Raw genomic sequence first — 72,089 nt, 5'->3', positions numbered from 1 at the left:
GAACTTTAAGGATGTTTTGTGCATGTCTACTGATATTATTTGTAATCTAATCAATTAATTCAATCACTATATGTATAATTTTGCATGTCAGATGTGGTAAAATATGAGCTCTATCTCTCTGCTGTGTTCCATCTCTTGTTCACCACATTTTAAGCAAATAAATTTTCATTTCATTTCATTTCATTTATCTGTTTCTAAACTTGTCCGTTGCAAATGCAGTACAGTTGCAATGTTCTATTATAACAAATAATCGTCGTGGTTTGTTTCGTGTTTGTTCGTATCACCGACCAAATACTTTTATTCCGTGGTTCGTATACTTTCAATTCTCATCGAATACTTGACGATTAAATTATAGAATTACTTAAATACTCCGCTCGTTTAAATGTTCTGTCCATTTCATTTTGAGTGCAGTTTTCAAGTTTAGAAAATGGTATAAAATCATCAGCTCACCGATAGCGTTCACTAAGACAAAACGTAGGTAAAGTTGTAGGGTTCAAGGAAACACAAAATCAAGTGAGTATACAATATAAATACAGGGTGATAAAAAAACCATAATGGAAATAAAAAATACATGTTCGGTTTTTTTTCCAACTACTTAGCAAATAAATAAATTATGACGTCTCAAAGTTTTCCGCCAAAACGTGGACAATATTGACACCCGATGATTAACAGACGCCCTTGCTTTGCTATCTTGTAAGAATGGTGTGCAAGAGTGGCAGTGGGCGGAGTCAGCGCACGAGTCTATGTATATGTCAGACAACAAATTATTACTAACGCGCGATGCGCTTATCTCTGTCTGTTGTCGCGCGGTGCGACGTGCTGACGCCTAAGCGTTAAGACAACTCGGCGCCGATTTTTTTTACTCTTTTGAGGTAACCACGTGTTATAAATTATTGGGAAATACCATCAAAAAATCGGGAAATCTTTTTTTGTTTTATTTCACTAATGTGTTCCATTACAGAATCTTATGCATAGGAAAAAATGGACAGTCATTTTTTTATCACACTGTATATAATTAAAATAAAATACATAAACGGAACGTACATAAGCGAAATATTGTTATTTAAAAAAGGCTGACACGATTTCCGACTTCAGAGGGCGCGGTGGAGGTGGAGTCCTTCTTGCCTCTGAACCCAGCCCGTTCGCTTCATCCCACCACACCTGTTCGTCTATGAAGCGCGGCTTGCGTTGCCTTTGATCATTTGCGTGCAACATTGCACACAACCGGCAGAAGAAATACGTGTTTATAAACTCTCCAGTGCCCTGCAATACACAACATAAGTGTAAATTATTACATGGCTGTGAAGATCAAATCAGTGGAACCTCAATCTAACAAAAATTAGAAATGCTATTTGATAACTGGGATGTTAATGGCAGAGTTAAGCATTTGGTTAAAGATTGCCTCAAATTGCTAATTCAAATAATTGCAGCTATATAGGCGACGCTACGCTGCAATGTATTACGCCGAGCACTGTAAGAGTAACTTTAAATTATTTTTTTTACTCAAGGTTATATTTTTCTTGAACGCGGGTCACCGGAGAAGAAGCGGGAAAAGCTGTTTCGCTAGATCAAACGGTTTACGTATTTGCAATTAAATAGAGGTCTTACAAAAAATATACGATACACCTAAGGATATCGTTTAAAGAATGTGTTAATTCGGTACTTTACTAGATCATATAAAATCCGGAAAACAGGCCAAAATAAAATTTAAAACGAATTATTTCTGAATACCTAACTTTGCACTTAATTTTTATATGGACTCAAATTTATATTAATATTAAACACAACTCACTAAATTATGATTTTCAACTGGAGCCCTATAGTTATTAAATTAACATATATCCCAAAACTTGAAAATCGCCCAGTGCAGTCGCCGTCAGACGCATATAAACGTCGGAGTTGAGTCAAATTTTCTCCGCCTGTTCTTATTTTATTCATAATATTAATTTTCAGCGCGTAGATTGCGGGCCGCGAGTGGCCGTCCTCCACACCTCACCTCCTAAAATCTATACCTCAGTTCAGTTTCAAACAAAAACTGAAACAGAATTTCTTTACAAGAAATTCTTTATTAAATAAAGGATACATTTTTTTCAATCGCGCGCGGCGTTCCCTTCGACAGCTTGAACCGCAGCTACGGGCAATGCAGTTCCTAGTCATAAAAAAAACAAAAAGTAATCTAGTGTCCGATTATTATCAGGGATCGGAAAGGGCTGAGTATTATTTACGTAAACTTTAAATGTGTAAATCTCTCCTGTCTAAATCCCGAAATTCGGGTGTTGTATTTTGTTGAAAATTTTTGATATGCGTTTCTACCTAAATAGCAGTGGCGGATTTGCCCTAAGGCCCAGTAGGCGCAGGCTTATGGCGGCCAGATTTTAGGGGCGCCAAAACGTGTAAAAAATTTCATTGATGGTGATAAGAAATAACTCAAAGTACCTAAATATTCTAAAGGCTCACGAACATTATGGCGGGTCGCACTGCACCGCATCGTATAACAACAATCTTCCTAAATCACTTCCATACATTTTATGTATAATACAGGTATGTTACATTTACATATTTGTAATGTAAAGTATAATCACTACATCACTACATATTATCACGACCGCAACTGTCAGTCTGTCTGTCTGATCGCGATAAAATACTACTGAACCGATTTTCATGCGGTTTCCACCAATAGACAGAGTGATTCATGAGGAAGGGCCAAGTGTATAATTTATTTAGGTTTTGTGTAAGTTGTCTGAAATATAAATATAAATGTTGAAGGTGTCGGAAAAAATCAATACGCCTGGTTGGGCGCTTTACTGGCGTGCACCCCGTAAACTGGCAGAGATATATCAAATCAATGTTCTACAAAAATATTAAAATTATTAAAAATATGAAATACTAAATTTCTGAATCGATTTCGATAAAAGTTAGCAATAAAGTAAATTCCTTATGTAGTCTACCAGTATGTGATGAGTGCTGAGAAAGGGGCGGCTGGTACAGACTGCATGTCCTGGGGCCTAGGGCGGTCAATGCTGCAAATCCGCCACTGCTAAATAGTAATTATTTTACTACGGTAGTGTAATAGTGCGACATACTTTCCATTTGAAATAGGAGTTGTAGAGACTATCATCCTTGTCAAGACGATGCAGGTAAGCGGCCAACTCTTTTGGACCGGCGAATTCGTCAACGTGCACGTACGAATTATGTGGTGCTACCGCCGCATAATCAGCCTGTCTTGCTCCCATCACCACTGGCAGCACATCATGTCTAAGCATATAAATCATACATATTTCATACAAATGCAAGTTTCTTTTGTAATTAATAAGGACACGTTTCACCTTCAAACAAAGGCTAGTAAATTTAGACTTAATTTACAAGATATCCAGTTGTTGTTACTAGAAGATGTTTCTGCAAGCTCAAAAATCAGATGTGCAGCGATTCTTGCCTTTGAGAAAATTCCAGTAGGATTAAGCTAGACAGCATGATTGATTTGACAAATGTCACAAAATCATTAAACAAATAAAAAACTTTAAAAATGCTTTCTCATGTAAATTCACTAAGGCTCTACATAGTCCACAACTTTTCTTTAAATAGATCAAATCGGCATGCGGATCAGCATGTGCTGATGTTAAAGTAAAAACTCAGCATCCGCTGAAGTGTAAAATACCTGTATCAGCAGCAACCCTGATTAAGACAACACCTTGTTATTCATTACCGGTCACATGCGAAAACGTGTTGTCGCACACGTGCGATTTTTGTATTAGTTTTTTAGTAGACAAAAAATAAAAAATTCGCATTTGAATTTAATTTAAAAAAATATTAAATAAAAATAAAATTAATTTAGACGTGGTACCTAAGTATGTTTAAAAATCGCGAATTCTAAATTCGATGTGACCGACCATGGATTATTCATTATTATTCATACTAAAAAACACCTTCTTAATTAACATTAACATTTATTATAAATGCTTTTTTGCGGTTCAGAGGGGTCGACAGATTACCTACCGAAGAGCAGCAAGGTTTTCTTATTTTTCTTTTTTCACAGTTCTGCACAACTGCCTTCGTGGCCGAACGGTTGCCATGCCGGACTACCACGCAAAGGTCCCAGGTTCGATTCCCAGGCCGGGAAATATTTGTATGGGCAACATTTATTTCTCTCGTGAGTTTGGGTATAATTTGAGGTTGTCTATGTGTGTATCCATGACACATGCGACAGAGGGTATTCCTAGTGCGGGGCTATGTTGAATGTGTGCGTTGAGTGTGTCCGTTATTTGCGCGTGCAAAATTTTACAATTGAATGCTTTTCCTTTGATCTTGATGACCTTTGACCGCAATTCGAAATTTAGTTTTTAATTTCATGCATACCTATTGAGGAGCAGTCTAGTTGCTCCGTTCGGAAATTGCGAAAATTGAGTGGATGCCTGGAAAGCTTAGCACGCCTTGATTAATCTTTGGAAATCATTGATCTACCAACAAATGGACGTCGGGTCCGCACTAAAAGGGTCCGCAGCTGTAGAGCGTTAAATCACACACAGAGCGTTAATCACGGGTCATTCTTCGTTGGTCGACTGACAGCGCGCTTGTCAATCATGCAGTACCATATAAAATAAAAACTTGTAAAAATTATTCCAATAAAGTGAAAAAAAAAACAGGATTTTGTCATGATTTTGTGTAATATTTTCATTAAGCAAATATATCGTGTTATCATCATTTGGAAATCGACACTCCGCCTATTATTAATAAATATTATTTAGTAGGTACGAAATTAAAATTTATTAATATGAAGGTTTTTAGTGGCTATCTCCATACCCAGCTCGTGCGCCCTGACACTTTATCTGGACTTGATGATCGTAAAAGGAAGCAATTTCACAAATATTATTTTTACTTCTAAATTTAGTAGGTACTTGTGGTGTCATCTGTACGGTGTTGGAAGCATATATCTTTGAATCACATAATATGTGATACAAGGAATAATATTATTATTCCTTGTATCTATTGATATCAGCTATCGACTTATAAAGGTTTTATGCGTGGCCGGATTAAATCCGGAGAGAAATTGATTGACTTAGCAAAATGAGTGCGGAAAGGACACAGAATCTGTGGAAAAGGACGACTTATGCCGCAGGTATAGGGAATTGTTGGTATTGTAACGTCAACTCTATACAGAAATGTTGACAATCTAAACAATCTGTACAAATGGCAACAAGGGTTAGGGACAAGATACGGAAAGCAGTGGACCGATTAAAAGGCGTCTAATAGATTAGACCTACACACATTATTGGTTGGCAACGTTTTGAAGAACATCAAGTAGAGTAAATATTTAACTTACTGTAGACCGTTAACGAAAAACTTTTCCGTTATGTAATCTTTGCTGTTTGTGTTTTCGAACGCCAAATAGAACTTGTAATGTTCATTAAGCATTTTCCAACAATTGGGATCGTTTCGCAGGCAGCCGTACTTGTTGGGGCCACACCATCCGTAGATATCAACAGAAATGTGCCGGGCGAGTTGTAGCGCATACTCGTACCGCCTATTGCGGGTGTGGCAATTCGATACAAACCATGCCACCTGGAAATTTTTCGCAAAGTTTGGTTTAAGCATTTTAGTGTATTTGCGAACCCATCAGGTAGGTAGCTTTAGGATAACTAAAATATTGGACATTTATTTAGCGTGAGCTCATAAATACTTACATTGTAACGGGATTATCAATTGACCAAGACTATGTCAGTAGAATAACTTACGTAACTAGTATTAAATAATTTTTTTTTTGAGAAAGTATTTTTTTTAGTATTTCACATCTTGAGCTGTTCTTCGTGTCAAACTGTATACGATATAAATATATCAAATATTAAAACTTTACGAATACTATCGCTGATAGATAAAACCTGATTTCATAATCAGATTCAACACCACAAATAGGTACAGATAAAATCACTTCAAACCTTAGGCTTAATGACGGTGTCTGGAATTTCCAGAATTCTCTAGATTTCCAGAAGTCTCAAAGACATATTAGTGTTTACAGGCCTTTAAAATTACCGGTTCTTCTTTATGGCGCAGAAACATGGCTTTATAAACCAGACTTTGGGAAACTTGACACATTTTATCTACGGTGTCTCAGACCAATCTCGAACATTAAGTGGCAGGACCGTGTCCCTAATACGGAGTCCTGGGCCGAGATGTATGGCATAGAAGCTTTATTAAAGCAGTGTCAACTCAGGTAATGCGACCACGTCTTTCGCAAGAAGGACCACCGTTTGCCTAAAGTTGTCTTCTATTCCGAGATGGCGGAAGATAAACGGAAGCATGGTGGTTAAAATTAACAATATTCGCTATAAGGATGTGCGTGCTCAAGAGGCATCTACACGCTTGCGCTATTTTAATATGGATCATTATCAGCTTTTTGTTATTAAAAATTAATTTGACTTCCATCTAACCTGATGGAAAGTGACCATGAAGTCGACAATGGTTGGGACAGGCTAGCTTCACATAGGTCGTCTTGACGACCTACTTGACGACCTACTATCTATAAAAATGTAAAAATAATCGAACAAAACGACGAGAAACATTAAACGAGAAACGGCAATACGTATAGGGAGACCTCGTATAACAATACTTTCAACTCTGTAGGGCAACTTTATTGCTCTGTTTGTGATCGGACATCACAACTATTGTCAAAGAGTCGCTGTTGTCGAAATCGATAAGGAGGACTATAATATTACTGATTTGACTGGTAACCACAATTGGACAAGTTTGACACTTAGCTCTGCAAACTTCTCTCTTTCGCTGCAATATAAGAAACATACTGTATCTAATTACATTATTAGGTACTAGACCTTAGAAAAAAAAATTCGAACCAGTGTCCTCCTGTTGCGTGAGTATTAATAATTCTGATAATGCTGTTTCATCATAAATAGGTACAACCTAAAGGCTGTAATTTAATTAATGGCTAAAATTAATTTTATAGGCGTACTTTAGATAGATTTTACGAGCCACCTTTGATGATTTTGCTTAACAGGCCTCGATCTATGCATTTTATGTTTATGTACCTTTCTGGTTTTGTTAGCAGCATAATTTCGATCAAGTTCCTTCTGTGTGATTTTGGGGTTGTAATAGACCCACCGTTCATAAGGTGTAACGATATCTGAGTCGCGGCGATAGGACGCCGTCCAGTTGAATACTTGTAAAGGGGATGTTTGACAAAATTGAACTGCGTAGATAGATTCTAGATAGTACAAGATCCATATCTAAAATGTAATAATAGAATATAAATGATTATTATTAAAGTGAGGTGCATATACGCAACGGTCTACAGGTAGGTATTTAAAGAACAACTGAATTTCACCTGATTTGGCGGACGCCTGGCATTCAATGTCGTATGGTATTCATTGAACAGAATCGCGTCAGCGGTGCCAGACTCGTCCGAATTCATAGTCAGTATACACCGGTCTACCGGACACTTATTTTGAACGAATTCTGTTTGGCCACTGTGGACATTCCATGTGCTGTACTCATTTGCTAATAAGATCGTCTTATTTAGCAGCACATCGCTTGAAATTGTATACATTAATTGATCGATGATCCTGAAAAAACCCAGGAGGGCGAAAATAGATTACATAACAAAAAGGGAAGCAAAATTTAATACTTTTCATTTGACAACATCAAATAAACTTAAAAAGATGAAAAGTGAAAACAATATAGAAATTCCTTGAAATTAAAATACTTAAATGGTATACAAAATGTCAGAATTAAGAACTCTGAAAGAAACGGCGGCGATAGGTAGGTATTTGTGTAGAAAGTTATAAGTGCTGTACAAGCTAAGAATCCTTTGATAAACTGGTACGCGAGCATCTCTCCAGCTGATTTTAACTGTTAATATGTCCGGTCAAATGAAGATTGTGATATCGAAAATAGTGGCGTAGCATTAATTTCTGCCGCTCGGGACCAACCTTAAATTTGTTGCCCACTCTATTTTCACGATTATAAAAGTAGTACGATCGGGCAGGTTTGGCTCGATTGTGTTTTTGTGTTAGTTTGCCGTCGCCACCTTTGTGTTCAAGGTATCATTTGAGTAAAAAAAATGTGACTGGTTAGAGCTCGAAGCCGCCCGGAGCCATGGCCCTCTCTGCACCCCACCCTACGCCGCTGATCCAAAAACGATCTTCAGGTCTATCCTCAGTAATTGACACGTGAGGCGCACTATAAGTTTCCGGAATGAATAAGAAAAAATACTGTAAATGGTCAGAAATGAATTTATTGTTTCTGAAAATATTCTCCGTTAGCGTTAATGCACTTTTTCATACGAATTAACCAATTTTGAAAACATTTATGCCACTTCTGCGTGACAATTTCTGAAACATATTTGTGAAATACCCTATTGGGTATTTCACAGTCCATAATACACCCATACACAAGATACGCACAGACTCATGATCCTGTTACGGTTAATAGATAATAAAATCAATCAAGTGTAGGTAGACACTTATTTTGGGTCATCTTTCAATTAATTTGTACGTATTAATTATGTAGGCTAGTAGGCTAATTTACTCTACACAATTTCGGAGGGAATTTTTATAATTTAAATACTGTAGAATATTATCATGACGTATTACATATATAACATTCCAGTGAAATATCCTGAAATATTATTTAATATTTGACGATAATTTATTCAAATACTTAAATAATACACCGAAATTAGGTACACAAAACTAACCTGAAAATAACCCTTCTAATAACATTTAAAGTAATTCTTTCATTTACCTGTCCTCGCCTAAAGCATCTCCCAGAGCATCTTCAGGAAATAGCCACATAACAGATAAGCTGTCGCTGTCGACAACAGGTCGGCGTTTGCCACCTTGCATGAACCATGGTCGTTGCGCTACTTCATCCACTAGGTACGAGTTGCGACTTGAAATGAATATTAAAAGAACTAAATCTAAGAATTGAAATTACCGAGCCAGTCGTGATTATAATATAAATGATTGTATGTTATGTCAGAGCGCTAAACAGAGCTGACTCTTAAATAAGAAGTAGATTATAGGAAAAACGTACAATATTTATATACAGTATAACAAACCCTAATACCTATTTAAAGTAGAGTGTAGCGTAGCTCGCGCCTCTAACAGCGACAACAACTGCAATGACAGCAGGGCACAGCATGCTGTCCATTGCATACACATCGCGTTTGACGCCCTCTGGCACAGACAAGAGCATGTTAAGCTTGATGGTTTGGATTTTGGACGATTTTTATCGCAGGTGGCATATAGTTGAACTTAAATTTTAAGTATCAAACTTGACGTGCTCTTGACCCTGTACCTACCGTCTGCATCTATCGACAACGTTGCACCACCCATTTACTAGTTCCGTAATACCGACAAAGGTAATAAAAGGTAATCTGTAAAAACAATATAAAGTTAAGACATTAAGTAACTCTGGTAACGACGGGTAGTGTAAGACTAAACGGTCCGTGGCAAAATAACAAAATTCTGTATGCTGAAGCGTGAATGTAAGTTAAAACAACACTTAATTCACTTCTTAGTTGGTGTGGCCAAAAAAGTCGATTTGTTAACTTAAGCCGCTTTTCTGGCATGTGAATATATACGAATGTGGTATTCAACATGGCGTCAGCTTTTTTACACCACCACCGTGCTCTTTAACATTGTCGCTAATGAATATGTTAGACGGTTTCACTTGATATTTTTAGTATAAGTCGATAGCTAGGTATATCGGTATAGGATATGAAACTCCACTCATTCCTTAAGTAGGGAAGAGTGGGAAAAAATCCACTAGTCTCCACCAGGGGACACACAGACACAGCTATTACGGACTAGTGGAACAGGCGGATACATTGGGTGATACATTAATTGTTAACAAATGTTAGGCAACATGTTCATTAAGGAACAGAATGCTTAAAAATTTTAAGCTGTGTTTACCTGAAAATAGTGGTTAACTGCCTCCAAATCGTAGAATATGCTTACTTGTACCAAGAGTACAGAATAACTCGGAACTATGTTTCCATGGAATATTTATTTACACCACTTATAATTTGCTTCAGAAATGTGTAAGTTAAGTTTAAAAACGTTCACAAAAAATTTAGAATACTTAATGAAGAAAATAATATAGAATATTAAAATGCTGTACTATACTAGGTAATCTGGAGGCATAATGCCAAACCACAGAACACCCAAAGAGAATATGACCACGGAACCCCAATACCACGGAAGTTTGGTCTGTGACCAATACTCAAGAGTTGTACCTTTCCCTATTTTTTTATTCCCTAGTTCTTATTTTTCCTAAGAGGGTAGAAAATTAAAAAAGAAATCAGAAAATAGAAATAATTATAATATGAAACAAAAAAATCACAATTTAAAATTTAAATTTTGAATAAAATAAACCGAAAGTGGTACAGTCAAGAGCACATCAAACTTGACACTTTGCATTTTGGACCGTTCTTATCGTAAGCGGCATAGAGTTGGATTTAAGTCTTAAGTGTAAAGCTTGACGTGCTCTTGACCCTGTACATAAATTTATATTAATACGGGTCTTGGTAACGTGCCTTAAGATTTATGGTTTTCCGCTTCCGAGTATAGTACTCCCCTGTTTAGTCGTCAGCGCAGAAGGAAGGCCACAGGACGTGGAGCAGTTGGTAGCCTAGCAGCGAACTGGTCGGAATACTTCGTCCTAGTCCGGACGAATATACATTGAGCCAAACACTTAGGTTCAATGTACATTCCAGCATAACGTAATGGAACGGAAGCGTCAATTTCGCCTCGCTATGCGAGAAGGCGCCCGCGTTCGCTCGAACGCTCAAGCACTCCATCGACCGCGCCTTGAAGCTATAGTTTTTCGTCGATGTTTGACGTTATACTGCGACTGCTTTCGTGCCACTACCCAAGGATTCGCCAGGCGTCGCCGACGGCAGCAGCGGATTTTACGACAATTCCGCGGATACGAGAGACGTCTTTTTTCGTTCGTATCTAGTTTGTATGTACGTTACACAATTGACCATAAAGTTCATTACGCTACATATAACATCGTAACAAAAATCCGCTTCCATTCCCTTCCGCCACAATCACGATAATATTGCATTCTATACTTTTTGGACGAAAACAAAGTGAAGGTAACCATTTTTTTAAACATACTTAAAACGTCGTAGTTTTTATCCTCTTTTGCAAAGATAAAATTAAGTAGTAATTTAAGTATGTAATTTCCTTTTTCCTTGGCATTTTGTTGTTATCATTATAGGGCTATTATGAAGTGTATAAGGTCATTGTTCAAAATGATAACGAAATTCTTTTTCCAACGCTACGCCAATACTAATGCCAATTTACCAAATCTAAGCAGGTGCTCTACTACTTAGATTTGGTAAATTGGCATTAAATTATAATTTTTAAAGTTTGTAAATAGGTACACCAAAATTGAGACACTATCCTTAACGGACTTTTATGCAACATTCTTCAGCATGTAGAGGTTTTTTCCAGTACAATATTTAGAATCAATGGTCGGAATAGGATGTTCCAAATAAATTGATAACTGTTTACGTATAGGTACAAGGAGTGACAGAGTGTTTACAACCACCAAATATAAATTAATTTCTTTTTCCGAATTCATAACGAAATTCTTCGATAAAACTATAAATAAGTATAATAAACTATAAATAATAAGTCATATCCGTATTAGTTAGATAGAGAACTTTGCTTCAAAAATACACTAAAAAAACTATCGACTTTTACCTCACCCCTTTTCGAACATCAAATGAAGTGTCACAGGGATCAAAATCATATTTTTGAGCAAATAATATTAAAGGTGGATTCACAATGAACAAATTCTGACTACATATTGCTGCAATTTGTGCATTGTGAATCCACTTTAATATGTTTAGATAGAAACACGGAATTGCACTACCCCCGATGATATATCTAATGTATCATCTACGATATCTAAATAGACTAAAAAGAGCAAAATATTCCCCGCATCCTGCCGTTTCTACTAAAAACATAAACAATTACGAAGCTATTTACAGTTAAATCATTTCTGCTTGTGATGTCATATGAATAATAGCTGTTGTAGGCTGTATGGCTTAATGCCAAAGTCGAAAGCCGTTAAATTTTTACAAAAAAAGTTTAGTGCAGAAGCAGATGCTGTTTTGCGTTGTGGGGATCTCACAAAGTACTTTTGGGGATCTTCAAGATCTCTAAATTTTTTATCTAATCGTCGCGTTCGGTCTTCCGGCCGACCATGGCCTCATTCTAAGAAATTTGATGTAGAACACGGATCTCATCATGTGGAAGTATGTGTCGCGTCGCATCAGAGATACTTTTGAACGAAGTGTCAACCATTTCGACAAACGCAGCGCCGCTGGGGTTGTGAACTCTGCTACCAATGCTTCTGAAGATAAGACCAATCGATCAGCTCCTTGCTGTTGGTTCAGCTCCCAAAAATGCTGGAAATCATTTAAAGGCGACAATGATACTAACAGCAAGCGCTGGAACTTTGATCAACTCAATCGCACTTGGATTGGTGCCATAACATGGGTAAGATAATAATCAGTGTTTATTTTCGGCTAACATTTATTTTGGCTTTATTTGTTACGTTATCGTACAAAAAATGGAATATTGTATTTTGTTTAAAATTTATTAAGATCTTTTATTTCAACCTATAATAATTTTAAAATTTTTTTTCCTGATTTCTTACAGAGTAGTGCGTTGGTAGTGGGATGGTACGCGAGTCAGCTGTTGCATCTGAAATACAAGTATCATAAGAATAAACATCACAAAAGCGGCTTGACTATACAGAACTTGATTTCTACATTGCATCCTTATGTTAAACATGTTGACGCAGATGCAGTATGCTTAAATTCTGCTACAAATGTTGGGAAGATTATAGAAATATTCACACCCACTGTGTACTTAATTTCAAATGACCAAAACAATTCAAGCAATGAAAGAACTACCAGTACCTCCACTGACACTGATACTGACACAAATTCCAGTGATGGGGACTTAGGACAAGTTCTGAACTCAATTGAGAACAGACTTGGATTGGCTGCCATTGAAAATGGTCAACTGCAAGATGGACTTAACTTGCTAAGGTATTTCTCTAAGGTTGCAAACCACAATCAGTGTTTCGCCAGCTTCACATTGATGCTGTAGGTGGTTCGCTACATGTTTAAACATTTCAATAAAAACATTCTGACAATTGCACACTATGATCAATATGTTACATGTAGTTGGTATTTGCACATTATGAATTTATTTAACATAAAGCAACATTTTTGTGTCTCAGGTCTGCTGCTAACCGAAACCATGCACCAGCCCTGTACAATTTAGGGCTGTGTTATGAAATTGGTATTGGTGTTACCATTGACGAGAAAGCTGTAAGTAACTTATTAGATTCATATAAGAATATCCCCAACCCTACCATTTCATTTAAATCAATTTTACTTCTGGTACAGGCAATGGAGTTGTATCGTTCTGCAGCTGCTCTGGAACATCCAGGTGCTTTATACAACTTGGGAATTTACTACGGGCAGGGCAGAGGTGGGCTCACACGCGACATTGGAACTGCAACACGACTGCTCAAACTAGCAGCAGTTCAAGGCCAACAAGATGCTGTTAATGCTCTAAAATCACTTGATGTAGAACCAGCAAACTCTTCAATGCGAAACAACAGCACTTGGAATTATCAGTATCCTCCCTATGCACACAATGACAACATTGTCCCAACTTTTACAAATCTTTTTGTTGAAAATGTGAACTACACCCAGGAACAAAATTGTCATGCAACAGTTTATTGACAAGTAAGAAAGAATACTTTTCCATGAAATTGGTTATCTTAGTGGTGGAGGTATATTTTGTTGTTCCTTTTTCATGTGCATTTGCTAATAATTATATTTGTGAATAATTTTGATCTGCTGGGCCATAAATATTAATAAATAGCTTTCAATGTGATGTCTCAATGTTGTCAGCCTCTAGTCTTTAGTACTTATGATATTGACAAGAACAATTCATGCAAAGATGGAAATGCACATTAGTGTTTAGGAATAAGCTAGTAATTGATGATCATATGGCGTCATTTAATTTAACAAATATGTCATTTCATGACCAAAAATTTTAATAGACAGAAAACTTCCAAGTAACAGAGCCAGTAATACTTTCCTTGGACATCCTGGGATTTTTGTATTGTATTTTGTTCTGTATTTACAATTGTCAGCAACTTAATTATGGTAGTGTTTTTAATAGAATAGTTTTGTTATTGTAAGTATAAATAGAACTCTTTTGGATTTTTTTCCTTTTATTTTTAGTCTTTTCAGGATTCCAGAAGCATTACATGAAGTTTAGGTTCTCTGTCTATTATGATTTCTGTTCATGGCTAACATAGAATCTTATTAACACCTTTGTGTTTCAGTTGTGGTAGTTATCTAAGGTGAAATCAAATTTCATTTTGACCAGTAGTGTCCATCAACATAATGTTATTTTATAGTGTTGTAGAAATAAATGAACTTAATCAAATTTACTGTTTTCTTTTATATTATAAGGGACAATGCTTCAATAACATTTACCCATTGTGAGTAGGTTTTGTCATCAACATCCGATTACGCTACTCTGGCGAATCGAGTAGTTGCCTGTGGCATCTGGCACTGTGTATATTCAAGAATTGCTACCTTTTCTATATAGTATAATAGCTATCTTTGATATATTCCGAAAAATTAAAAAATAATTGACCAGCCATTCTGACCGGCTGGTCGCCACTTTGTTCGGCATGAAGGGAGCAGATTTTCCAGAATGTATTACCAATAATTGCTACTTATTTCCTACTTTCATGAATTAAAGGTAATAAATATATACGCTTCTTATCTACATTAGGTAAAAAATATAACCGATTGAAAATTTTACGACCCTGATATCAGAATATTATTTTAAATTTCTCAGAATATGTCAGAGGTAATTATTATTTATAAAAGGTAGCAATTCTTGAATATACCCTCGGTGCCAGACGTCACAGGCGACCAGCCATCCTGACGGTCACGATCTACGAGGGCGATTTGGTAAATCCGTGACTTTGAGAACTTAAAAAAAATGGTTTATTTTTTTAGGTAATCCACTTTTAATTCTGCTCCTTGACCAGCGATATTCCAATTTCTTCGACCCAATGACATATTTGTAAATACCTTTTGATGGGTTGAATGCTCACTGCTTCTACCTAAAAATAGGCCCTTGCTTCAGCTATCATTTCCTCAATTAATACAATTTTTTGTCTCCCAGGTTATTTCTTCATATTTGCGAAGAGTTAAAAGTCAGATGGGGTCAAATCAGTGAAAACGGGGGGTGCGACAAAAGTTCGTACGGAAATTCAACAAATTGTGATGTGATGAAATAAGTAATTTTCATTTAAATTAACGAATTCAGGTGCCCCAGGCGGGTTTTGAGTTCCTTCACAAAAATGGGAATTCTGACAGTATTACACATTTTTGATCGTGCTTATTATTAACGATTGTAGCTATTGACTTAAGTCAATGATTGTAGTCAAATAATAGGTCTAACTACAGCAGTAAACAAATAAAATAAATTAGGATTTTACAACCAGATATTACGTAAAAAATGTTCAAAGGTCCCCTTCTCCCCAGTTTTGTTCCCTCCATCACGAGAAATAGAAATTAAAAACAGAACACAAACATTTCAAATTGAAATAAGAATTATAAACAACTACTAGGTTTACCTTTTTTTTAAGTCGAAGTTTGTCTCAAAAAGGAGATCCGCCAAAATGACCCCAGGCCCGGCGCCAAAATAATGTAACTCAGTTTTTAGAGTAAAAATAGCAATAATATTATATAGTTTCGGTATTGCTAAATTCACATGCTAACATAGTTTTTTTGCCTGTTGAATTTTCATAGGCGCTTTATGAAAAATTCTATTTATTAGAGAAGCGTCGTCCTTTTTAGTTCATTAACATTGTAATAAATAATTATGGCATATAAGCATGTATATCAATCATATTATATAAACATATTTCATTTGCAGTTATATTTTTATTTAGAAAAAAAAATAGTATAAACTTCCCATAAATAAATAGAAGAATCAAGTCAAATGTTTTAGTTTTAGCTTTTTGTTTGTATTATATAATGATAAATATATCAACATTCGCATAAAGGTACAACAACAAATACGTTCAAACAAATAATTTAAATAAAGTATATTTGTATTGTTATATTATCGCTTTACGCGACTTTACTTAATGGCCGCATGACCTTCAAGCAATCGGCAAAGAAAGGATGAACACGCACGGATGAACGCACCTGTGACGTGAGGGCACAACTGGATACATCTTATTGTCTCGCTCACATATAATGGTTTAGAGGGAGAAACACGCAGACGCCCGCTTTGCTTTGGCGTGCTCTGCTCACGCGCAGTCCTACGCTAACGTTTGTTGTGTTGTGTACTGTGAACTGTGCGATACCTTACCTTGATCTTTATTTTACTTTGTTTAACCCTCCCGGACTTTTGATTTTCTTGTGAAATGGCAGACGTTTGTATTTTGTGTACACGATCATTACGGCAACGTCGTAGACATTTCATAGTTTACAGTACAGTACATACATGCTTATACGCCATAATGACTAATTACAAGATTAATGAACTAAAAATGACGACATTTCTCTAAAACATTTAATTTTACAAAGAGCCCCTATTAAAATTCAACGGGCAAAAAGACAATGTTAGCATGTGAATTTAGCAATACCGAAACTATATAATATTTTTGCTATTTTTACTCTAAAAATTGAGTTACATTATTTTGGCGCCGGGCCTGGGGTAATTTTGTATGGGATTTGGCGGATCTCCTTTTGAATATACGAGGTACTGCGTTATATTAACAAATTGAGCGAGTGCTTTAATATAGTGCTTTTTAAAGTTTATCGATGGAGATGTCACTGATCCCTCCTTAGGCTCAACTCACACTGGCGCAGAGTCGAAGCGTCGCGTTCTGTTTTTCAATTACAACGCCTGATGGCATTAGTGCGCCCGGATTACAGAGTGGTCGGCGTCAGACGCCTCACTGCGCCCAAGTAATGCGCGGCGACACGCGACGCGCTCCATATTTGCAAAACACAAATTTGTACCTTAATAATGGGAAAATAGAGACGAATATGCCATAGACGAAAAACAAAACGCATCGCGACACATCGACTCTGCGCCAGTGTGAGTTGAGGCTATTGTTGACGTAGGAACCTTGTATAGAATCTAAAAAATACCTTCTTGCCAGTAGCCAGCTGAAACAGAATTTAAAATAGTACCTATTGTTATACGCGTGGCGCACTATAAGTTTCCGGAATGAATAAGAAAAAAAAATACTATAAATGGTCAGAAATAAATTTATTGGTTCTCAAAATATTCTCCGCTAGCGTTAATGCCCTTTTTCATATGAATGAACCAATTTTGAAAACATTTATGCCACTACACAAACTTTTGGGTGCGAAAAAGCTGTGCTCTAGGTGGATCCCACACAATTTGACCGAGGCTCAAAAAACGGATCGCGTCGCTCGGTGCAATGCCATGCTTACCAGATTCAACGAAGGGGCGACAAATATGGTGTGGGACAGAGTAACAAGTGACGATATATGGATTTATAGTTACGATCCCAAAACAAAGCAGTAATCGAGCGTATGGCTCTTTCGAGATGAGCCGAAACCAACCAAAGTGGCGCGCGTGTAAAGTGCCTCCAAGCGGATAATTTCTACTTTTTTTAAATAAAACGGACACGTGGCTACTGTTGCTTTGGAGAATCGTTGTACCGTGAATAGTGATTGGTACACGATCATGTTTGCCGGAAGTTATAGACAAACTCCGTAAAAATAACCGTAAACGCCATATAATCTTGCACCACGATAACGCCAGTTCTCACACGGCCAGACAGACAAATGAATTTTTGAAGGTGAACAACGTTGACCTTATGAGCCATCCCGTGTCTAGTCCCGACCTGGCACCTTGTGACTTTTATTTATTTCCAAAAATTAAGAACCAGTTACGCGGTCAACGATTTTCATCACCTGAAGAGGCTGTCGAAGAGTATGAAAAATATGTTTCAGAGATTGTCACGGGGGAGTGGGGATGTTTTCAAAATTGGTTCATTCGTCTGAAAAAGTGCGTTAACGCCGAATATTTTGAGAAACAATAAATTCAATTCTGATCATTTATGATATTTTTTTTATTCATAGTGCGAAACTTATAGTGCGCCCCACGTTATTCAGCTAAATCGTTGGCTATCAAATCGGCTGCTTCAATTGAGTAGTCCATTGACAGAACTCAGTTTACTAATATTAATCAATCTATTGAAGACTTCAATTTCGAATTATTATTAGTATGTTATAATTATTACATTATATATATATTATTGGTATAGCGTCCGGCACGGTATGCAAGAAGACGTCGGTTCGAATCCGACCGGATCGAAGGAATTTTTTCTGAGTGTTCGATCTTTGTATTAATAATTATAACAAACTAGTGGAGTAATTTCACAAAAAATAATTGAATATCAATTCAATAAAAATTTAATTAACACAGTGAATAGCGACATCTCTCGCCAGGACTGGTAGCTGTAAAGGTACTAACTGGGTGATAAATCTGTAATAGATTTCTCATAGATGGCGCTACGACTAAAAAGTCGTTGAAAGACCAAGTACAAAGACACGATGCAAGCACATAGAGAAATTTGTGAGGTCCGTTGGTTCGTTCCGTGGCTTAGTTGGTATAGCGTCTGGCACGGTATGCAAGAAGACGTCGGTTCGAATCCGACCGGATCGAAGGAATTTTTTCTGAGTGTTTTTTCTGAGTGTTCGATCTTTGTATTAATAATTATAACAAACTAGTGGAGTAATTTCACAAAAAATAATTGAATATCAATTCAATAAAAATTTAATTATTATTAGTATTTCAATTAATTAATAAGAAAATGGAGAGGACTACGGCAATATATTTGCAATAAAAAGCTAGCCTACAAAACATACATAAAATAAATTGTATATTAAATCTGGTGCACCAAAATATTCATGAAAAGCAAGTTGAAAATTGAACTAGCTTTAAACTGTAACAATATTGATATTCTTTGTCACATCATCTTCAACACATTTGTTAGCACATGCTCAGTGAGGCGCAATACAATCAATAATAGAATTATTTATTGGCGTAAAGACCATCAAGACCAGAAATATATGACGGAAATTGAAATTAGTAAGACTAATTCCAATGTTTTCTTTTAGGATTCAAAATTCATTCAGTGGGGGACGAATTGAACGACTTAGTAGTCGAAATTGGAATGTCAGTAAATTTTTTTTCAATTAGCAACTTCTGCGTCGTGTTTACAATTTTGTCATCAAATCTTAGTTGAAAATGTAAGTTACAAGGTTTGACTCTTCCTGTTTCGGTTTTTATAATATTTGAAGTCGTCTTTAATATTTCCGCGCTCTTTTTAATTTTATTCTTTATAAAAAAAACATTGCTCTAGCTCTAGCTGCTACACTATAGCGCTTAAACATTTTCGATAGTTTCTAACAAAACCCTTAAAACTATTACTAGTACTGTAGATCCTTTCATTGTAAAGTTCATATAGCCATTGTCTTTTATGGTTATAATTTTAGACTTAAAAGTTTTCACTATGTTGAAAACCGAATTATTAGGATCGTCACAGTACGTAATGTCGCGTAGTTTAACCGATGCATTATTTCTATAAGCTTTAAATCGACGTATTAAATACATAGTTATTTTATTGAATTAAGTATAACTTATGTTACCTATTTTATTTGTTATTTTATGTACTTAACGCATGCTGGTGATAGGATATTTGACATGTCATTTTAATCTAAACTGTAAGTTTTATTAGTATATTTGTAACGCATAAAATAATGTAAATTAGCGACTACGTACCGTACTTCTCTAACGGAAGTTGTATTATTGTTACTTGCATTTTAAATAAATAAATATAAGATCATCATGATTTATAGAAACAAAGACTTTATATTTATTTGAAAAAATTGTTTAAGTTTGAAGTTTACAAACTTAACCAATTTGTTCAACAAACAGTTTCTAATACGTTGTCATTTAATCATAAAATGAGCGGCTGATCAGTGCGGCGAGGATGCGCGGAGCGACGCGGTCGATTTGCATTTACTCGTTCGAAGGAATAAACTAAGTAAAAACCAAACATTAACATACCTTATTTCAAAATGATTTTTCTGTCTATTCTCAAATTTCGTATCATTTGCTCCATTTAACTGGTCGACGATTCGTCATTTTGTCACGGAAGACGACGACGTGCAAATGGGTCGGCATGAATAGGAAGTTAGATGCCGTTCATAAGGAGGTTTTCATGCACGTACCTAAAGACAACTCTGTTTGGAAGGCACTTTCTTTGAGCTAATCTCATAACAGAAGACGTGAGCTTTAAAATGTTGTGTTAAAGAACCCTTACATCACATATTTAAATATAAACACAGTTATGTACAAGTTGAAATTATTTATTTGAACAAGCAAGCAAAATATTATTGGTTATATATCCATGCAGAACTACTATCACGCCAGAATAAAAATATTCACAAACCTAGGTTTAATTGATAATTATTTATACAATAAAACTGGTACCAATCTGTGATATCAACCATTTACGTTGTACGTACCCGAAATAGGAATTTTATTTATTAACTTTCTACTAGATGAGAAGGATAAATCATTAAAACTTCCATAATAAACAACTGATTGTCGTAAATAATCTGTGCATGTCATATCGTAATTTTTTATTTATCTGAAAAAAAAAAAAATTGTTAACAAGTTATCTACTTTGAAGATGGAACGTTTTGTACAGTCAACAGCATTATCAAGCTATACACTTTTGTTCGAATAACGGAACAAGATCCGTTAATGTGTAGGCAATCATGAATATAATACTAATATTTGAATTTACACGTTATAAAAATGTCACTCTACCTTTACGCTTCGACTTATGCTAGTATTTGCGGTAATCCCTCGCTGGGGGCGCATAGCGGTCGGGGTAGGGTGCGCCGGGTGGCGGCGGCTGGTAAGCGGGCGCGTAGCGTGTCTCGTATGTACTGCCGCCGTAGCGAGCGTCACCAGTCGACCATGTCTCGCTGCTGCCGCCACCTCCGCTGCCTTTGCAAATAACTACGTATCAGCACAAAAATAAATTTGTTAATGTTGCCCTCCTGAGCAGAGTGAACGGCATGAACTTTTACTTTGTTATAGATTTATTACAGATTTTCGTTTTCACTTACTTTTAGACGGGGCAGTGTCGGGATAACGACTAGAAGAGTTCCAACTTCGTGGCTCAGGTTTATTTGGAGAAGAAGGGCGGTATGAGCGGCTATCTCGAGATTCGTATGATCGGCTGAAAGAAAATGTCCTTATGTTACGTCAAAAACCATGACGTGAAAGATGGATATGCATGTTTGTACCGGACCTTACCTAGGCTCTTTAGGTCTAGTACCGGGCGGCATTGGTTGCCGGGTGTCGTCGTTGGAGCTGCCATTACTAGTGTATTTCATATTTCCAGCTGCAGCAAAAAAAAAAAGTGTCATGTCATAAGTTGTTCTTTATAACTTAGATGTAGCAGAAACATATTTGCGCTCTAGCTGAAGAATTTAGACTCACAAGAGACGTGGCGAGAGTAGTCACCCCGTTTGTAGTCTCGATCGCGGTCACGCTTGTCAGATCCGCGGTCGTAGCCAGAGTTCATCTCGAACCGAGGCGGCGGTGGCGCTTCGAACTGTCCGCGGCTTGATGTCTAGAAATATTTACATATTATTTTATTTTCACAGCATTAACACGCCAGGAAACTTATATAAGTTTTTATTAACAATAAATTCTTGTACAAAATTTATTACTTGTTAGTACTGACCATTGGTGGTGGCGGTGCGCGTTTGTGCCTTTGATCACGATCGTATGAAGGCTCTGGCGGCGGACTCGATGCAGGCTTGCGGTAAGTGGAGCTGCTCTCGTACCCGCGTTTACGGCGCTCTTCTTCCAATCTGTTGATTTTCCTTTCTAGTTAACTTTGTCACAATATAATTAATGTTTAAATATTTTACAATAATTATGAATTAATTACCTGAGCTGGGCTCTCTTGAGTTCAAGTCTCTCCAACTCCAGCTTCTCTCGTTCTAGTCTATGGCGTTCTCGTTCTAGTCTCAGCAACTCATTCTTTTCACGTTCAATCTTTTCTCTATTTGGAATAAAGTTGTAAGGTTAACTTGATTCAAAACCCAAGGCTTTATTGAAAGTGCGGGTGTTTTGGTGGATTTCAAGCACAAATTTAAGATGAGAAAATTGGTGATACCTACCTCTCTGCGCGTAGCTTTTCCCGCTCTACCGCCAGACGGTGTTTCTCCTGCCGCTGGCGCCGTTCGCGCTCGCGAAGTGCGTCTTCGGCCGCTCGCCGGCGCCGCTCTTCCTCGCGCGCCGCCCGAGACCGTTCGCGCGCGCGAGCCACATCGCGTTCTTTCTGTATATTTCATTCTCCCATTTAGTATGTCCTCACTATAATATGCATAGCAAAACCCCTCCACTTCAGGCTAGAGACGACGGGAACTAATAAAACTTTGCTAGCATTATGTTTGGGCAATGCAATTTCAGACGACCGGACGACATGACATTATTTTTGCCGTAATTGTTCTTAGCGTTAGGGTCAATTCAGTCCAGATAGAGAGCTGCTGATTATCGCTGCCTCATACAATCATGCTAGAGCAAATTAACTTTTACGGACGTTCGAAAATCCTGATTCTTTTACTTTATCATACAGAGCACTTACAATGTACCAGAATGAAAAAACAGGGTTTAAATAAAAATGTTTTTCTTATTTTTTCCAGTTGTACGTATTACGATATTGTGTTTATTTTTATGGAAATTTATGAAAAACACGAAAATTTAAAAAATATTAATCATCTTTCAGTTAAACTTGATGAATTTTAATGTTTATTTGATTATTATGACATTAATTTATTATTGTTAGGTGTTGTTAAATTTAATCAGATTTACATACGAAAAATGTAAATTTCAACAACGTACGGAGTAATAAGCATATTACGAAAAGTATTTTATTATAAAAGGACTTGTTGCTTTTCGCGACTTCACTCAATTGGAATAAGAGATACGCTGTTTTCTCCCATATGTTATTATTTGTACCTATACTTTTATACCTATACTTTTAATACCTTTTTTGTACTTATACTTTATAATACCTTTTCTTGTGGGCATTGAGATAATTAAGATACCATATATACATATGGTATATTTGAAGTTTCACGTGACATTTTTCTGTCTCTATTAATAAAGGGAACTGCCATTGGTATTCATTCGATATTAGGTGGTCTAGTGGCAGAGAATAAAGAATAGAGAACGGACACTCTCCGCCCCTCCCTAGTTTTAGATACTGCACCACGCCCCGCACATTGCCGGTCACATTGGCTGAACGACAACAAGGTTGCCGGCGAGCCGTTTTCGTGCGAAGAGAGACGGCTTTGATTTGAATATAGTTTTCTTGTATTCATTACGAAACTTGTACGTTAATATAAAACATCATTTTACGTTACTATTTATAATGGTCGTGAATTGTGCTGCGTATGGCTGTTTATCATCATTTTCCGAAAGATGAAACGAAGTAGAAAAACTTATGTCTGAGTCTCATTCAGTTATTGTTTTCTTCATTTATTTAATGTATGTATGTATAAAAAATACAGATTTATTATATCAATATAATGAGACGCCATTACTTCACGCATTTTCTGTTCGTATTGCCGATAAATATTACGTAAGTAGTGAATATATCTAATTATTAACTAAACTTGGACAAGCAATTTCAGATACCTTGGTTACCTTACTTAAAAGTACATGTCCGAAATATAACATTTTAAGTGCTTTTAATATATTTTTGAAATAAAGCTTCAATATTACTCTAGTTAGTGAATTAATGAAAAATATAATAATATGTCGATATAAATACCTAATAGATATGTTTATTTATTAGGATTCTATGAATAAAATCATAGATAACAGACTCGCGTTAGAAATTTCGCTATGTTGCCGCCCCGATCGCGTAACGTAATAGTGCGAGAAAGTGATGGGTAACCCTGCCACTTCACGCACACATTTATGCGTGTGCAGATAGCGCCTTGCTGTATGTAGTAGTAGTAGGTAAATAATTTTCGACCGTTGTATGGAGTGTCCGGGGTATGCTAGTGGTAACAGAAATGGTATATTTTTGAGTTCCTCTACGCTTGGCGTTACTTACAATTTTTTTTTATTATTCTTTTCTTTCACACTAAAACTAAATTTAAAATCCCTACCGACTCGAAAGACTGAAAAGCATTACACCACGTTATACGTCAAATGTCAAAGTTTGGAAATATTGAGAGTCCACAAAGTACTGACTTTATAGTCCGAATCCGAGACTACAAATTCGGACCCACTTCGGATGTCGCTTGTGCATTAAGAGCGTTTGCGCACTACGTCCGATTCGTATCAGTTCCGAATCCGAGAAATGACGGTTCAAAATGGCTCATTTTATCTCTAAGTATTCGTATTGTCTCGGATTTAGTGCACAAGCGTTATCCGAAGCGCGACCGAGTTTTCTAATTTGTAGAGTCTCGGATTCGGAAAAACGCGCTTAGTCCGATACAAATCAGAGAAAATACGATTATCACTTGTACACCTAGATATAAAACTATGCCTGTGACATTTCGAACCGTCATTTCTCGAAAAGCCGCGTAAACGATATTTCGGACTTCCGATAGGTAATCACAAGCCGTAAGTATAACAATATTTTGTTAGTTACGTTATAACTATCATTTAATAAAAAATATTTTTAAGAGTAACATTAACGTCAAAACGACTCTTTCGTTTATTTGTTCTAAATGTGTCAATTGCGTGTGGTTCGAACAATTGAACTGAACAACCATGCTATGTGTAAAATAAGGACAGTTGCTTCTTTGATTATTTTATGTTATGTACATTTGGTTAGTTCTCATGAAATTCCGAAATTCGTGCTTTCGATATTTATGAAAAATATTAGTAAGAATTGGTGGGTAATTCTTACAAAATCTCGAAATTCTTGTCCTTTAGGTTTATAAAAAAAGTATTTCATTCTTGCCGTAAAATTAATATTTAATATCAAATTATAATTCAATTGCTACTTATGCTTACATGACATATTGATTAATTTATTTAAATAAAAAAAAAACTTAGATAAAAATATCCCCAAAACCGTGCTCTCACTACGTCTCAAGTTCCATAATTAAACATGTTCTGTGCTTTAAATCAACATATTTAACAAAAATAATCTTTAAATTTTTAACATTCGATCAAATAAAATATTGTATTAATATGTGCAAAATTAAAACTAAACTGTGGCAAAAACACGATAAATTCAAAATATGTATTATTATACATGTCCTAACCAAAAAATCATTCCCTCTCACTTTTACCTTCACTCGATTTGTGAACACATTTTTCATCTTTGGTAAATGCATTTTGTAAGTTTTTGAAAGTTAGCAGCACTGTAAACGTTTCAAAATGACGAAATTCAAATGGTCTATTATGAAAAGATTTAATTTAAAATTCTAAAAGTTAAATTTTTGACAGTCATTCCCTCACATTATATAAAAAGAAGTTAAGCATTTGATTTTGTTTGTTAATTATTCACTCAGACGAGTTATTGGTAGCAGTAAGCTTACACAAAATATCAAGTATAAAAGTAAGTTTATATCGCTATTTTTTCTTGGTTTATTTTGATTTCCTCATTCCCTCACCATCATTTCTTCTGACTCAAATGTTCTGATTGCCCTATACATTTTCTTAAGTCAATTATTTTGGGGACCACTATTTCATCAAAAACTATTGCGTAAGCACTATGAAATGGACAAAAAATAAATACAAATTCTTCCTAAACATATTCATTAAATCGAAGGCACAAATTTCGAAATATCATGAGAACTGCCCTTGTATTTATTTCTTGTCAATTTCATAGTACTTACGTAAATAGTTTTTGATGATATGGTGGTACACAAAATAAATGACATTTAAGAAAAGAAGAGGGTTGTCGGAACATTTGAGGTTCAGGGAATGACGATATCAAAATTAACCAAGAAAAAATAGCTACATAAAGTTACATTTAGACTCAATATTTTGTGTAAGCTTACTACTAGGAATAACTCATCTGAGTGCATAATTAATAAATAAAATCAAATGCTTAATTTCTTTTTGTATGACGTGAGGTAATGACTGTCAAAAATCCATTCACAAATCGAGTGAAGGTAAAAGTAACAGGGAATGATTTTTTTTTATTGGGACGTGAATAATTTAATTTAGCAAAAACATATTTTATTTGATCGAATGTTTAAAATTTAATTTGTTGATTTAAAGCACAGAACGTGTTTGACAATGGAACTTGGGACAGCGAGGGAATGATTTTGGGGATATTTTATTATAATTAAGTAATTAGAATAATCAATATTTTATGTAGACATTTGCAGCAATTAAAGTATAATTTGCTATTAAATGTTTACGGCAAGAATCAAATACTTTTTTTTACTTAAAGGACAAGAATTTCGACATTTTGTAACATAAGTGCCCATTTACGAATAATTTAAATACAAATGAAATACTATACTGCTGTACACAATAATACTTTTAAATGATAAATATGATAACACAATATACTATTTAATGAAAGTTTAATACACGATCCCGTTTTTACATTTTACTTGAATCATTTTTACTAGCTTTTGTTATAACCTACAGTACGCCATGATTGACAAGCGCGCTGTCGGTCGACCAAACGAAGACTGACGCGCTATAGATGCTCTATTTGTGATTGAATGCCCTATAGGTTCGGAAACTTTTTTTTTTTTTTGGTAGGCCAATATACAGCATTAACAATAACATGAACGAATGTTAATAGTGTCGTCAAGTCGTTAAAACTACACAAGCAAATTATGATTTTGAGCATGCTGCATGAATTGTGCACCTAGGGATGTTAAAAATCTTTACTAGATAAGTAAATAATTGTTTTCTAACTGTACAGCTCAACCAACTTGTTTGTGAAGCTGACATCTGTAAAAGGAACTACCGATTCAACAATGACGAATGTCAAATGTATTGCAAGTTACCATGACAATTGATAATTTTGTGTAGTGGTACAAATAAAGTTTGTCGATCTGCACAGTGGTCTGACAATGAAATAAAAAGTGATACAGGTCTACCTGAATCTTATCAGACTAAAAGGTAATTGAAAAGTATTGTAAGCAACACTTCGGACACTTTGATTAAAATTTCTGAACATTCCTTTTTGTGTAAATCTGCATAATAGGAATGGTACAGGGTTCTTTTATGGGCGTCAGCCAATAAACCGCTCTTTGATGCACCTATCGTCATGAATAATGGGTGTGTATTGATGACCAAAAGTCCGAAATGAAAACAAGTTGAAAAAAACATTAAAACTTCCTTCCACCAAACAGACAATACAAAATAGACTAAATTACATAATACTTCACTGGGTGTCGTTCGATAGGTCTTCAAAAATGAAAAATAACAATGAGTTAAAAATGAAATCAGGAATGTTAATATTTTCAGTGACTGCAGCAAAACATGATTTTTTTAAAATAGCTTTCTCATCAATCTCACAAAACGAACTCTCATTGCATACAAAATAAAATTAAAACAAATGTGATTACACCGGTGTAGTCATATACACAAGATACCTGACCTTAAACCTGACCTTTGGTTCTGAGCTTAAAAGTGTGGAGAAAATTGTTAAACAAACGTAATCTTTAACCTGTGAGCCGTAAAATTTATTTTGGTATGACTCCCTGGTCGTCTCATTAGTGAATGACATTTTAAGAAAGTTTTTAAGCCAATTTGATCTTTAACATATGGTTCTGACTTAATACAGAACACAAAATTCAACCAACTTTAGTAACGCCGTCGTGGCCAAACGGTAAGTTTATTCGAGTCAAGCATGGTTCGAGTCACTTTAAGAATAAAACATTATTTAACTTATAATATTGTATTTTTTTTGTTTTTAACGTCGAGATAGGTATAAGGAATGTCTAATTCTTGTTCATACAGAACAATAATGTCTAATTTTAATAATTCCGTTTAGTGCGGCATATTAAAATAAGAAAGAAAACTTTGAAAGCCACTAAAACCTTGAAAGTAATTAAAACTGAATAGACATACAGGAACGAAACGTGGAACAATGCGTAATCACAGAAGTCACGATCGTATGCAAACACCTTACGCTTTATTAATAATATCTACCCACCCACCTTAGGCAATTTCCAATGAACAAATATTGTGATTTGTCAACGTTAACATGAAGTTACACGTTAACGTGAAGAAACAATGCTGTTAAAAATGTAACGTTAAAACAAAGCAGTGGTCGTGGATTCGAACCACGGGTATTGTAACTGGCAGTCGATACAACAAGCCACTCGACCAATTTACTTGGAAGTTAAATGACGACATTTAGTATTGGTTTTTAAGATATGTTGATCATCTTCAAGCAACACTCCACTGTATTGCTTACAAAATAAAGTTGAAATTGCTTTAATTTTTTCTTTGTTCAATACGTAAGATGGCTCTCAGAACGAAACTGTCGGTTTGGGCATGTTAGGGGGTCAGGTATCTCATGTATATGACTGTACGTAATGGTGAACCAAGACGAACCATAGCATTAGCGTGTTTGACGCAATTTTGGTTGTTTTATTTACAATTTCGTGTCATGAAATTCTGGTAGACCAAGGATTTAGGACTTGTATTGCAAATTAAAGTGAATTATTACCACAGTCAAAATCTGATTGAAATCCATTCCTTGATGGTGGATAAAAGAACATTCTGGGAACATTGCGGTTGGAACCCATTATTAACTAATATTCCATTGTAGCTTAAGTTATACGATCAGCCCACAAGCGCAATGATTAATGTCTTGAATAACACACATGTGTTGTAGAGGAATACGATGACGAGTTAAGTATTGGTTGAACATCTGTTACAAAGCAGTTGACAAAGGTCATTGAAATTAGAGAGCTTTTGGTATTGCTCTAACATCCCTAATTGCATTCCCCACTGATAAGGGATGATTGAGAATAGGAAAAACATGTCTATGAATTGTTGTTCACAGCAATGAGTCCCATGTGCACTTACACAAGTGTCCTAGGAATGGTTAGTTAAGCGATATTGATGTGTGGTAAGCAGGATTAGGAACATGAAGTTATTAGCACCCAATTCCGAGGCGTTAGACATGTTAATTCTAGACTCGCTCACCCAGATTTTAGAAAACGAGAGCACTTCTCTGGGCGATCTCCTGCGCTCGTTGCTCCGTGTGCTACGGCTCGTTCGTTCCTGAGGTTAAATGGCGCCAATAAGTTATTGAAACAACATACAAAATTTTTATTAAATGTGAAGGCGATAGTTCTAGGGAAAATAGACCTTGCGTCATTTCTTGTACACCATTTCACAGGACAGCTAACATCACAAAACACTATATCATTATTTATGCAAGAACGAACGGAGCCGTAGCGACAATGTGCTAATTTGGATACGTTATATGAAGCGAAAAATCATTAATAAATAAAAACAAAAAAGATAATGATAGAAAGAAACAAATGAGTATATGCAGTTCGTTTTCAGCTGGTGTACAAGAGACGGCCCCTGAAAAGCTTTCCTTAATGAACGTGTTTATGACGTGACTTATTAACAAATGTTAGGATATTTGTGAAATAAGAAGTACCCTATCGGAGCGCTGAGACTTCTCTCTCGTGCCAGATGAGGAGCGAGGGCTGTCGGCGCCAGAGCCTGGGTCCTTTTTAACCTTCCCATCATCCTTCTCGTCTTTCACTGCCTATAATAGTATCAATGTTGTAACAATTATTGTAGAAAAGTGAGCACCACTCATGTTACTATTATTTAATGTTTATTGGGAAAGTTTAAGTGATATTTACAGTGTGCTTTTATTTTGTTTTGTAACCTATATACATGAGTGCAATAAAATAATGAATAGTGAGTATTATTAGTATTACTCCCATTTTAAACTACTTGTCGTTTGTGTCGAATAAGTTGCATATATTTGCATCTGCCTAGTGAGCAAGAGTTTCAAATACTTTTTAATTGTTATCCTTATGCGCACATATTACTGTCATTCGCATTATGCGAGCTTAATAATCAAGTGAAATGTAAATCAATAGGGAAAAGCAAAAAAAAAAAGAGAAAAAGAAATTAAATGCGCAACAGAACATGCAACATAGATACAAATAACAATAAATATATAATTACTAAACACTGTAAATGTTACGTAACGGTCCCGATTAATATGTGCAAAATGTGAAAATGTCTCACCATGTTCTCTTTCATATCGTCTTTGTGGTCGCGACTCGTGCGCCGGTCGGCGCGTGAGGTTTGCCTCCGCGACGCTGACTCCGATTCAGATTTCGCCTTCTCCACAGATATCATTCGCCCATGTAATTCTGATCAAAACATGTAACGTTAAGGTGAGAATTGAACACACTTTGCATGTTACTTCGTAAACGTAATGATATAATATTTTTTTGTTTAAATACTTATTTTTATGTAATATTTGCATTATTTAATGTACTTTACTACATTAAATAATGCAAATATCGTCAAGGGGACGTTATTAGTCTATAAGTTGACAATTTGAATAACTTACCAGTTCTATGCAGATTTTTAATGCAATTTTCGGCATCTTGTGCACTGGCCATGGTGACATAACCGTAGCAGCGCGATCCCGGGGTGCGGGCATTCGTTACTACTTTTGCACCAATTACCTGTACAAAAGGTAAAAAAGATGTTACAACTAAATAATGCTTAAACGAGTTTTGCATGTTGTTTTTTTTTGCATTTCTACAATAATTTACTCACCGTCATAGACGAGTGTGTGATTTAAACATCAGATAAATTGTTTCATGACGTATTAACAATATCCCACTAAAAATGTACAACGGGAACAGGCTATTTTGGAATTATTCTAAGACTACGCAGCACTAACAATTATAGTGAGAGGGGCTTGCTTACCTCGCAACCTAACATCCTATTGTAATCACCTCTAAGAATACGACCTCCTTGAAAATTGTGAATTCGTGACTGGTTTATTGAGGATTTCCTTATGAATGCCACATACATGAAACTAGAAAATATTCATACATTCGCCGTGTATCTCGACTTTTATAAGGTTTGGCAAGCCTCTTTAGCAAACGGCCAATGTACAGATCACAAAAACTTTAAGAGCATATCGATACTGGCAGCATGTCAATAAAGGCTCTCTCATCCGACCTATTAAATATTAATTCTGAAGCTTACAGCTTCCCAGCGCAACTTTCCTCTTATTACGCAACAACGATTTATCATGCAGACTATTACTGATTAAGACGATTACTAGTGCACAGTTGCGGAGAGATATTTACCTAATCCAGGGTTCGGTGCTCAAGTCCAACCATTCAGGAAAGCGAAGTGAAGAGAGTAAATTCAAGCCTGGTTGTATCTTTGTGAGACCATGACTATGTGGTCTTGGAAATACAGGCGCATTACTATGTCACGAAACGCAGACTATTGCGACTATACATTCTTTTCGAGACGTATAGACCGTACCGATCTCCGACATTAAGTGTTGGCACCTTTCGGAGGGATTTGCTTGCTACCAGTTGCATTCTCTGGATGCGTTAGGTTGCGAGATACTTGTCTTTTGGAAACAAATTGCTGGTGAAAGCGAACCTCTAAAGTCTCGAGTCTCCTCGTCCGGTAATCTAGTGTTTCGGTACTTTACGTATGTGGTGTCCATGCCACAACTTTTTCGTGTAATTACATTTCTCAACAATTGCAGTCCAGTGCAGGAGCAAACCCTCGTATCAGACTACTGCCACGTGACCGGTACTATGGCGTTTCGGCCCTAGAGGCCCCGCCTACCGGTGTGACGTCACAGCAGCGTCACCACGCGCCGGTGCCTGAGTTTATGGCCTCTCTCACTGCGTTAATCCGTTGTCACACGACTAGGTATTGAATGCCTGAGCAGCGTCATCGCCAATTGCATATTTGTTGTTGATACTTTTGTGAATGTATATACGCACATATTTTAGAAGAACATTTTGCTTGTAAGTTTATTATGTTGCATAATTCTACTAGCATGACAACGTTATACAACTCCACCAGTTTGTTATAAATTCTTTCACTCATATGCACGGTACATGCATGAAAACTCATTGTCCATTGCAGCAACCAAACTTTTTTACACAAAATCAAACTAAAAAATAAAATCACTACCAGTCGCGATTTTTATGTGCCTAAAAAATATCAGCCCAAATTACTTAACAACAGGCAGTGGTATTTATTGCTCACGGAGATAAAACTCGTACCTTTCCATGCTTGCTGCACAGTTGCTTCAAATCCTTAGCGCGAGTGTCACCAGAGAGGCCGCTGACCCACAAATTGCGTGCACCACCCTCTTTACCGTCCTCCTTCTTCTTCTCCTTTTCTCCATCATCCACTTTGTGCTTTTCTTCTAGGACAAACCAATAATGTATTAAATACCTTGCAATAAGTTAGTACAAAACAAACAATGCATTCGTGAGCACGTAAGATATATTCGCAGTTTGCTATTTCAATTAAGCACTGGACCTACTCCAATCACAAAGAGCATTAGTATCATAATGATAGATGACTAATTAATAAGTCTTCTTGTTTGCTTATTGGCGGTGCCAGAAATTTATTGAGTGGCAAATGACATATAGACATAACAAAACAAACTATAAACAATCAATAAGCCGGGTACTCATTAGCGAGCTGTAACTCTTACGCGACAGATACAATAAGAGGTTCGAGTGTGTACGTGTGAGTTCGAGATACTCAAACATTTCGTATTCATCGCACATGATCAAACGATTGTCCAAAAATACATAAACTCATAATTATCATAATTATTATACAAATATGCACAAAAGAATACAATAAAAGCTACACCAAGGCACTGTAAACTGAATGGTTTATTGCTATTAAAACTGCCTCTGTTGCCGAACGGTTACCATGCCGGACTGCCATGCAGAGGTTCCAGGTTCGATTCCCGGGCCGGGAGAAATAGTTGTATGGCCTACAATTATTTCTCTCGTGAGTTTGGGTGTAATTTGTGGTTGTCTATGTGTGTGCCCATGGCACCCGCGACACAGGGTTTCCCTAGTGCGAGGCTATGTTGAGTGTGTGCGTTATTTATTTATTTATTCTATTACTTTTTGACAGATCAAACGTGAACAAGATGTCAAAATAACGTTTGTAACACGATATTGCCAGCTAAACTTGGGGCAGAGGACAGCTTAGTATTACGTGACCGCTGACTGGCTGGTATTACCAGTTCATAATACGAAATTACAAGGCAGTTTACGGCGTAAACTGCGTGTAAATAAGAATTTATATTAGGCCCCCCGGTCATCGACGGCTTATTACGCGCTATGATTTTTGGTAACATAACATGTAACGGTTACAGTTCTTTAGTGAGTACCCGACTTCACATACAATAAAATCGTACTAGCAGAATCTTAACTTTTAATATTTTAAAGAGAGCTACCTACTGAAGATAGGCTAGTAAACTTAAAATGTTTGTTTTAAGAATTTGCCTGGAGACGTGTATAACGTCAATTTAAAGACGAAAAAAGCTATGAAAATTTAGTAGTGGTATGGCTGCCACGCCAGACTTGCCACTGCAGTGCGTCTAATTTGAGGCGCCCTTAGCAGGTAATAAATACCGTGTTTTTAAATAAATAGTTATACTTTTCATTGATATGGTTTTATTCTCGACTGTACTTATTAATAGAAACGGTTGGGTAGGGCTAAGTGGAATTTCATATCCACTTATCCCAACCAGTGACGGTGTGGAAAAAAATCCACTTGTCCCCACCAGGGGGACAGCTGGTAGGGACTTGTGGAATAGGCCGTAGCATGGCAGTATATCACATGCATTGTATGATAAACCTCCCCGTGACATATTTCAGTTGATAGAACTATGTTGCCATTTGCCATTATTATTTTCTTTTTAAATTGCGAATACTGAATAGGTTATACGGAATAAGAGGCTTATTAGGGTCGTATTCTAGAACTCTACTCAATGCTCAAGTCAGGATTTGAGCCATAGAGTAATTCTTTTTTTTTGTTTATTTGGTAATCAACTATTGTTACACACGTTGAAGAACAAGAATAACGATATGAAATTGCGTATATAGCTGTTTTTGTCGTTTAATCGTCGCCGTGAAAACGAAACATAATCTCAGTACAGAGTACTAAAAAACCGACCTCAAAAGTACGTGGAATTACATACAATTACCATGTTTTATTGATATCGGTTATCGGGTATTGCGCAAACCCCGATTTGATCCCCTAGTTCGCCACTAAAATATAATAAAAATCGGTTCTCGCTTCCCAAAGTATATTGAGAGAAAAACGCCTTAAATTGGAGAAATAGCAAAATCAACCATTAAAATAATTGCTCCTTAAGTAAAATTTAGGCGCTATTTATAAAAATGAATCTTCATGCGTGAACAGCCACCCTTAGAGGTGGATGATTTTCTTTAAAACGAAATGGGACCACTATGGTAGTACCCCCTTTACAACAAAAAAGAATCATGAAAATCGGTTCACAAATACCGGAGTTATCGCGTAACATACATACAAAAAAACATACAGACAGAGAACCTCTTGAAATTTTTAAAACTGAGAAAATTTTGTTCGATGAGAACAATAATTTTGTATTTTAGTTCTTTTAAAATAAAAATGCACGGTGGTTCGAGTTGTGTATCTGGCGGTGTAAATTTGAGACGGGGCAGCAAGGTCAGCTACCTTAATCGTTGTAGTTACAGAAAAACGGTTCTTGAAGACTATCCATGATTTTCTTGTAACCACAACGATTAAGGTAGCTGGCCTTGCTGCCCGTACATATGGTTGTACATATACACCCTATATATATGGTTTCCGCCGTTAATTGGCTGGAGGGACTTCAGCTGCTTTCTCGTGCCTGTTGGTAATTCGATAAAAGTAGATTGATTTCTTAATAGACAATTGTGTATTATGAAAAATAATATCAACCATTTGTCACTCTTACACATTCAACATATATGCATGTCTATATTTAAATATGTAATTAAAACTACATTCCAATCCTATATCTTCCATAAATTACAACTGTCCCTGTCCTTGGTCACGCATTGGTGTAGGCGGCCCAGGTTCTCCGCCACTGTACTGAATACACCTTGTTATTCACTACTACTTTCACTCTACCACTAGTGTTCGAGTGATGACATGTATATCAGGTAATTCTGATATTAAAAGTCAGTTCACATGCAATGCAGTTCATATGGACTGGTTAGGCGGTCGTCATAGCTGTGTTTTCATCCGGTATAGTTAATCGTTGGGACAAACGCTGGTCCGTTTGTCGCTGAATGGTGAGGTACGAAAGTTTTATGTGAAATACCATTGAATTTCCCTATATATGTACGTGAAATTCCCCTAAGTATGTTGATGCTTTAAGAAAATTTGGGAACTGGTATTATTTTTAAAGGCCAGTAATCTTGATTTCAATTGTATTACTGTTTCCTGAAATTGTTTTCGAAATCCTATTTTATCATGAACACTTTTCTCTTCCGTTTCCAAGTAATAATAATAGAGTTAAATCACAGCCAGCAAAAGAAGTTGGTACGTAAATTTCGCTTAGTCAATGACATTAATGAAAAGAGATTCAAGACTTCGCCTTGCCATAGAACAGCGCATTAATTTATAAACTTTTTTTAAATTTTATTTCACAATCTGAGCGGAAAGGCAAATAACAAAATGCTAATTACTCAACATAAGCTACAATTGCTGTTTAATCCATACACAATAAACGACTTTATGATGTTTAATGATGACGTAATTAAGTAATTAAAATGACTACAACTGCTAGGCTGCTAACAGATTGGCTGCATGTTTGCAGTTAATGTGTGTATTAGGTCTCCGCTGCATGAAGTCTGTTTTGACTGCATGCAGTTAATGGGTGAAGTTGTTATCCGATACTTCTACTATATGAAGTCAACACTTGACAGACTAAAGTATACAAAAACGCAGTGAAAATATTATACATGACCAACTTGCTAACAGTTTGATTTTGTCGCGCGCAGCAAATTACTTAAAAATACGTAATATTTTTCACAAGATTCAACATATATATATATATATATGAACTATAGTTCAAAATAATAGATATACCTACAAACCTACTAGTTGGTAGAGTTGCAAAGGCATAATAATTTAATTTATCATGGAGCAAAGTGAATAATAGCCATAAAAAAAATTACTATTACCTTTATTTTCCTTGCCTCCAGGCTCACCATCATTGCTGAAAAAAGAAAATTTTTTAAATGATTAACAATGCATAGAAATATACATAGGACTGTAGAATATTCTTAGCATTTTAGAAGATATTACTTTTATTTCAAGTTTCTTTTTGTGACAGAAGTAAGTTTACTGCAACACACACATCAGCTACAAAGTTTTGCACCATTACTCCACCCATATGTGTTTTTGTTCACAGCAACTTCGTACAAGTTCTTCTTCCGCAGCATAGTTTCTTCTTGCTTCAATTTCTTCAACATGTTTGAAGTTCTTTGTATGTCCAATTCAATCTTCTGTAGCTACCAGGCCAGTGTACTTGATGATCGCTCCTTTATCTTCGCAGGTTGACACAAAGACCGCAAAATCAGTCTTCTTTGATTTATTATTGGTGCAAAACTTTGTAGTGATAACGAAATATCAATTGGATGTGGTAATAATCGAAGTATGGATGCGCGCGGCGGCGTCGCGACGGCCGTTCGGCGTTCACCAACCTAGTGGCAGGAGCATCGTTCAAACTTTGCTGGGCATCGGATGGTGCGACGTCGGCCGAAGCTGCAGAGTGCTCTGCTGCTGCATCATCCCGTGTTGACACCGCCGCATCTTCATTAGCTCCGTCATCTACATCAGGTAGCAGTGATCAGCTGAGCCAAAGCAGGTCGCCCATTCCGAGCGGCCCACCCTGCCTCTCTTCACAATGTGCTGCATTGTAAGTAGTTGGAGAAGATGAAGATGTTGAATCTTGATATTTTCACACAAACTAAAAAATCTTGACCTGAAAACTTGATCGATATTAGCACCACTATCAGCAGAACAATGGCCAAAGGTTACTGTGCCCAAAGTAATCTTATGAATATACTCCCAAAGAGCACTGGAAATATGTCTTGTTATGATACAAGTTTAATGGAAAGCAGGAACCTCCAAAACCTGCATTTCTGCTTGTCATTATTCTGTTGCGGGTTACATTTGACACGACTCATCAGCGTATGGAGTCTGGATTATTGGTCAGCAAACGCTTTCTCCTTCAGCAGGCGGCTTTCTTGGGCGTAGAAGAATATTGTCCTGAATTCCATCCTGAGTTGGCTGTACTAGTTCTACTGTGATGCCCACAGGATCACACTATTATCTTCATTCCAATTGAGTGAACTTATATATAGTAACACTTTACACAAGACGCGTAATATGTGTAACTATCCTCTCAATATGTTAAAATGCAGTGCACATATTTTTACATCAAAGTATAACATCTATAATTTTAATAATAAAGTAGTCCATAAAAACTATACAAACATTTCTGTATTAAAATAGCACACCATTGTAAGTAACTTACCTTGCTGAGCTTTTGTAGTAGTATCAGGCTGAAACAACAAAACAAACAAAAGGTCACAAGTGTGCTTATACTAGTTGGCATTCAGCCATGTGATAAAGTAGGGATTTAAAACAACAGTATTATTTGGTTAGAAACATTGAGTATTAGAAAATAAACAAGCGTACATAATAATAATCTCTTATATTTTAATTTTATTGTGCATAACTACCTATGTAAATATATAGGTATACAAATTTAAATTGTCAATGAATTACCAAATTCTAATCAATTTCCATGATAAAACCATTGGATACTTTAGTGTTTATTGCTGGCAGTGTAACAGTGACCCTGAAGAAATAGAAACGTACCTCTTCATTGAGCAACTCATCGTCTCCAATGTCAAGATTGATGCTGTCTTCAGCATCTGTATTGTTTTCATTTTTATGATCATCATTGTCCAAACACGGTTTCTTGGCTTCACTTGCCTCATCTATTTCTTCCTTGTGTTCTCGTTTTCTATTTGTTTTGTCGCTATCATCGACATCCATCTGCGTGTTGTTGTCGGCCGGCGGGACATGCTCGGAGGTAGCTTCGCGCTGCAGACTGACTTCCTCCTCCTGGCCGGCGTCGTCTTGGACGATCATGTCCTCCATGGTAGGCGTTTCCTCGCTGTCTGGTTCAATTGAACTCTCTACTCTCCGTGCTCTTTTCACCGTGTTTTTATCTATGCCACTCAAATCAAATTTATACGTAGTTGGGTCATGCCCTTCCTCTTCCAAATACTGAAACACACATTGTTTACATCACATATTGCCGTGACGATAATTACATTCTTTGACCATGCCTACGAACAGCAAAAAAATTACCTTTGACAATCGCTGTATTAAGACGCCTCTTACTCCACTTTTATCTAAATCTCTTTTTTCAAGTTCAGCACGTAAATCTATTACTCTAAGATCGTTCAGCTTTTTTTCCGACATCGCCCGAAGTTATTTTTAAATGCTATTATTTATAGAATGCGTAATATTTTTTCAACCGAAAATACTGCTACACGACACCAAGCTAGTGTTCCTCAAAATGGCGGTTGCACTTTGCCTGTCAAAGACTACATACACCCAATGCAGGGAATAGAGTAAGCACTCAGTCTGAATTTAACATAGCACGTGCTGCCATCTGCGCGCTGTTAGTCGCTAATATCTACATTTTTCCGATCCGACAACAATCCTAGATTCTGATTAGTAATTTTGTTCATAAAATGTTCAAATAGTGGAAATTTTTCAATATATTTACAAAATGTATAGACATAACTTTTGAATTTAGTATGGATTTAAAAATAAAATTGAGATGCTAAAAATGCAATGCTAAGTTTTTACTCAGCCTTGCATTACTCTCAATTACTCTCATTCTCTCATTACTCTCTTTTAAGGGAGTTAAAATAATTGGAAATGAGCGAAGAAAGATCAATGAGATGAATATGAACAGAAAATGTAAATTTATTTAGAAAAATATTTACAGAATTTACAATTTTGACTATTAAGTCGTTAACATCGTCTCTCACAGCCACTGAATGATTACTAAAAAATTCGAGTTAGTGCTACTAATGCTATTCAGTTTCATAGTGTACTCCCAAGAGACATTTTTAAAACCTTTAAATCGACAGAAATAAGAAATATTGCTGATCATGATGGTCTTTCCGTTGATTGTATAGAGCTAATGCGTTTTTAACAAACGTGTGGGTGATGGTGAGTTTCATAACCTCATGAGGCATGGAAACGTTATCCCCCATTTTAATTCAAACTCTACCAATTACAGATATTTAAAAAATATAAGTATACACTTTAATAATCAGGTAACCTAATGTTTCATAAATAGTTTAGTTTCACTCGAGGTCGCTTAACAACACTGACAATTGGTGGTGAGCGGATGTAACATATATTTGATACATCGGTGGATCACAATTGATTCTGTATGTTTATTCTGTGACTTCTCCGTTTGTTTGTGTGCACCATGTTACTCTGGCCCTTTGATCTCGTTTTCCGTCTGACATCCGTTCGAAACAATTATTGTCAAATAATACTCTATCAAATTAAAAGACGCATGTTGCGAATTAAGCTTCATACTTGACATTGTCTTTTAATTTGGTCGAATATTACTTATTTGACAGTCTTCTTCTTGTCGTGTAAATGACATACATTATAGTATTATGGCCCAGAACTCAGCCACGCCGACCGTGTCACTAGTAGCTGCCATTAAATCCTCAAGCGTGCAGGTGTAATGGTACGCAGGGCACGATATGAGGTGGGCCAAGTTTAAGTCGCACCGCACAAGCAGTCCAGGTTAGAACCATTGGAAAATCTCCACCTGAACAAAATGTCCTTGCTCCTACCAAGCTGAGTCCGAAAACTATTTAAAGAGGTCCAGATCGGCCACGCCAATTTTTTCGTGGCCCAACACTAATCTGACGTTAGATGCGCTCATCTCGTTTGTGACGGTTGATGATAATGACCATGGTTGTTGTCGCGTGGTGACATCATGGGGCGACCGACTTGTTGAGTGCCTTATACATATAATTAGTAAGAAAATAACTTTAATTTCGTTTCCTTTTGCCAGAGTGGTGAAAAAATAGTAATAGAATTCAGCAACCAAGCCATCATAAAATGAGCAATTATATGATAAGATAACCTGATTATTTACACACTATTTTTGCATCGAGAATTATCTGTCTATGGTTTGCAATTGGTGACAGCAAATACTTTTTGAGGGAAGCAGGTGTCCGATCATTGTACAGATCATCCAATTTGCTACCTCGGATTAGGGAGATATTTTTCGTGCTCTAAATAACAACATTTTTTAAACTAATGTACTTACATCTATCAGGGCTGTAGTCAAAATTCGTACTAGTACACGATCGTTTTTCAACGGAGAAAGAAAATATGAAGATTTTTTTGTAATATCAAGTGACGGGATGAACACGTCAATCAGTTACTAGACACAGTTACCAGAAACTGTTTAGTACTTAGTTAATTCAATAAAAGAAGTCTGAAAAAGTTCCTCGCTTCAATCTAATGAGCTATCTAAATAGATGGCAGCACTTCCATACCTAAGCTTTATAATGAAAATCATTACATACTTTTCTGTCTCGCTATAACTAACAACTCCATTTTATTGGCGATTAAAACAAAATGATGTATGTCGTACGTAAGAGGGTGGCCGTGTCATGCATTTTGCTTATGACAAAAGATCGAAAATTTTGTTTAATCCATGCCTCAGTTAAAAATTAAAAATATTTTAATATATAAATTATTCGATTTGTCCCATACGTCATCAACACGTTTCATTTTCATTTTTCATCCTTTAAGAGCCTGCCCTACAGTGTTGCCAGGTCAAATCTGAAAAAATCGGAAGATATTGCACCGAAAAAACAGTAGATTGAGAAAAAAAGCAGTAGATACTGAACTTACGTTGTTTGAAACGCTTTTAATAGATTTTCTTCAAACATTGTCACGTAATGTTTTTGATGTTATCTTACGATCTTGGAATCTGACAAAAAAATTCTATTTTAAACGACTTCAAAAAAGGAAGAGGAGGTTATCAATTCGTCTGTATGTTTTTTTGTATGTATTTTACGTGATAACTCCGGCATTTGGTCGTATGGCATTTGTGTATCGATTTGGATGATTCTTTTTTGTTGGAAAGAGGGTACCTCGGTAGTCATCAACAGCCTATCGTAGTCCACAGACGGACATAGGTCTCTCCCAATGCGCGCCATTTGCCCGGTACTCAGCTCGTTGCATCTATCTACTGCCAGCAGCCCTTCGCAAACCGTCGCTCCATCTGGCCATAGGGTGTCCTACACTACGTTTTCCGAGCCGTGGTCTCCACTCAAGAACCCGCTTTCCCCAGCGGTTATCGGTTCGTCGACTGATATGGCCAGCCCACTGCCACTTCAGCTTGCTTATTCTATCAGCTATGTCGACGACCTTAGTCCTCTGTCGAATAACCACGTTTCGTACCTTGTCCTTCAAAGAAACTCCGAGCATAGCTCGTTCCATAGCTCGCTGAGCGACTTTCAACTGGTGAACTACCGTATCGTGAGTGTCCACGTCTCGGCTCCGTATGTCATAACAGGTAGAGCGCACTGATTAAAAACCTTTGTTTTCAAATTTTGCGGAATGGGTGACGAGAAGACTCGAGGTAGTTTACCAAACGCTGCCCAGCCAAGCTAAAACCTGCTCTTTGCTTCCCTTTCGAAGTTGTTTCTACCCAATCGCAGAATCTGCACAAGGTAAATGTATTCGGAAACAACTTCAAGAAGATGGCCATTTACTACGATTGGCCTCGGGACAATGTGATAATTGATCATGACTTTCGTTTTATCCAAGTTCATGCCGAGATCAATCCATTGCGAGGCGGATGCTAGTCTGTCAAGCATTCGTTGTAGCTCCTCCAGCGACTTCGCTATTAGGACTATGTCGCTAATCGCAAGTGTGATTTGTATTCGCCGTTTATGCTTATGCCCATCCTTTTCCAGTCCAGCGTCTTAAATGTTTTCCAATGCGACTGTAAACAGTTTCAGGGATATGACATCCCCCTGTCTAACTCCTCTGCGTAATTGGATGGGATTAGACTGTTGGCCCTGTATTTGGACACTCATGGTAGCGGCATCATACAGCATCTCATCACTTCGATATAACGAAAGTCTACTTGGTATCGCTGTAAGGATTCCAAGAGAGCCCAGGGTATCGACGGAATCGAAAGCCTTCTCATAGTCCACAAAGACTAGATAAAGGGGCTGATTATACTCTTCTTCTGACAAAGGACGACGTTCTACGATTTGACCACATTGTAAAGTTTTGCAAAAACTCCGACAAATTTTCAATATGTTCAGAGAGTCACTAAAACTAAAAAGCCGACAAGAGTAGTAGTGAAAAGTGAAAAATCTGAAAATCCTAAAAAACAGTAGATTTTCGCTAAGTAACAGTAGAAGAGTAGATGTAGTCCAAAAACAGTAGACCTGGCTACACTGCTGCCCTATAAAAGCACACGACTCGACTTTTGTTGGGTAATTTTCCGAAAAATTTCAAACAGTGGATTTGGATTTCAAAGAGTGGAATTTCTTTTATTTGAAAAAATATAATATGGAAGGCTCTTATGTTCTACGTTTAAAAATATATTTTGAAGTTTTATTTAGCGCGAATTATAAAATTATCTTGTTTGGTTATAAGCCACAAAGAGAAACTGTGACATCACAACAGCGAAGGAAACCTCCAACCACCACACCACTACTTGTTGTTGTTGTTGTTGTTGTGAGCGTCATCGTTTTCGTTCAGTAACTTCAACTTTAGACAGGTGTAAACGTGAAATGTAGAAAAATAAAGGAAAAATGTCCGGAAAAATATTTATTTTTCTGAAAAATATCATTTTTTTAATGGAAATGTTTTCCATGACCCAACACACACACACACACACACATATGCCGACACGCCGGTACACACGACGTATTTTATACGCGATGACGACGCGCATGTCACGAACGCGTGTTTAAGGAGCCGCCGTAAACGCGCGCCATCTGCGCGTATACGCGCCACAGACGCGCTGTATCGCGCGTATTTATTGTAGACCTGTGTCCACAGATATATATCTAGATATGTCTGTGCATGTGTCGGTCGTCATTTTTGATAACCCGGGTCGATCATGATCCATGCGTAATGTGATCGGATCAAACGATGAATGATAAAATTATAGTGATAAAGTCGAATATTGCGAGCATGACCCATGAAACTCTAAAATGGTCGGGTTATTTAGAAGCTAGTGTTATCGGGTTACAGGTGCTGTTCGAATCATTTTGATTCAATCGATCACGATCGACACACGTCTAACATATTGCGCATTTTGATAAGAGACAGTTTTAATTTTAGTTTTATTTGTTAATATCAGTTAGGTTAGTTCCCATTATGTCGTAACGTTTTATTTATTGTTGGTCGGCTATCGCGTCTAGCCTGTTCATTTATCACGACTATCTGTTGTGACTGTATCGTGGACGTTTATTTTATCGTTGAACGACTGTCGTGTCTAGCTGTTAGTGTTAGTGTAACGACACTTAATCGTGTTGTTCTACGTGTAAACAACTTCATTTAAATATACAAGCCCCGACACTTTAAACTGCACGACTATCTGTCGTCACGATATAATGAGAACGCAACCTCAGTTTTTAAAACTAAGCAATTACATGAATATCTAAGTGTAAACTCCAGTGGAGTATGAGCTTCTTGCTTGCAATTCAATGCTTGCGCACCTTTTAATCGATTCATAACAGCGCGTTTGCGGCGCGAATACATCCAGATGACGCGCGTTTATGGCATTGTAAACACGCGTTCGTGAAACGCGCGTCGTCGGCGCGCATAAAATACGCCGTGTGCATAGGCTCTAAGGTTTCAGTTTAAGGTATTTAGAATATGTATCAGTGTATGTATGGATGACGTAAAAGCGCGGGAATTTATAATAAAATTACTGAGTTATTTTGTACATACATACAGACTTTTTAATCACCATCCAAAATATAACGATTTTTCGTGAAAAAAAATAAATTTGTGTTTAACATTGTATAACATTGAGTATTAATATTAGTAATAATATTAAGACATGGCTGTTAGAAATAGCGAAGAAGACGAAAGATGTTAATAATAATATTGGTACTTGGTGCAACGGGCTGGTGTCCGCAACTCGACGTCAAGGCGCCTATTTTGCGTGTGGTAATAATAATATTATTTATTTATCATAACAGGAATTACACAACACATATTTTGGAAGGTGGAGAAAACATAAAAACAAACAATGCATATCGTCGTACAGCTATTGACATATATAAAACAAACTAAGCGGCCAATATAAATTATTTGGTATACAACCTCAACACGCCTCCTTAGGGCGCGTACCCACTATGGCGTCACGTTTTATTATCGTTGGACGACTGTCGTGTCTAGCCTGTTCCCATATCACGACTATATGTCGTGGACGATTTTTTATCGTTGAACGACTGTCGTGACTAGCTGTTCCCACTAGATCGTGACGACAATTTATCGTTTCACGACAGTCTCCTTGCCCATCTCTAGCTACGACCCAACGCTACTGCAAAGCGAGCAGAGGGCGCGGGGTACAAGAAGGGAGGGCAGGGAGCAGAATACGTGTGGACAGCGATAAATAAAACGTGACGACAATAGGAGCTGCGACAATCTGTCCTCACGTTTTTATCGTGACATTTTTTTATCGTTCGACGACTGTCGTTCTAGCTGTTCTCACTGTGACGACAGTTTGTCGTTGTAACGATAAAATATCGTGAACGACAGTTAATCGTGTCGTGCTATATGTGAACAACTTCAATTAAATATACAAGACACGACACTCTAAACTGCACGACAATCTGTCGTCACGACATAGTGGATACGCGCCCTAAGATTTATATGGCAACAGTATTCAATAGTATAAAATTAACAACATTGCAAATATGGCATTATCAAATCAAGTTATATTTAGCATTCGCCTGAATCTAGAGAATTTAATGTTTCCTAACGATTTAGTGAGAATGTCTGCAACATTATCTTCCGAATTAACTTTAACAATATCAATGGTTCCATTCTTAATATTCTCATAAACATAATGATAATGCACTTCAATATGCTTCGAGTTCTTCGTGAAATTACCATACTTAGCAATAGCTACAGCACCTGAATTATCTTCATAAATGTTTACAGGAGCATCGAACGTCATAAAAACATTACCAAGTATACTACGTAATAAGCTTATTTCAGCTACTGCTTCTGCAAACGTGGAAGACTTTGTTACAACAATTTGTTTCTTTGACTTCCAGTACACAGCGTTACCAAATAATCGAATCACAAAACCAGTAGTAGACTTACGGTCTACGATATCTCCGGCCCAATCTACATCTACGTAATATAGTCCATTATATTAGTCTATATATTTTGATAGTATGTGAGCTTGAGACTTTATGTCAAGTGTAAATATTTTAAAACACGCAATGCATATTTGAAATGAATCTCACCATAGCAGTTCTGAAACCTGCTCAAGTAATTAATACAAAACGTCTTGTCGAGTGCCAGAACTAATATATAACAGAGCTCCTACCAAATTCCTATATTGAACATCTTCATTAAATTCACATTTCCCAAGTTTGGCATTAATTTCCACAGGTGTTTTAAACAATTTACAGTTCTCAATTTTATATTTTTTGGCTAACGAATCTATGTACTTTTCCTGCCTTAAGGTTAAAATATTAGCTTCTGTTTTGATTTTGTGAATGGTTTTCTGCAAATGGGCTTATTCGAAACAAGTCTAAGTCGAACCTAGTGTTGCTTTCAGGACCTAGGACCTAGTGTTGCTGTCACCTCTGCGGTTCCACTTTGCAACACATGCAAGTTCTTAGGCTTCACTAAAGACTTAAATGCAGTCTCTGTACGAGAAACTTGGAAGTGGTACGTACGCACTGCAGAAACTGCGTCCCCTTATGTCCATTGCGGTGTTGAGGCAAAAGTACTTTGCATACTTCCACTCTTTGATGTCCTATGGTATTACAATGTGGGGCAATTTAACTGAGTGAAAAAGGGTATTCGTTCTCCAGAAATGCGCACTACGAGCCATAGTAGGCATAAAAGGTAATCAGTCCTGTAGAAGCCTTTTTCGAAAAAATATTCATAGTACCTTCATTTTTTTATTATTATTATTATTATTTTAATTGTTTTTGTGCGTAAAAACATACATATTTACGAGGGGTGCACAGGCGGAGGCCGACTATTACGTAACATAGGAACACTGAAACCCGTTGCTCATCGAACCGAACTCGCAACGAGAAATCCACGAGTAATCGGGCCCTGATTTTACGAACACCTACCCACAAGTCTAAAAAGTGTTACAAATGAGGAAGTGTTTTGTTCGTTTGAAAGACCTTTTATTGGATAATGAGTTCTTCAGAGTAGAGGAATTTCTTTTAAAGAAATTGTAATTATATTTTAATTTCGGACATTTGTATTTTCAAAATATTTAATTTTAATTTGTGTTTTTGAAGTTCGTGTTTTTCTTTTAATTATTTTATTTTATATTATTATTGTTTACATTAATGACGATCATGATATCCCTTGACATTATATTTCGAATTGTAATATTATGAAATAAATAATTCTATTCTATTCTATTCATCTTTTCACCTTGTTTCCGATTTGACCGTTCCATCTTCCTCCAACAACTCCTATCTTAACATGTTCTTTTACCTACCTGTGTGTTGTGCTTCCTTATGTCTACAAATTTAGTCCTTGTATTTATTATTTCGTGTAATTTGAGTACCATCTATAACTTAAGAGTTATACTCTTGTCGGTGGAGCATCTTCCAGTCAACTCTCTTGTAAGGCAGTTCCTTGAGCTCCTCAGTGTATATATTTTAAATTTTAATATTTCTAATTATTTTATTTCCTTCCAAACTTAGCTCACCCTTTACTTTTTGGTTTTCCTCCCGACCGTTTCCTAACCTTTCTTAAATATCAAATTAAGTTAATTTGGGATCATTAGAGTTATTTGTGTAAACTTTTGAATCTCGAGAACCACAGCTCCTAGCTTGGATGTGATTGCACCCAGAAAAAGTGGATTAGTCGGTTCTGGTCGCAACATTTTATAAATTAGCCGCTTCTTTGTTTAGAAGATACAACCGATTTATAATTTTAAGGTTATACCTGTGTTAATCTCGGAGCCCATGTACAAATTTTGCATAATATACAGAATTTGTTGTTTATTTTTTTGAAACACATGATATTTGAACGTTTTAATAATGTTTAGTCTTTAACACAAGGAAATTTGCAAAAAATATACAGTTATTTTTCCTTACTGGCGTTAGGATTTTTTCTAGGGTTCAAAATAAAACAATTTTTTTGTAATATTCTTTGTATTTAAACAGTGAAGTGATCACTAGGTTTAATATTCATAATGGCAAAGTGGCACAGCATAATTTTGAGGTAAGAATCTTGCTTACAAATAGAATTATTACTACGGCACTTTAAGGAAGATTTTTGCTTTGTAATCCATTGCTTTAATATTATTATCGTATATGCTAATTATTGAACAATCGAACCACAATACCCGTTGCAGAGACAGCCATTACGTACTTCAACGAACGGCCACACGCTAATAAGCGTTTTAGGAATGAATGAAGTTTCTATATTGCTGATAGTACATTCGGTATCCATGCTATTGGTTGAAAATGAATTGCATACGGGATACAATTTTTTTATAATAAAAAGTTACAGTAATTAGCAAAAGTTAGTATAGGGCCGTGCGTATATAGCATTACGAAGTACAATAATGTACACTTATAAGGCCCCAAATTAGGGCACAGCTTTGTTACCTGTCCCCAATATAAAACACTACGATTATTATATCACAGTAGATACAAATTTGAGGTAGTACATCCTATCTGGGTGAGTAGGTAGCATTGATTCGTACCAATCACATAGCGCTTAGTTTCGGCTTGTCCCTACACTAGATATTTTGGCGTACATCTAATTAATGTTTTCATTACCAGCGAACTGACTTTCAGGCACCTACCTACATAATGTAGTCTATTTATCTACCAACGTTTTATTCTGTGTCACAGTTCTAGATATTATGTTGTCGAGAAGATTATATTCACAATATGTAATTACCAGTAGTCGGAAAAAGGTGTTTCCACATACATATATACATGCCATGACTTGGGACCTTTGCGTGGCAGTCCGGCATGATAACCATTCGGCCACAGAGGCAGTTTATACGACATTTCTGCTATTGGTTCGAATTTATGAACATCTGTTATACATTATTTTTGAATTTAAATAAAATATTTTGTTGAGTGCGATCACAACGATTCTCATGCAAACTAAAATGTCCTAAAATTGTCCTCGTAAATAAAATTTTTAATTATTTTTTTAACAAGGCTCTACAAGCAAAAGTCGCCGTTCCGTCAATGTAACCGTCAATACCGAGTGACCATTCTCGTTACTTTTTAATTCTGTTTTGATAAAAGATCAGTTATCTACTGCATTTTTTCATGACACCATTAGAATTACTGCAAAATCCAAACTCGACTTCCTAGGTGAGTAGTTTTGTCCCACCATGCAGTAAAACCATTTCCGGAATTCGAAACAGTAATTAATTAATATTTGATGGTTTTAACAACTCTATGTCCTCCTTATAACCATATCTATACAAGTAGAACACCTTTTCCCGACCATTGGTAATTACTTAACAATAAAAAATATATGTCAGCTGCTTATTAAGTAAAATTCTGTAAGTCTTTTATTTAATAATAAATTTAGTTTGTATCGGCAATATTGTTTCTTAGCTAAAAGCCTAAGGTCTATACTTATTCAATATATTGCGCTCTTTACATTATAAGTTGCAGATTATAATACGCTGTCTATTTTGTCTTAAAGTTACATACAGATGGCAGTTTCGTGAGAAAGTGTTTTCGTTTAACAAAATGTCATAAAACTGTGTATAGTTTCGATTAAAGGAAAAACTACATTTAGAGGCACGCGTGGAATGATGTGGTGAACATACATGTTTTGATCTGCAGCTTTCGTAACTAACTACGTAAATACAAAACTTTTGCATAGTTATATTATTATATCAGTGAGTAATCACAGTTGATTGTAAGTAGTATTACCACTTTATTTTATTTTAGAAAGCTGTAGACCAAAACAAGCTTCCGATCAAGAGGTATATGTAGGTACATTCTTTACAATATGTTTCAATATTTTTTGATTGCAGAGAAAAGGCACCAGTATAAATGTGTCGTCTTTGATAAATTAAATTAAAATACCTACTTCGTAAACTTTATTAAATACACGTTCTGTGGTCTATTTACTTATAAGTACTAAGTTGTAAATGCTTGTTATATAAACTAATATCAATATTTCAACAAATAAAGACTCAATAGATCTTGTAAGCTTAAAAATATTCACTATCATATTGATATTGTGCTGCTAAAATCTAACTAAATAATAGATATACTACCAAGTCTTAGGTAGATCGCAAGTTATGAGATAAGAACTACTTCACAAAATGAAAACTTCATGCAAGAATCAAATAATGCATACAATACAATATAAAATCACAATAAATAACATTTACACCTTGTATACAGTGTGATTTTTTTAACTGATACCTAGTAGTACGGGGACATTTAAAACCACAGGAGATACTTGGGAAATATTTTTCATACAATAGAAAAATGCAATGTATTAAATTTAATAAAAAAACATTTTGTTAAATTTGAACAACGTCCGTTATTTCGGTTTTTTCTTCCTTTACAATAAAATGATCCTTATAAATAACTGAGTCAATTAGCATTAAAAAAATTGTCAACATTATTAAATTTTTTGGACAACTCTCGACTTATGTCGATGCAAACAAGCATAAAAAGACATGCTTTTTTGATATCACGTGATGGGACGAACAAGTCGTGCGCCTGGTGGCAAGCGACACGCCGGTCCATAACAGTTCATTGCCTCACTAAAATCTGAGAGGCACTGCCACTGCGCCTGTTACCCTGAGACATAAGATAACAAGTAATTTCACCCTTACCCTTCAAAACCGAAACGTAACGTTCACATTACTGCATGGCGGCAGAAATAGGTAGTGATGAGAGAGACTCGGTCTTTTAAGACCTTTTAAAAACCTCGACTAATTTTTAACGCCTCACGACTAGTCTAGTCTTCTAACCCTCAAGTCTTGAATCATAAGACTAAAACTGAAGACTAATTCGAGTCGAAGTCTAGCCCGCTCCTATAGTTTCGGATTTCCTCATACTGTCCCAGTTAAAAAAATCGTACTGTATAATAAACAGCTTAACAATCAACAATATCTAGTTCGTTTTCTTAAATAAACTTTTTTTCACACACAGTGAATTAGTGTGCTTTATATTTAAAAACAAGAAACGTAATTAACTACATTCAACAAGTTCACGATGAACATTATCTTATACAGATTACATTATTAAAAATTCGACATTCATAAAGCAAATAGTTTTACAAAAACACCGCAAGAGATATGTAAAAGATTTCAATTGGAAAAGAGCAGTTTGTGCTTTCACAAAAAAGTAACATATAAAAGCGACCAAAATTAATTTATCTAAACTTCAATAATCTCGGTTATATGTATACTGGACTAAAACGATTCCTCAAAAAATATGACTTGACTACCAGCGCCTAGCCTGCATGCCACGCCTTAAAAAAATTTACCGATTCCGAATTATCATACCGTACGTCACAAACTATATTCTAGGTAAGTAATTATTTTGAAAAGAATTTTGAGTTGTCAGGAATGTGCAAATCTAACATACGTCTAAATAACAATTACAATTATTGGTATAACTACTAGCACACACTAGCTAAGCCTCCTCATCAGACATCTAACGAAACTAATATTGTATAATTATTGCAGTCTGCTGGACTTTGTGCTAGTTTCTAACGCTTTAGGACAAATAGATAAGTACTTAGTCAGTCTTCACAAGACTGTTATAAACAAATATGAACATTAACAGGCATAAGATCGTTACAAATAATAACAGAAGTCTAAAAAAATAGTCTACGTACTAAAGTTAAGTACTTATGATAAATATATTATACATTTATGTCATAGGGGAATGTTCAAATCAGGAATTTAATAATTTTTTCCAAGGTATTTGAGTTTGCTAGATTTGTTTAGATTGATGATGATGATTGATGATTGCTTCAATCTCTGATGGTTTGGTGGAGTGAAATAACTAACAATTTAAATATTAAAATAATAATGACTAAATCTTATGGTCTGATCATTTCCCTGCAACACGAGGTGTAAATAATAAAAAAACTTGAGATAAAAAGTAGGCGAACCTGTCGAGGATACTAAGGGTCACTAGGACACGCGTCTAACCTGATGATGACGTCATTATGCCCGCCCGCACGTTCCATCTAATGCCCGCATCGAATTTTCCATAAATTTTCTCTGCAATATGCTAGTGACATTATATTGTTTTATTTATTTATTAAGCATTAGCTAAATTGCACTAAATCGTAAAAAGTGTGTCCATAAAAACTCGCGTTTTCTATACTTTATCTGCCATCGTTATTGATGCGTACTTTCTAATGATGTCACCAACATCCCATTCTGTAGGTGTAGGTGCCATGTAGAGGATGGGGCAAGTGCAATTCGTTCTGCGCGCAAAGTGCCATTTTCTGCCTCTATATCCGTCGACATAACGAAATCAATGTACAATACAATGATTTTAATAATCAGGTCTCTTTCACAAGTAACCGAGGTTTTTCATATTGTGTGATGGAAAAAACTTGCATCACCACACAGGGATTTTTCCTCGTGTGCAATGTATGAACAATTAAACAACGTAGCCCGGACTCAGGCTTGCCCGGCTGTAGTACAGCATTGTGCCTTACGGTTTACAGGAATTACTTACATTTTGAGCTATACATCGTATCGGTCGTTCAATTGTATATAGTTCTACACTTGTACTATCAATAAATATCAACTAGGTACACAAAAATATACAAATAGTTGCTTGGTGTATTAAATATTGCGGAATTAATTATTCGAACATTATTAAAATACTCTATATTTTGTTAGTAGCTATATCAGTAAATAAGGCAAGTGTTCATTTGAAGATGTGTTAATAATGACTACTTTAACGGAGTGTACATATTGATTATTTGTTGTTTCTACTTAATAAGAATGGTAAAGAGGAGCGACATGTTCACTATGTCGATATGCTAACTGGATACATTATACAGAAATACATTATACATTATTTACTTAGGGCGCGTTCCCATTATTTCGTAACGTTTTATTTATCGTTGGACGACAGTCGCGTATAGCTTGTTCCCATATCATGACTATCTGTCGTGACTGTGTCGTGGACATTTATTTTGTCGTTGAACGATTGTCGTGGGATCAGCTACCCACTAGATCGTGACGACAATTTTAGGTTCACGGCATCCGCCTTTTCGTTTCCACGACAGAATCGTTTGAAGCTGCGATTATCTGTAGGCACTTTTTATTCGTCGTCGACTCGTCAGACGGCTGTCGTTCTGTAGCTCTTCCCATTGTCGTGACAGTCTGTCGTCGTAATGTCAAAAAAGTCGTGAATCGTGTTGTTCTGTGTGTGAAAAAGTTCATTTAAATGTACAAGCCATGACACTTGAAACTGCACGATTATCTGTCGTCACGACATGACGGGAACGCACCCATAGTGAAAGATTATATTTAAGGCGCGTTGCAAGTGATTTCGATATATTGTTAATTTTTGCCTTCCAACTTTCCAACATCGCATGTAAGACATCAAAATATAATTGGAGCAGATTTTTCGAGATCAATCGCATCAGTCAAGCATGCAAAATGGCCCTAAAATGTTCCAGTCAGTGTTAAAAAAATACAATATAAAATCTGTCAATGAATTAACATATTTTGACATGCTATACAAAAGAAATTCGACTTGCAAAATGTCGCTCTTCTTCATTCAGTCTCTATCATTATAGTTTTGTACAATTTATTTGTATTCTTTTTTATTACAAAATATTACAATTTGTAAACCTATTAAATATTTTGTTTGGTGTTGTATTACTTAATAGTGGATAAGAGTTATTAATGTAGTTGGGTTGACTTAACCCTTAATTTAGACGCAGCAGTAAGTTTCTCTCTTATTGCAGTTAATATTGCGATGTCGTTAATGTGTTATTTAATAAATCTAAGCCTTTTCCATTGCTTGGCTTGATAAAACTAATTAACAAGGACGTAACGATGACCTGGGTTTTTGATGAAAAACCATTTATGTGACCAATGTGACCAGTGCATTGGTTTTAGGTCGTCGATGTTACAATATTGCACTACAAAGCACGATAGACTCTATGCGAGTGAATAGTAGTGTGGGTAATAGAAACGCGACAATTCGTTGGTGGTGCTTCTACCCGTTGTCTTTGCTGTCTTTCGCGACAGCACGCCACTCGTTACGCGTGCACGCCCCGTCGCGCCACCACGACTGCACGTCCGGATAGTGTGCTGTGCGCTGTCTCTGGTCATTAGCGTGCACCATTGCACATAACCGGCAGAAAAAGTATGTATTTATAAACTCCCCAGTACCCTGAAAAGTGAAAATAGACTCACGGTCAGATCTATCACTCCTTGCTAAAAGTTTCATAGTAGTCATCACATACTTTCCACTTGAAGTAGGAGTTGTACAGCGTGTCATCCTCGTCGAGACGACGTAGGTAAGCGGCCAATTCCTCCGCGTTGGCAAACTCCTCAACGTGCACGTACGAATTGTGCGGTGCCACCGCCGCGTACTCCTCTGCGCGCGCACCCATCACCACTGGCAGCACGTCGTGTCTAAGAAACACACATTTACTTCCTACATAATGTACGATTTATATTTTCTACCTACCATAACATCATAAAACTTTTATTTTGTTGTGCACGTAAATCCCTTATCGTGATTATTGTCTCCTGTATTTAGGTCTGCAGGAAAAAAAATCTGTTAGAAGTAAGCAGTACTTTTTGTTTGTCTTTTCCTCGTTACTAAATATATTTTTGTTTTTTCTGTACAATAAATTATTAAATAAAAAAAAACTGACAACGTGCACTTTTACTTACTGTAAGCCGTTAACAAAAAACTTCTCTGTTATGTAATCTTTGCAGTTTGAGTTTTCGAACGCCAAATAGAACTTGTAATCTTTATCAAGCATTTCCAAGCAGTTTGGGTCGGTACGAGGGCAGTGATGAGAGCCGCACGCTCCGTAAACGTCCACTGAAATATGTTTCGCGAGTTGTCGCGCGTATTGCAACCGCCGATTGCGTGCGTGACAGTTCGATACGAACCACGCCACCTGTAATTAACATGTCACGTATTGGTTGTTGCTTGATCAGTGGACTATAGATTGATTGTCGAGTCTACCAATTTGATACCGACTCACCCAGACAACGAACGTTGGTTTCCGAAAATTAACTGTTAAATTGTTATGTCCTGTCATTTATGAAACAGATTTCCTAAGTGCTGTACGTACAGCTGTACGACTTAGCTATCTACGTAGATAGCTAAGTCGAAGCTAATAGTAGGTAGGTATATATATCTATATATATACCTTTTTGGTTTTGTTAGCAGCGTAATTTCGGTCAAGCTCCTTCGCTGTGATTTTAGCGTCGTGGTAGACCCACCGTTCATAAGGCGCAACGATATCAGAGTCGCGACGATATGTCGCCGTCCAGTTGAACACGTCTAAAGATGATGGTCGAAGAGACGCGGTGTGGTAAGGACATTCCAAATAGTATAAGATCCATAACTGTAATAGAATAATAAATTAAAAAAATACTGTTTGACGTACTTAATTTATAAAATCGAATATTTGAGAAGATTTAGACAAAGTCAAAGAATCTTTATTTCATAGATATAAGTAAATTACATTTGAAATCGTCATATTGATTAAATTCTACAGCTCATTGGTAGGGCAGATTATCCTGAGAAGAATGAGCAAGAAACTCTTAGAGCGGTTACACATACTATTAGCAGCGATGCAACTCTCTAGCTTTACCACACGCGCGACCTTAAGCAGCGATGCAAACGCGCGACTGCATCGATACAAACCACCGCTACACTTGCGATTTATAAGCGTTTGCATCGATGCAGTCGCGTGTTTGTATCGATGCAGTCGCGGGTTTGTTTCGATCCAGTCGCGGGTTTGTATCCATGCAACTGCCTACAAATCGCAAATTGCTAAAATTCGCCGTGTATAACAATTCCAAGGGTGCTCTTTGTAAATATACAATTGTGTAATTGAGATTATAATAATATCGTTATCAATAATAACAATAATGCAAATGTATGCTCTATGAAATTATGGACTACTTAAATAGTATAAGGACTATAATTATATTGACAGCTCTGTAATTTAGTTCGCGTTTGCCAGAAACAACGTGAAAGAATAATTTGATATTACCTGGTTTGGCGGACGCTTGACATTGAATGGCGTGTGGTGATCTTTGAAAAGAATTGCGTCTGCGGTGCCAGCCTCGCGTGAATCCGCAGTCAGTATACATCGGTCTACAGGACACTTATTTCGCACGAATTCAGTTCGCCCTCCGGAAACACCCCAAGAACTTAGTCCATTTGCTAACAATATCGTCTTAATTGGCATGTCGCTTGGAATTGTGAACATTAGTTGGTCGACAATTCTGAAAAAACAAAATATACGAATGATGCAATTTAGAATTTCCATATAGGTACTAGATAAATATAAGCTAATAAATAATCATCAAGATTGCAGTCACATCTTGTATCTTACCTACTAAAACTACTAAATAATATGGAGTTACACTACTTGTTATACGAGTAGGTACTATGGTAGTATAACAAGTACTTAGTGTAACTCCATACAAACATAGCAGCGCCGATTAGACTCAATTGATATTACGGCGGAACGGAATGGAAGCGAATTTTTGTAACGATATTGTACATAGTATAATGAACTTTATGGTCAATTGCATAACGTACAAACTAGATACGAGCTACAATTTTCCGGGGAATGCGCGAGCATTCCTGAGCAATATCGTTACAAAAATTCGCTTCCATTCTGTTCCGCCGCAATATAAATTGAGCCTAATATGAGTCTGTGCTTGTCGCGAGTCGTGTACGGACGCACACATTCGCATTTAAGGGTAATTTTCAGGTTAGTTTTGTATACCTAATTTCGGTGGCAATTTTTATATTTAAGTATTCGAGTGTATTATGGTGAAATATTAAATAATAGTTCGCGATAATACACTAGAATATTAAATAACACTTCATGATAATATCCTAACATTGAAATAATAAAAATTGCTACCGAAATTAGGTAGAGAAAGTTTTCTCTACCTAATTTCGGTAGCATTTGAAAATTAGTTGCCATAATTTCGCGTCGTACAGCGCGGGTTGCACTTGCATTTTTTTATCCATTTGACAGCTGAGGAGCACGCGCACCAAAATTACGTCATGACAGTTGGTACCTTTTTTATTGTTTACATTACGGGCGGCGATAAGGCACGTGTAATAAAAACACTTAAAACTCAAAACCTATTAAGCTACCGTAAAAAGAATAACATGGGCGATAAGAGCACTTAAGTAGCTTTTGTTTAGCCTACAGATATGATTGTAATTCGACGACTTTATCTTTGAATTTCCGAGTGCATTGAACACTTCTGCGAAATTTTCATATTATTTTTTACGTTTTAACTTCTAACCACTTTGTACATTAATTTTATTAAGAAACAAAACAAACATAAAGATGACAAGCATTTAAGTACCTATCGATTAACACTAGAATCATATGAAAATAATGTGTATCTAATTTTAAAATTAATTAAAAGAGTCGCGGATAGCGGCGAAAATCGTGAAAATTTGCGAGAATGGGGTAAAAAAACTATAAGTCGCGAGGAAGAAGTTTAACGAATCCTATCAAAATTCACAATGTAATGACCTAAAAAAGGTTTTAATACAATCTATATTAAATAAAGTTTTAAGTTTGAGTGATATTTTACTCCAAAAAGTCTTTTATTAATGTACAGTTGTTCGGGTACAGTTAACAGTTCGGTAAACGGTTAAAATAAAAATAGTCCGACTTACATGTAGTATGCGTATAATGTCAAGCGGTAACCTATCACAAACTCGAATTTCTTTTTTCCGAATTTATTAAGTCCTAAAACGGTTCGACTTTTTTTCATTAGTGCGATGACAGTTTTGGTATAAATTTGCAATACAAAAATGTCTTACAGCAGAAGTATCGTTTGTCCGAAAACCTATTGCTAGAATAATTATTACACAAACGTATTCTTTGGGCAGAAGTTTGTTTGGTCTGATCATGTTTGTTATACTGTCTGTTTTCCATATAATTTAGATTGCTGAAAATTCGTTTCGACAAAATTCTATTCTTAGATAAAATGCGCCGGCGAGTGCCAGAGCCGAATTTGTTTGCATTACCTGGACGGTACGACCCCCTTCTGTAGGTTTAGGTTAGGTTAGTATATGAAAAAGCAGCACGATCCGAACGAGCAAAGCGAATGACTACAACTCGATCAAATTAACTTGCAACTCGTTTACCATATTTTCTAAAGATGCGAGGTGCATTAATTTGACGAGTTGTATTGTGCGACACTTTTAGTACCTGTAATAAGAAATAATATAACAAAAATGGTATATCGTTTTTTTAAACTCGAAATAAAAATATTCAATTAGATACATTGGTCAAACGGTTTCTTGGGGAAATAAAAACTTATTCTTAAAAAGACTTATTCTTAAAAATACTTATTCTTGAATCACCCCATTTTTCTAATTGTTTGTCAATTCGTTAATTTATATTGGTTTCTTTTATAATATCAAGTGACGGGACGAACAAGTCGTGCGCCTGATGGTAAGCTACACGCCTGTCCATAACAGTTGCAGTGCTTTAAATCGCAAAGATCTGAAGGGCACTGCCACTGCGCTCGTCACCCGGAGTCATAAGTTGACAAGTCCTATGTGCCTGCAATTTCACCAGCTAGCACCCTTACCCTTCAGTCCGGAACACAGTAATGCTGACATTACTGCGGCAGAAATAGGTAAGGTGGCAGTACTACCCTGGACGAACTCTTTCACATGGAGCTCTACTGCTACTAGATCAAGAAACTTGTTTCCATCTGAGCCTATCACTCACGATGATTGCAGAATAAGTTTGAATCAATGAGAGTGACCAAAGAAGGTGGTTCTCAAATCGACTGTATGTTACGCGATTACTCCGGAGTTGTGAGCAGATTTCGATTCTTTTTTGTTGGAAAGAGGGTACCTCAGTATTGGTCCCATTTACCGACTTCAAAAGTTCGTTTAATTACATCTATTTGCCAAGTTTTATTGAAATCGTTTACCGGAAAGTGCGCGAAACCGGATCATCCCGTAGTTTACTAGCCTTATATGTAGAGGTGGAATATTTTATTCAAATTTAAATGTCAAAATACATTGGCAATGAAGCGCTGTTAAAATTAAAATAGGCGACCGAAATTTTATACTCATTGCAAGTTCATAATGAAATTTTAAATAATATTATGGTGTACTAATTACACTACTAAAATAAGGCATTTGGCGATTTTAAGAATAAGTCATTCTACGATCAGAGTGTTTAAAGAATAAGTCATTCTACTAACAGGCCATCATAAGAATAGGTCATTCTACGAACAGGCCGTTTTAAGAATAGGTCATTTGTCGAACAGGACATTTTTAAGAGTATGTTGTTTTGCACTTTTTGACGCATTATGTCAGAAACGCAAAATGCCAAACAGGCAGAATGTCAGGTTCACAGAATGCCAGATTTGCAGAATGCTAGATTCACAAAATGCCAGTCTCGCAAAATGCCAGATTCGCAAAAAGCCAGATGTAACTATCAGGAACAGGCCTTCCTCCTCCTAACGCACTAATGTCCAGTAGTGGACGTCATTCGGCTAAATAATGATGATAATGAAGCGAGGTTCTCAAGTTTTATTAATTTGTTAAAAACAAAATGTAGTTAGTAGTTTCTTCCATTATTGTTCGAGATAACGAGATTTTTACTATGTTCTACGTCCTTTAAAAAGGAGATAATATGCATTTTGATTGTTTGTAAGTGGACTAATTAGCAATCTAGTGAAATTAATAGTTTAATAAAATATTCTTTATTGGAAATAAAAAAACATAAAATGTACTTATTAAATAGATTTCATCAAAAAAACGAACAAAAAATAAATAGGTAGTTCTTCTGAAAAAAAAAACGAGATATTTTCTTCTATCATTTAGACATTATTACTATGAATCTAACTTACAGAATGTATTAAACCGTATAATACATTATAATATAATAGAATGTGAGTGATTAATAGCAACATATTTATTCTACATATCAGCCACCTGAAATTCAGTGAGTTTCTATTTGGGCGAAAAATCTCACATTTTTTACAGAAATTTTTTTTCAAAAACAGTGGATACATCAATTTGATACATCCCAGGATATTATTACACGCAGAACACCATCATCATCATCATCGTCATTGCACTAATAACCCACTGGAAGGATTTCAGCATCGACTGAACAAAGAAATGCCAAAAAACCCCCAACTTTTTAAATTGTTTGTTTAAAATTCAGAAGGAAGCCCATGAGGAAGGCCTGTTCCTGGCAGTGACATCTGGCATTTTGTGAATCTGGCATTTTGCGAATCTGGGATTTTGCGAATGTGACATTCTGCCTGTTTGGCATTTAGCGTTCTGACATAATGCGTGAAAACGGTTTTGCGAATAGGTCCTATGTCGACTAATCTAAATTTAGCACAGGCAATAGCGAAGAACACACATTACAGTCAGAAAAGATAGATGACAAGAATAGAAATAAGAACATTATAGTATAACAGCGTAAGCGGAAACTACATAAGCCAAGGCAAATTTAGCGTGAGCTCCGTGTCGCATACGAGTATCGACTGGTTGACAAAAGAAGCGGCGGCGCGGGCGCAGCGCCTCACATAAGTTAAACAAAAGATTCAAATGTACTGCGCTCGGTGACTAGGCCGTAGTACTCGTAGGTACAGGTCGATACGATGTTATCGATATCGACATACAATTAAGTAGACATACAGAGTTTATAAATTTGTATTAATGTACTTATTGTGTATGTATATCTTGCATAAACTCTAAACTAAGTTTAGATGTAAGTGTGTATATGTGTATATAGGTGTAAGTATATATATAGATTTATGTTTTTGTGATGATAAAATATTTTATAGTGTAAATTTTATAGTATAATAGTAAAAGTAAATATAACAGATAATTGCCTAATTAAATATTGATGTAGGATGTAGGAAAGTAGACAAGGCGTACTGACCTCCGTTTTGACGACAATATTTTCCAATAAAATTGTGATTCCAATAATATGTCGAATGTTAACGTTTTAACACCATCACAAAAAGCACATGGTCATTTTAACAGGTAATAATTACAGAAATTAATTAACAGTGTCATCTACCACAATTAAAGTCTTCATCAAACACTAAACATCAATAATCGCGCCACAATTTTTTTTTCATATTTTTTACTGTTTTATCGACACTTCGTACAGATCTTTTTATAGAGAAATTAATAATTTTAATAAGATGATTTATATAATTCAAAACTGTGCACTATTTAAGTTGTATTTCATAATCATACTTCCAATATAATCAATTTCATAATCATATATCAATTCGCGATGCTGGCACAAAAATATCAATACGTTCGTATTGCATTTGACAAAGGTTATTTCAATATAGCACATCACTGTGATGAATACCTTAGTTTTCTAAAATTGTGTTTTTAACTTTAGGTACAACTAAAATAATAACGTGACAAACCTACACTCCGAGCGGTGTGTAGGCATTGACGCGCTGATCAGAAGGGAGTCGCACTATTTGTCTTAGGCCTTATTCAGAGTGACGGCGGGTGCGGGTGCGTGTAAATCAAATGTACGTATGCGCTCGTTGCGTTCACAGTGGCCGTGCGCGTCTCGCGGGTAGATATTGGCTCGGTCCGCCCGTACCTTTCACAGTGCTTGGTCTAGCGTTTAGCGTCTGTTTGCGATTTCGACGTGTGGATCTGCCCGGTCGTAGCCGCTTTGGCACTGTGAAAAAAAAGACGCCAAACCCGGTGCGTCCGCACGTGCTCGCCGCGCCCGCGCCTGCACTCTGAATGAGCCCATACTATTCCTTAAAAGCAAATTATGTACCACCCATATATTTTTTTAAGTAGGTAACCGATTATATATTTTAGTACATTTTCAAGTGCTAGGCGTGTATAGTTACAAAACCACCTAAAGAAAATATGATATTCCCCTTTTTTTTAAAGGTAGCAATGGAAATGGCATCTACGACCCTCAATTACCACTAAAATATTTTGTTGATAGGGCATTAAGGCTCGCGTTTGTTTAAGGGTTATACTATACCATTATTACAATACACAACACTGTTCTACGTTTAGGCACCTTTTAGTCGTTGTGGGAAATTATGGGCGTAGTATTATGTGTAAGTAACAGTAACGTTTACCTGTCCTCGCCTTGAGCATCTTCAGGGAAGAGTTTATTCGCGTCCACACTGTTAGCAAGGGGTCGCCGTTCTCCGCCTCTCATAAACCAAGGTCGTTGCAGTACCTCATCACCCTCGAGTTTCGCCTGCTCATCTTTTTCAGGTAGTACCTCATTCTAAGGAACAATTTTTTTTATTAAGTTATTTTGATATTATATCTTATCGAATGAGTAAAAAAAAAAGGTACAAACAAAGTGTCCTCTAGAGTAGAAGTTTCATGAAAGTTCCAACATGATTTTTTTAAATGGAAATCACACACAGTACTGAAGTTGATACCTGTGATTGCGGTTCATCGAGGTCAGGTGGTGGTAGCGATGAATGTCTGAGTAGAGGAGACGGCGGGACGGGTGGAGGCCGCGGCAGCATGAGCAGCGCCAGCAGCGTGAGCGCCAGCGGCAGCAGCAGCAGGCCGCGGCGCAACGCGCGCGCCACCCGCGCCCACATCGCGCCGACGCCCGCTGCTATCCGCCGCCCGCGCCCATCGTTATCAAGACGCGCCCACTACTAGCTCCATTCCACCGATCTTGGCGTCTAATAACAAACAAAATACGTGATGGGTTTTTCTATTTATCTATATATAAAAAGTTCTTTTTTTATTTTATCCCTATTAAGTACTTAGTTTTAAATAATACAACATGGGAGGTGCCACCCATGGGCAATCTCATCTGTCAAAGTACAAGTAAAAAGTATCACCGCACAATATAATCTACTTTTGAATCAATTAATTTTTATTTCCACAACCGAATTCACTCACGAAAAAGTCGTCTTGCGCCGTGCAAACTTGTAAAAAAGCTCTGCTATACCCAGTCTATCCAAGGATGGAATTACGTTCCATGTATATTCTTGTATTAATTACTAGTTTTCTAGTTAAACATATTTTTTTCACAATTTTCACATTGACTTAATTTATAGATTGCATAGTGTAGTGTGAAACTACGGACTCTTCATCTGTCTTATTATTTATTAGCATTTCTAGGAATCGCCCGTAGTTTTCCTGTTTCCTGAAAGAGCTCCAACTAACATTTACTACGCTAGCGCCTTTCTCACTTCAACAGATTACTCACTTTTTACGTATTTTTCAGACCTCTGCATATTCTATAGCACTGATAGTTTATCTAAACTTTGCTATTTATATTCACGTTTCCCATCCCAGTGCCAATTACGCATTATTTCATCAATTTCATTTTCTAAATATATTCAATTCAATTTATTTCGTCTATAATATTTTCAGATCTGTTATTCTTCTACAATCTGTTCTTCCATAGACTATCCTATAAATTACTCTTTCGTTTGGTATGTGATCTTGACAGTATATGCACTTCTGATCGATCACGTTTTGGTTTATTGGTTGATTCTCATTCTTAGAGGACGGAAAAATAATCGAATTTCGATGTTCTTTCTCACTCTGCCAATTGTTACCAGAGACATTTGATCTTCACGTGTCTTCTTAGTGTAATGCAACAACATAATGTGGGACTCGCCACAGGAGTAACTGAAGCCGACGCTCAAAATGCTGTAGAACTCCACCTCTGAGAACACAGTGATGCTACACTCAATGCAGCAGATTACCACCGCTGTCTCGTCATCAACCTCGCTGCCCTCCGGGCCTGCTCTATAACTGCTGTCTAGCCAACAGGCTCGCTGTTCTCCGGTTCTTCACCTCTGCCCTTGGTCTTCAACATTCAAGAGCAGAGGCCTCTAACTCCGTGTCTCCATCTTCTCCTATTTTCATCTACATACTACATCACTCACTCTACTCTACCACGCCCTAACATTCTCAGATTCTTTTTCTTCATACTGCACTATTTTACTTTGTAATTTTTCACCCCTTTAATTTCTTAGTTCTTACCCCTCCTAAAGCTTTCTACTGTTGTCAAGATTAGGAAATACTTATTTAGAAATATTCGAATAATTTGCAAATATAGAATTGTCGATCTAAAAGGTCATATTATAATTATTCTTCACTTGATCATGTAGCTTATGCTCCACAGCTTACAGTTTTTAATTAGCAAACGTGAAGTCGTGACGTAAACGTCTTCATGAGAAAAAAGTTGGAAAGTTGTCAATAATGATGATGTCGATATTTTTTCCATCCTTTAGGAGATATCGACAAAATTTGTTCTCGAAAGCAACACAGGGTCGTATTTAAATATCAGACACTGAAATAAATATATTACTATTCTTATTTAAATGGCAAAGCATGTTATGAGCCTTTTTAAAGAAATTCTGCGCACTAATGATACTTATTTTTTTTATTACTTATTTTTGTACGGGGTATTCATACAAAGAAAAGTTAACATAAGGCCATAGATAATTATGTGGGCTCGTCTCCTAATCGTAACTATGCCGAAATGTAACAGTTTCATATCTTTCTTCATAAGTTTTGTTTATAATGACCCTTCTTATCAACGTCTTGGTTATGCGGGAAACGCACTATAACCTGTGCAAGCAAGCCCGCACAGGGACCACCTACGTCAGGTTCTAACCCCGGATCAGCAGCAGATTTTCTATCGGATACATATCGAGGAGTGTGCGCAGGAACTTTTCAATTTGGTTCCATCCTCACTGTTCCTCCTTGGGTCGACTAGAAGGTCCGGAACACTTCATCCTTTCGTCGTTGATATACCACCCATTATGTATGGCAAAGGAATGGAATACTCTACCGGCTATATCTGTATATAACTATATCTGTATCTCGGCTATATCTGTGTTTCCCGACAGGTACAATCTGGGGCTATTCAAGGCTAGAGTGAATAGGCATTTTTTAGGCAAATGCGTACCATCGTCGGTCACATCGTCGTTTAACATCAGGTGAGATAGTGGCCAAGCGTGTGTCTAATATTTATAAAAAAAGCCCGTTTGCGCGGACTTCGCCCGGTTCACTATAAGGCATAAGCCTTGCCAATGCCTTGGGCGAGCCGCCCTGAGTGCGCGTACAGCACCCTCCCTATTAGGTATGGTAGCTGTAGGCACGCCACTTCCTATCGCGCTCTGCGCAAATAACAATTGCAACGTTGCCGAGATATAACAGTTTAAAGCTATAAATTCTCACAAGACAAATCAATCTTGTAAAATTCACACAAGGCATTCATTATTTATTTAACAACTAACTGTATAGTTTAAGTGAAGCATACGCACTTGTTCCTAAATAATACTACTTATATGTTAATTATTTGTTCAATGTATTATTATGTAGTCATCCACAGTGAATATCGATAACGTCTCATCTCTGGCAAAATTCATTGCAATCGATTTTCATGCTATAATGTACTGTAATTTAATATAATATAATGTAATGCAATGTAATGTAATGTAAAAGTCGATACTTGTCTGTGTACGGACATCATACGATAAATGTGTGTTTAATCTGTGTATTTGTGAAAGTAAGCTAGTTTGTCGAATTTTGTTTGTGTGAGATCACAGTAACACAACTTGATATTGAATTTGAGTGCACTTGTTTGCTTGAAGTAGCACTTTCTCGCCCCTCAAAGAGTAGCAGAAAGTTTAGTTTGATAAATTTTTTTTTTTTTTTTTTTTTTTTTTTTTTTTTATAAAATATAGGTGCGCATTTGACCTCCATCTCACCTGATGGAAAGTGACGATGAGGTCGACGATGGAGCATGCACACCTAAATAATGCCTATTCACTCTCGCCTTGAAAAGGTCCAAGTTATAACGTTCAGGGAACAAGTCTGCAGGCAGGGAATTCCACTCCATAGCCGTTCGCCATATAAATGTGGAAGCGTAACGCTTCGTGCGAATCTTTGGAATATCCACAACATAGGGGTGGAACCCAAGCCTACGCCTAGTCCCCCGGTGATGGAAAGGGGAAGGCGGAATTAAATCATGTAAACGGAATTAAATAATGCTCATAGCGTCTCCCCCGTTGTATACTCCAAGCAATTAGTAAAACGGAATAAATGCCCTTTCGTAATAAGTTGAAACCTGTAATTAAGGTAGTTAGTTATTCAGCAAATATAATTGACAATAATTGTGAATAAAGTTATTTAATAAATGTAACTTATTTAAATAGTAAATCACTGTTTAAGTAACAGTAAACAAATGTCAAGCCTGCACTGGTGCATGAACTTTATTTTGTTTGTTTGTGAAAACGGTCTATTGGAAAGTGCTAATTTTTTAGTTAAACCGCCAGTCATGTGCAACTACCGTTTTGTTAACCGCTCTACACCAAATTGTGATAAAATACTAGCTCTATAGTTCGTCCGAGAGTTAAATGGAAAAGAGAAATGAAACTATTTATTATACACATTGTTCTAACACGATCAACGATCATTGTCTTCAAATATTAAACAATTGTAATTTTGCGTCGCTAATACCCAGTCAATTGGGGCTTGGACGAAATAATTACACTTTTTCATGTTGAATATAGAACGTTAAATTAATATCTAAATTGCTAACAATGTCTGTTAAGTAGAAGAAACTAATGGCTGAGTTACTGCACTGTGTTAGGCACTGAGGGTCGTATTTCCAGTGCTTGAAATCATACTCAAGTCCTGACTTGAGCATTGAGTAGAGTTCTGAAATACGACTCTGAGACTACAATAGTTTTAGAGCGATCATTTAAGTTTCTGCTAAGAATCTACTCCACGGAAGAAAATGTGGTTTGTGATCTCCTCCTATACCTTCTAGTGAGGTTGACCGAGTACGTGGACAAGCTACTAAATATTAGTTTTATTGTTTCCCTTTTGACTTATAATATAACTAATGTTGACTATTCGAAGAAATAATAGAATACTGGCTGCTCCTTTTATGTTTGTGGAGCGCGTGGAATTGGCTTTTAATTAAAATTAATGCGACCTACATGTGTGTCTACACTTTGCGACACGCCAGCTATGACATTAGCTCGGTATTTTTCTGCACATAAATAATTTTGATAAGGACAGGGTTGTTGATAAGGATGTTGTGAAACGGTTTTCTTATCGTAATTGTTGAACCTGTGAAAAGGGGTATTAACATGTTTGATGGTTCTAGTTCATTATTACTTTTCTATAAACTCAATATTATTAAAATACATTTAATGACACCCTTGTGTTTTTTTTCAAAAAATTCCGATTTAAGATTCTCTTAGTGTTCATTAGCACTCGCATTAAAAATTTATTCAAAAAGATAAGTCGGTAACCATTGTAGCATAAGCTAAAAGTGCGTATTTCCATCAAGACCATAGTAATTAGTTAACTTATTTTTATTTATTTTTTTCTTATGCAATATTTAAAAAATAAAATTGTTTATTGAATAACTTATATAAATTCTCTGTATCATCGTAGGACATATTTTGAAGGAATTCTTGGAGAATTTTCTAAACCTTTACCTATGTAACAAAAATGATATATGGCCAATTTGGCGTTCACTTTATTGCACAAAAATGGCCCAACAACCACAAAAAATCTGGAAATAAACACAAGTTTTGGTGATACAATTTTGGAGCAGACAATATCTTTCCGTCTTTTGTTAGTGTTTTCAGACTGCCGTCCACTAACCAAAACGGGGCTAAGTGACAAATGGTCAAATAACCGTTTTAAATAGCAAAAAATAGAGCACAGAATTCTCTTTTAAAAACAGTTAAAATTAGTTAATATGTTCGACTTATCGGAACTTACCCTAACGATGCATAGCTGAAATATCATTAAACAATATCAATATTTTGGGTATGGTTTTTTATGGTATCTCAAAAAAATATTTTGTCATTTAGCTGCGTTTCAGTTAGCGGATGTGCAACGTGCTGTGGACTTAATAAATAATTGCCTTACAGTTAGTACCTTACAGGACTTATACTGAGGTCAGTGGTGTAAAAGAAAGGGCAGAAGCCTTTAGAACCGCCCGCTGGGCTCTCTCAATGATTAGTAATGAAGTTTTAGCAATACCGGGTGGTATTTATGCAATGCAATAAGCAATAATTGATTGACATAAGGAATAATAAACTTGCGTAATTATTTTAAAATCAGCAAAAGCTCGCAATTTTTTAAACACAAACGTTAGTGCTTCGATATGGTGCTTAAAAGAGAGGTAACATCATGTTTAACATGTTTTCACCTCAATAGCTCGGAAAGGCTTTCTCATGAGAAATCTGCGTGTAAAAGCGCTTTTTGCACGCTAGCGTGGAAAAGGCTTTTGTAATTCGAACCTAACTATGGACTGTGGTACACATTGACTTACAATGTGGTACACCTAACTTTTCCCTTCGATGAAAAAAAAATCATAATGACACGTTCAACTACGTGATTTGTCGTATATTCCTTATGTAATTTTGATCCGTTGGTATATTTTATTCTTATTTTGGTTCATTTAATTGACCACGATAAATAATTTTCTTTACTAAATTGTTTTAATTCGTCGAAGGAATAAAATAATTTAAATAATCAGACAAAATTATAAGCTCAAGCACAGATTACAGAATATAGTACAAGCAAGAATAAAAATTGATAAGATGCAATCATTGACTTACAATTATATGGACGTCGGGTCCGCGCTAAAAAGTGTCTGCACTTGTAAGGCGCTAAAATCGTATACAGAGCGCCAAACTCCGCTTTAGTCTTCATTTGTTCGACTGACAGCGCGATACTGCGATGACATTACAATTTAAATTTCGAATAGGTTGACTTGGGACATTTTTTTCGTGGTTTTTGTATTAGACCCTTAGAGGATGGAATTAGACCCGTCGTCCATTTATTTGTAAGTCAATGGATGCAATGATGAATTGAGTGATGCGTTCCGAAACGCGATTCGTCATAGAGTACGTACAGTAAGTATTTATTTAATATTAATCTGTTGGTATAATTTATTCTTTCTCTATTTCTTACATAATTTATTATTGACATTAAATTGACTACGATAACACTAATTTTGTTTTATTGGATTATTTTAATTTCTCAAAGAACTAAAATAATTTCGTTAACCACATAAAATTATAATACAAAGAAGAAAAAAACGTATGTGGTGTAAATTCAGAACGCACCCAAAACTGAACGTATTTATTCAAATTTACACTTCAATTTCGAGCGAAAAGCGAGTGTAAGGCTTGTATTCCAGAACTCTAGTCAGGACTTGAGTATGATTTAAAGCACTAGATCTCATACTCAGTCCTTGCCATTAGGGTCATATTTCCAGTGCTTGAAATCATACTCAAGTCCTGATTTGAGCATTGAGTAGAATTCAAGAATACGACCCTGAGTCTAGCGGTGACGAAAAACTGATTTGTTATAGTTCAACTGCTTTTCTTTCATCGATCATTTTCCTCGCTATAGTGAGGTGGAAGGTAGTGTGTTTCGCTCGGCAGCAAAGTTGTTTTGCGTCTCGTGTCTTGCAACCCTCGCTACGCTCAGGATTCAATTATTGACCCACTCGCTTCGCTCGTGGTTCAATCTTAGGTTCCTTCGCTTGCTCAAGTTTCAATACAAGCACTCGCGCCAAACAATAACTTTGCAGTCTTGCATAACAAATAACTATTGTTTAATATGTTGGTAATATGTTTGTTAATTCCACTTTTTTAAGCTTAATGTTCAGGCACCAATGAGACTGTTATCTATACACGAAGTACGTAATAAATAGACAAATAAGCGATATGTTCTTTAATTTCTTAAAAAATTAAAGTAGTAAAGTTTTTCACAGCTGATTTGTTTGTTTCAGAATTTAAGTATACACTAAACCAGTACAAATTTCGTGTTAAATTTAATACGAAATATTAACAGACTAAAACCAATTTGTTCTAGTGACCCAATTTTTTCGGTAGACAAGGCATACACATTGTTCATTGGTTCGTTTTCGTTTTTGCTGAAAATGTGCTCTACTGAAAGTTCCTGAAAACACATCTTATTTGCATTTGCGAATATAAAAACGCAGTAGCGTAGAATAGTAATAATAATAATTAAAGTTTATATTAGATATGAAACATTTTTTCAACATCTAAAAGTGTTTATATTTCTTTTATAACCGACTTCAATAAAAGGAGTCAATTCGACTGAATGTATTACGTTACGCAATAACTCGGGCATTAGAGAACCGATTTTGACTATTCTTTTTTTGGTGGAAAGAGGGTAGTAGTGGGTCCATTTAAATTTGAAGAAAATATTCTACCTCTAAGGGGGCAAACTAGGGGATGAATCCGGTTTCGCGCGCTTTCCGGTAATCGAATTCAATAAAACTTGGCAAATACTCATGGAAGTCATTCTATGAACATAGGAGGTCGGTTTTGTAATACTCTGTACTGAGATTATCTTTTTAAAATAAACCAACGTTTAAGGTTCTTTACAGGTTCCGTGGTCATGGCTGATTACAGTTTGTATTGCCGAATAGCTAGTTAGTCGATGTCGTTAAGGGATAATCACGACATCAAATCAGCAGTCGAACTTTAGCATTCGACTGGTTTTTTTTTTAATAAAGTAATATGCACGGTTTTTAAGATGCTCCGTCTAAAAATGAACGATACTTTTTTAAATCTTTGCAAAGGTTTTTATGTTAGAAAAGTGGTTAATATTTTATGAATAAAATTAACTTTGGGAGATAAAATATAGTAAATAAACATTTAATTCTTTCATTTAATTAATTTTGACAATAAATTACAACCATTTTCATTTCAACCAACAATCATTTATCTGTAACAAAAACACAAAAATATTAATTTACTTTGTTAGTAATACTGGCTATTTTTATACCTTTGCCTAAAAAAAAACGTTGATGCGCGCACATGGCTAATTTGTGGACAAGTAAAAATTATTTCGCGCGCTTTTTCTTTTCGCTGCATTGACTTACAATGTTTCGCTGTATTGTTTTTATTTGAAAATGTCGTCAAGTAATGATGAATTTGTTAATTTGACACCGCCACAAGTCTTAAACGCAGCGAAATTGGCTACTCTAAGCCTCTTACCTGAAAAATCGATCTATAGATACTTACTTACAAGCGTATCAAAATATCATCATATGGAATACAAGCAAAGATGCAAATTAATTTTCAGAAAATGTGTTTTTAGCCTATTTCATGGAACTTTCTCAAAAATATAAGTCAAGCTCATTGTGGTACTACTATTCAATGCTAAAAAGCACTATGAAAACAAATCATGGTATTGATATCAAGTCATACTCCAACTTGATAGCATTTCTAAAAAGACGCTCAGATGGACATGTAAGTAAAAAGTCGAAAGTATTTTCGGCTGACAATATCAAGAAGTTCCTAAAAGAAGCTCCGGATTGGCGATATTTGGCAACAAAGGTCAGTTGAAACTAAATTATTGTTATTAATTTCTTTCACTTTCGTATTTCTTTACAATATAGGTGTTTTATACGTTCTTTTTATCTCTTTTCAGGTTGTATTAATGTTCGGTATAAATGGTGCATGTAGACGTCAAGAGTTGGCAAACATACAACTAATGATGTCGAGAACCATGGGCGGGTTCTTCTTGTCCAGGTCAAAAACACAAAAAATAAAATTCCAAGGTCGTTCACAATACAGGGGCTTTTTTACGACGTAGTGAAGAAATACGAAGCGCTTCGTTCAACAAAAGCTAATTCCAACAGATTTTTTCAAAATTACCAAAATGGAAAATGCACTAATCAACCCATTGGCATTAATAAATTGGGGGTAATGCCGAAAGAAATTGCCACTTTCTTAAATTTGCCTCAAGCACATGAATACACAGGGCACAGTTTCAGAAGGTCCTCGGCTACATTGCTCGCCGATTCAGGTGCGGACTTATTGACACTAAAACGCCACGGAGGATGGCGGTCAAGCAGTGTAGCTGAAGGATACATAGAAGACTCGATAAGAAATAAAGAAGAAGAAATTAGCTCTCGCATTGCAAGGAACATAAATTTGGAGTCAAGTGTTGACTTTCAACCATCTACGAGCACACACGCGTACATTCCACTATCGTCGCCGCAGCCGCAACCGCCTCCGCCGCCGCCACCGACTGCAGACCTCTGTGGTTTCGTTTCTCCTACTTTCACTCAAGAGAGTGAGAGAGAGACTGGGGAGATTGTAACTAATAACTTACTTATAACTTGACAACATTAAAAATGACAAATGGCAACGTATCAATCACTTTTAAAAATTGTTCAAATTTCTATAATTGCTTTAACAAGTAATTAAAGATTTATTCGTTTAAGAAAGTCAGAGTCTTATTTATTTCCTCGCAAATATGTTATAAAGCGCACGTATGTCATACGACGTTTTATTAACCGGAGAAAAGGCGGCCACAAAACAGAAGTTCG

General features: G+C 36.3%; 4 protein-coding genes across 14 annotated transcripts in view; 1 reads left to right on the top strand and 3 right to left on the bottom strand.

Annotated features, from left to right (window-relative positions):
* LOC113239348 (glycoprotein 3-alpha-L-fucosyltransferase A-like) overlaps positions 1–10,143 on the bottom strand; it is a 21,856-nt gene extending 11,713 nt beyond the window's left edge. For 2 of the 6 annotated variants that reach the window (XM_026476308.1, XM_026476307.1), the window contains exons 1-9: positions 9,921–10,143; positions 9,073–9,382; positions 8,749–8,895; positions 7,331–7,568; positions 7,035–7,232; positions 5,318–5,556; positions 3,084–3,255; positions 1,045–1,263; positions 451–462 (exon numbers count right to left, since the gene is read on the bottom strand). In XM_026476308.1, the coding sequence (XP_026332093.1) occupies positions 1,060–1,263; positions 3,084–3,255; positions 5,318–5,556; positions 7,035–7,232; positions 7,331–7,568; positions 8,749–8,895; positions 9,073–9,167 (1,293 nt within the window). In that variant the 5' untranslated portion in view covers positions 9,168–9,382; positions 9,921–10,143 and the 3' untranslated portion in view covers positions 451–462; positions 1,045–1,059. Of the gene's footprint in view, positions 1–450; positions 463–1,044; positions 1,264–3,083; positions 3,256–5,317; positions 5,557–7,034; positions 7,233–7,330; positions 7,569–8,748; positions 8,896–9,072; positions 9,383–9,920 lie in introns of those variants that run through there. The other 4 variants (XM_026476309.1, XM_026476306.1, XM_026476310.1 and 1 more) reach the window with 3 other exon arrangements.
* A 2,042-nt stretch (positions 10,144–12,185) lies between these two features.
* LOC113239361 lies at positions 12,186–14,479 on the top strand. Its single transcript, XM_026476336.1, has 4 exons — positions 12,186–12,521; positions 12,684–13,078; positions 13,273–13,363; positions 13,442–14,479. The coding sequence occupies exons 1-4, from the start codon at positions 12,270–12,272 to the stop codon at positions 13,781–13,783; spliced, it is 1,080 nt and encodes a 359-aa protein (XP_026332121.1). The 5' UTR covers positions 12,186–12,269; the 3' UTR covers positions 13,784–14,479.
* LOC113239360 (SAFB-like transcription modulator) lies at positions 12,680–38,713 on the bottom strand. 6 transcript variants are annotated; one of them, XR_003311183.1, is made up of 19 exons: positions 38,574–38,713; positions 38,076–38,489; positions 37,729–37,756; positions 36,893–37,019; positions 36,371–36,405; positions 32,408–32,553; positions 30,709–30,826; positions 30,378–30,505; positions 29,773–29,883; positions 29,307–29,384; positions 22,331–22,491; positions 22,099–22,212; positions 21,889–22,018; positions 21,642–21,774; positions 21,456–21,543; positions 21,266–21,378; positions 20,961–21,155; positions 20,654–20,778; positions 12,680–12,728 (listed from the first exon to the last, which is right to left on the bottom strand). XR_003311183.1 is itself a non-coding variant. In XM_026476331.1 (18 exons), the coding sequence occupies exons 1-17, from the start codon at positions 38,685–38,687 to the stop codon at positions 20,980–20,982; spliced, it is 2,214 nt and encodes a 737-aa protein (XP_026332116.1). In that variant the 5' UTR covers positions 38,688–38,713; the 3' UTR covers positions 20,472–20,778; positions 20,961–20,979. The 6 variants fall into 6 exon arrangements, 4 of the variants coding, with proteins under 4 accessions (XP_026332116.1, XP_026332118.1, XP_026332120.1 ...); XR_003311182.1 differs by lacking the exon at positions 12,680–12,728 and adding an exon at positions 13,528–13,570; XM_026476331.1 differs by lacking the exon at positions 12,680–12,728 and having other exon boundaries at positions 20,472–20,778.
* An 8,996-nt stretch (positions 38,714–47,709) lies between these two features.
* Positions 47,710–72,089, bottom strand: part of LOC113239385 (glycoprotein 3-alpha-L-fucosyltransferase A) — a 50,686-nt gene continuing 26,306 nt past the window's right edge. Inside the window, exons 2-8 of the mRNA XM_026476369.1 lie at positions 62,146–62,400; positions 61,831–61,985; positions 55,728–55,962; positions 54,876–55,073; positions 54,388–54,620; positions 53,952–54,123; positions 47,710–53,878 (exon numbers count right to left, since the gene is read on the bottom strand). Of these exons, the coding sequence (XP_026332154.1) occupies positions 53,702–53,878; positions 53,952–54,123; positions 54,388–54,620; positions 54,876–55,073; positions 55,728–55,962; positions 61,831–61,985; positions 62,146–62,313 (1,338 nt within the window). The 5' untranslated portion in view covers positions 62,314–62,400 and the 3' untranslated portion in view covers positions 47,710–53,701. The remainder of the gene's footprint in view (positions 53,879–53,951; positions 54,124–54,387; positions 54,621–54,875; positions 55,074–55,727; positions 55,963–61,830; positions 61,986–62,145; positions 62,401–72,089) is intronic.

Source organism: Hyposmocoma kahamanoa, unplaced genomic scaffold (genome assembly GCF_003589595.1).
Source record: "Hyposmocoma kahamanoa isolate Upper Pololo Valley unplaced genomic scaffold, ASM358959v1 99879, whole genome shotgun sequence".
In the NCBI taxonomy this organism is placed as follows: Eukaryota; Metazoa; Arthropoda; class Insecta; order Lepidoptera; family Cosmopterigidae; genus Hyposmocoma; species Hyposmocoma kahamanoa.
The sequence above is the reverse complement of the archived record's forward strand: the minus strand, read 5'-3'. Positions and strand labels throughout refer to the sequence as shown.

Excerpts from the sequence above, each read along its gene's own strand:
- LOC113239361 (XM_026476336.1), top strand. The coding sequence starts at position 12,270 with ATGTGGAAGTATGTGTCGCGTCGCATCAGAGATACTTTTGAACGAAGT. Across the intron at positions 13,079-13,272 it reads GATGGACTTAACTTGCTAAG|GTCTGCTGCTAACCGAAACC; the intron begins GTATTTCTCTAA and ends TTTGTGTCTCAG. Across the intron at positions 13,364-13,441 it reads TTACCATTGACGAGAAAGCT|GCAATGGAGTTGTATCGTTC; the intron begins GTAAGTAACTTA and ends CTTCTGGTACAG.
- LOC113239360 (XM_026476331.1), bottom strand. The coding sequence starts at position 38,687 with ATGTCGGAAAAAAAGCTGAACGATCTTAGAGTAATAGATTTACGTGCT. Across the intron at positions 30,506-30,708 it reads TAAAAATCTGCATAGAACTG|AATTACATGGGCGAATGATA; the intron begins GTAAGTTATTCA and ends TGTTTTGATCAG. Across the intron at positions 22,213-22,330 it reads GAAAAGCTACGCGCAGAGAG|AGAAAAGATTGAACGTGAAA; the intron begins GTAGGTATCACC and ends TATTCCAAATAG.